The sequence below is a fragment of the Canis lupus genome, chromosome 6 (genome assembly GCF_003254725.2).
Source record: "Canis lupus dingo isolate Sandy chromosome 6, ASM325472v2, whole genome shotgun sequence".
Taxonomy (NCBI): Eukaryota; Metazoa; Chordata; class Mammalia; order Carnivora; family Canidae; genus Canis; species Canis lupus.
Window position 1 is genome coordinate 59,607,015 of NC_064248.1, and position 72,089 is coordinate 59,679,103.

The following is a 72,089-nucleotide window of genomic DNA, read 5'->3' on the forward strand; positions in this document are numbered from 1 at the left end:
AGATTTCTGTCTTTGTTTTAATAGTCCTTTGTATATTTGTACCGCATTTTCTTCATTTCAGTATCTGTTGATGAACACTTAGGTTGTTTTCCTACCCAGTTAAGTCCTTTGTGGACTTTGGATTTCTCTGAATTACCCTTCTAATCTTGCTCTCAGCTTCTTAGGACTCATCTGATTATATTGGGGCTGCCTGGATAATTCAGAATAATCTTCCTATTTTAAGTACATCTGCTTAGTAACCTGAATTACATCTACAGATTCCCCTTTGACATGCACTGTAACATATTCATGGGTGTGGTGTTTCATCATAAACACACTCTAAGGACTAGGGTGGGGCATCTTTGGGTGGTCATTTTAGAAATTCTCTCTGCTACATCCTTATTTTATTTCTCCCCATAGAAGTTAGGAATCTCTTGTCTCAAGCTGCTTTTAGGATTTTCTCTTTATCTCTGAAATTTGTAAGCTTCACTATTACATGTTGGGGTGTTGATCGGTTTTTGCTGGTTTGGGGAGGGTCCATTCTATCTCTTAGATGTGAATGCCTTTTCCTTCCGCAGATTAAGGAAGTTCTCAGCTATGATTTGTTCAAATAGACTTTGTGGTCCAATCTCTCTTTCTCCACATCTTCTGGAATTCCAATAAGATGAATATGATTCCTTCTCAAACTATCATTTATTTCCCAAAGCCTCTCCTTGTGGGTTCTTAATTGTTTTTCTCTTTTTTTCCTTAGCTTCCTTCCTTTCCATCAACTTGTCTTCTATGTCACTCACTCTCTTTTCTACCTAATTAACCCTAGCAGGTAGAGTATCCAGTTTAGACTGCATCCCAGTTAAAGTATTTTTAATTTTAGCCTGATTAGATCTCTATTCTGTAGTAAGAGAATCTCTAGAGGTCTCTATGCTTTTTTCAAGAGCCACCAGTAATTTTATAATTGTACCCTTGAATTGTATCTCTGATATGCTACTTAAATCCATATCCATAGATCTGTGGCAGAGTGTATTACTTCTGGTTCTTTCTTCTATGGTGAATTCTTCCATCTAGTCATTTTTTCCAGTGCAGAATGGCTGTATGAGTGAGCAGAGTCAAAAATATCAACCATGACCTTGTAAGAAGTGATCACTTTTCTCTCTGTAGCTTTCTAACGGTTTCTCTTTACATCTCAGGTTGAATTCAGAGGTGTTCAGGATGGTGTGAAAGTTATCTAGGTAAGTTTGGGGAACCAGATGAAATGATGACCACTGTTCTGCCATCTTGTCTCCCTCTACATGCTTATCTTAAACTGGAAAAAATTATAAATAGAAACCACTATACAGTTTTATGTAAACTAATCAGTAGTGTTGGGCATGGTTTTTTCTGGGTAAGAGATGTCCCATCTCTTTTAATACATAAAATTTGTTACCTACTGATATTTTAAATTTACTTGTTTAATCTTTCCACCCTTCCTGTCTGAAACTACTGTGTTAAAAGGGGCAAGGATCAGATCTTCGGTAGGAGCATGCCTAGATAGGAATGTCCCAATCATGAAGAAAATCAGGTTTTGTGACCTGAAACATTTGGAGGAGATTTTTAGTTATGGGGAAGGGGAAAGGAGACAGGCAGTATGAGCCTGCTGTAATCATACTAATTACATGATTTTGTTTTCATGAGGGATAAAGAATCATGACTTTTTGGATAATCAAAATTCCCTGATAACCCTAATATTCAGAATGCCTTTTCACTTATTCAGCTAAGTATTTAATGATCATCTACCAGGTTCTCAGGCACTATTCTATGCATCAAGAATAGAGTGGTGTAAAAGGCATGCCAAGTTCCTTTCTTCTCAGGACTTCTTGTTGCTTTATACTTTAATGATCAAAGGAGTAAAGTGACAAAAAAAAAAAAAAAAAAAGGAGAGACAGGGAGTGGTCATCTCTTCTCATGGATCATTGTACTCAGAGAGCTTCCCATACCAATCTTCCTTTCTTCTTGAAGAGCAGCCTTGAATTTTGAGGGCTCAAGGAGAGATTCCAAAGAATTAGCCTTTACCAGTTTGACTCATCAGGGATATAGGACTAGGGGTAGATAGGGCTGGAAAATTATTCTGATTAAACACTAGTGACTTTTCATTTTTCAAAAGGTTTGGCGTTAAGAAAGGGAGAAATCACAAACAATAGCCTAAGGAGAAAGTTTCAGGGATGACTTTAAATATTCAGCTGGCAAAGATCCAGTTGGTTGTATGGCATATTGGGAACATAGCTGGTGACATGATAAACAGTTAATAGTTCTTTGCTTTTGTGTTATCACCTGTTTGGTGTAACTGAGGCCCGTGATGAGTTCCCAAACAATATCAAAGTGTGAACACAAATTGCCAATCTTGAAAAATCAGTTTGACAGTCAAATAAAGCAAATTCCTGACTTTGTCTTTCTTTGCTACAGAGTAAAGAACACCAATGCCATTGAGCTTGTTTGAGAATAAAGATGAGGAAATTGTCAGTCATTAGGTACAGCACTAGCAAATGAAAACAATGCTTGAGAGGTCATTTATTATGAATTCAATTCAGCTTTATTTGTGGATATAAACTTGTAGTGAGTGTTTCTCCATTTCTTCTTTGTTTTTTCGAAAAACAAAAGCAAAAACAGAGAAATCCACAACACCTATTGTTGTTATAAGGAGCAGAAAACATGTGTAGCCATGAAGATACTGAGAAAAGGCAGCAGATAAATTTGTATTTCTGAAACGAGGAATCTTTCTGATGACTGTAGAAAAGGGCAGGCATAGGAGTAAAGCATAGTGTGCTTCTTGATGAGGATTTCACCCTGGATCCATATTACCCCAGGATCTGACCAGCACAAACCGAGTCCAGTTTTCATGCAGGAAGAACAACCTGCCACTTCTGTCTCGAATCATTTGCTGTATGAATTTGGGCAAGTTTCTTACCCTCTTTGAACCCTCACTTTTTAGAAAAAAATTTTACAACTGAAACAGGAAAACCCTGTTTTCTAGAATGCTACACGTATGAAATCATGTGTCAAATATCTAGTATCTTAATTGGCCCATGATCTGTGCTTCATAAATGGAAACTATCATTGCTATTATGACTGATTTTGCAAAAAAAATAGCATTTCTACATACTTCTCAAACTCTCCCCCAAAGTTTGAAACACTTTGGTACATTTATTATTAGCTTTGAAACACAGATTAAGAAATTGGCAAAAATATGCAGAACATTGTTCCTAAGCCACAGAGGTAAGAACATGCCAGGTATTGTCTCCGTAATCCGTATTTACAATGCCCTGAAAAGTTCTGAGATGGCCTGAGTGATACATCTTGCACTCCTTCCAACATTCTATTGACAGTCAATAGGAATTTAACTCATGTAAAAGGCCTGGATCAGGCTCTCAGACAAAAAGCATTGTAAAGGTGCCCAAGAATCAAGAGGTGTCAAATAAGTGGCCACCATGAAAGCAAATATGTCTGGGTACCCATTAGCTGTAATAAACAGAGTGCATTTGACAGTTTGATTTCAACATGGATGTATCAAATAGATTGCCAAACTATTTTTTTTCCATATAAAATGTCAGGGAAAGAAGAAAGAGGGGGCTGGTAGTCCCATTGTTGGATAATTGTGTAATATTGTATAATGAGAATGGGCCATCTGATAGTCAAGGTATGTCTGCTGCATAAAGGCAGCACTTTGGCAGGGCAATCGACACTTCTTTGACCAACCTTCTAAGCACTGGCTCAGAGTATTTCAGCCCCATCGTGTAGTAAATGGCCAGTGTAGACTGCCATGTATAGAGGTATAAGCATTTCTAAGGGAAACTTAATTTAGCAAACTATAAGAAAACACTCTTCTTGGAATATATCTTGTAAACTAGGGCATTAAGACTTTCTAAAACATATTGATTCAATATCTCTTGACTGACCTTAAAAAAAACTGTTTAAAATCAATGTCCTTTTATTTTTATCTTAGCATTTAATTTCATTTGCATATGACTAAGTCTGTTTCTTTTTAGTAAATTTAAATCGCGAGAGTTTGGTCCCCAACACAGAAAGAATGGCATTCTCTAAGATAGGGCTGCCAACTCTGGCCAGCAGCATTGCAAGTAAATTTGATCTCTGTGCTTTTCAAAACTTCTTAGATGTGATCACTGACATTTGGCCTGATGAAGGTATCCCTGAGGACTGGAAAAACCGCGAGCTTGCTACTGCACTGACATGCAAAATGTCTTATAATCTGTCTTTATCTTTCATGGCTGCGGTGGTCTGGATAAATTAGACCAAATTGGGCTAAATACTGTCCTTGGCTATACTCACGTAGCTGTTTTCAAAAGCTAATGGGAGCTGTGTGTGCACATCCAAGGACAGAATTTGGCCCCTTTTGTCTTCACACAAACAATTGTTTTAGTTGAGATGATTATTCGTGAGTGTTTTATAAGTGGTGTTTTTGCCCAGTTTAAATCTCTTTTCCCTTTATTCTTCATAGTCAAGACATTTATGAATATGAAACCATGTAACTCCAAATCTTCCATTTCCAGAAAAATAAAAATCCCCCCAATAAAACCTGTGGGTATTGCAAATGAACTGGGACAGAAGTAAAGCAAGTCATAGAAACAACAGTAGACACAGAAGTAACACTGAGGAGAAGTGCCAACGCTCATTAATGATAGCAATCTGATTAAAATGCTTGCAGCACATTGATCCTTGGTCTCTCAAAGGGTAATCTGTCATTAAATAATATTTTCAAGGAAAATATAGAGATCGAATATATTTATTTATTCAGATGAAAAAAAAACTCCCTGAAATTAACCCTCAATATAGCTCTTTCCTTTTCCCTCAAAAATATATTACATAAATCTCACTTTTTTCCAAAGGCCAAACCTTTCGAAAAAGAAGAGAACCAGTCTGATAGGAAAGTTTTTATTACCACAGATTGCAACCTTGGGTCATCTTTGAATTTCCTTCTAGAAAATCATACATAGAATCAGGCTGGGCCTTAAGGTTTTGGAGGGGACTTCTTGCATAAATCAATATGAGATATAAATAATATGAAAGATACCTAGAATTTTTTGACTCTTTGAGGCATTTGCAAAGGTTCACTCATTTCTTTTGTGCTTTGAGCAAATCTCTTTATTTATGGTTTCTTTTTGCCCTTTCTCTGAAGATGATTCATTTAAGAATGTATTTAGTTATACATTAGAACAGGACTTTCAAAGCTCATAGTTATATACACCATCCATGCATTTACAATGGCAGGTTAAATATTTTCAGTTTATGCAGGGTTAATAATTTATGCAAATATAATCCCACTGATTTCTTTGAGTGGTTGATAATTTGTCTAACATAGTGGATTTTTTTTTTTTTTTTTTTTTTTTTTTACTACCTGCCAGTATGAACAGTTTCCAGGTCTTTGAGACCTATCTTATCTCTGCTTGAAACATTTTGAATTCCAACTCCAAAAACTTGACATTAATAAAACATTAAAGTTCCAACTTAAGCCCATAAAAGTCAAGAAATCCAGAGTTAAGGTCGACCCAGCTCTCTTAACTCTGTTCTCCTGCATGTATGCATGGGTGATGGAACAGCAGTGCAGGCTGTTGCTTAAATCAGTCTTCCTGCATAATCTGAAAATGTAATTGAATTAGTGTATAAAGTATTTACATACCCTGCAGTGGAGAGCCCCACATACTATATTATCCACATCCCCTCTCAGGGTCCTCATTTTAACTCCTCACTGCAGTGTTCCTGCGAGGCTTCCTCAAACATTCAGAAATTGGACTTGCAAATACAATTTCCCTTCTTTTACGAGGCTTCAAGATGAGTGATGCACACTCAGCTTTCCTAGTTGCCTTTCAGCTTCTGGCCAGACAGATAGAGTTTAGGTAACATTCTTCCTTTTGGTTAACATCCTCAGGAGTTGCTAGGTATTAGACAATGCCATTCTGTGGTTAAGGACTATTTTATGCTCTAATTCAACCAGATGCAGAACAGTTGCCATATTAATATGAAAACAGAAACATTAGATGGAGTTTCGGAGCATCTAGCTGTTTAGCGGGGCTTTAGGGGGGATTTTAAGGTCTTTGGTTTCAGACAGAACCACATTCCAACAGAGACCTTATTTTACCACTTAACTGTTACTTAAAACTTCCAAATCTCTGTTTTCTCCTCTGTAAAATGGAGGTAACCATTGTCTTGATTTCTAGGACTCAATGAAATTGTGAGGATTTGAAGAGATGATGTGTATAAAGTGCATGAGGTGTGTAGTAAACACTTAATAAATGGTAGCTGTTATTATTATTATTAAGATTTATTTATTTTAGAGAGAGAGAGAGAGAGAGCAGGAGGGGAGGGGCAGAGGGAGAGAGAGTGAGAGAGAATCCTAAGCAGATGCCCTGCTGAGCACAGAGCCCTGGAAAGGGGGTGGGTGCACCATCTCAAGACTCTGAGATCATGATCTGAGCTGAACCAAGAGTCAGATGCTTAACCAACTGAGTCACAAGACACCCGTGGTGTCTATTATTATCATCCCTCATTTTGGTAGGAAATAATAGCATACTGCTTCAGTCCATTCATTTTCCTTCATCTCTCATTGAATATGAGATGGGGGTGGGGTGCCTCGTAGAATTTGAATGTTCAGAAATGTTAAAAATGAAATCTAACAGTAAGCCTAAAAAGATGCCTATCCTCAGCCATGATTCAAAAAAGTACAATGATACCATTTTCTGTCATTCAGACTGGCAAGTAAGAAAACAAATGGTAATATCCTGTGTAGGGTTTGGGGAAACAGGCTTTCTTATACACTACTACTGGTATAAACTGGTATCCCATTTTGACAGGCAGTCTGGTAATGTATATAAAAATTTAAAACATGCGTCTTGTTTGACTCAGCAATTCTACTGCTAGAAATTTATCTTCAGGAAATAATCAGATGAATTTTCAAGAATATTCATAAAAGTCTTATTGAAAAATTGTAGAGAACCTAAATGTTAATATGGGACTGTTAAAATAAATTATGGTGCAATCATACAATGGGATACTACGTAATCATTAAAAATGAATGAATTTTACATGTGTAATGGGTTTGATTGAGTAGTCATAAATTGCAGGGTAGATATTTGAATGGCTTCTATTTTTTTCCCCATAGCTGTTACCACTGCTCTCTGTGGAACCTCCCTTTTCTTTCTGAGCAGCAGATTCGCTTAACCATATCTCAGTCTGTTTGTGGAAGTTTTCAATCACTTTTGGTCATTTAAATAGTTTCATTCTGTTTATTGAGACCTAAGGTCAGCTTCCTGGGTCTGTGACCCATGCAGTTGTACAAGTCTGGTATTCAGAAGGTCCTGAACTTCATTTAGTATGTGGCTGTTGCTGTCTTGGCATTCTTAAGAATGTTATTTTACTTATTTTTTAAAAAAGATTTTATTTATTTATTCATGAAAGACAGAGAGAGGCAGAGACATAGGTAGAGAGAGAAGCAGGCTCCCTCTGCGGAGCCTGATGGGAGACTCGATCCCAGACCCTGGGATCATGCCCTGAGTCAAAGGCAGATGCTCAACCACTGAGCCAACCAGGTGTCCCAAGAATTTTATTTTTGAATTTGTGTTTCATAAGTGAAATTTGATAAGATAATGGAACCTGTGTATGAGCAGAAAAGATAAATGCAGTGAATGCACCTGGCCTCCTTTCCCATCCCATTGGCACACAGCATTCTCAATGCTTCTGAGCACAGAATTCCAGTTAAGCCACCACATGTGGAGTTTAGTGAGACTCAAGTGGGTACAAGGTAAGGGAGTTCCATCTCCAGCTGAGCAGGTGGGGGCCCTAACAGCTCCAAGAGACCATTGTGTTCCATGGAAACCAAAACTTGCTTTGAGTGCAGAAAGATATAATGGCATTCTAAGAAAGGTGAATGACAAGAAACCCTATCATGTCCTTTCATACATGTTTTAATGTCTTACACCTGTGTATTTGCCAACCACTTGTGCTGAAATGATGGCATAGAAGTAAAGGGAGAGAAGAGAAACACATAATTACATTTCCTCTAAGTCTTCCCTAACTTACTGGTAAGCTGAAGGTAGACAGTGTTGTAGAAGGTATACCTATCCAGGGGTGAAATTAATACAGTTGAGTTAGCTTCCACCTATACATGTACAGGTATGAGCTGTAAAATGCAAGTTGTATAATTCTGGTAATTCATACATGAGTTAAAAGCTGTATATTTCCATTTGAAACTGATACAGAAAATATATGAATGGTCATATCCATGCTAATAATTTTAATTTTTAATTTTTCTTTGCTTAGAATATCACACAGTAAAAAAAAAACAACAAAAAGCAAAACAAAACAAAACAAAAACCCCCCATGATCAGTTGATGGAAAGACTGCAGAAGAACAGAAACGGATTTATATTTTAGTACTTAATGTCACTTTTTTACTACTTTTTGAACACGATCCCCTCAGATGAACTGAACCTCACAAATCCTTTAGCTGGCCCTGATGCTGATGGTGAAAGAAGCAAATATATTTGCTACATTTGTTGTTGTTGTTTCTTAGCATTGTTGACAGCACTCTTCTGTCAACAGTCTATGATTTTCTGGGAGGCATCTGTCCTTAGTCCATGTGACTAGGAAGTAGTTGATTTCACAACTGGCTCCAGGGGCTCATGTGAGACTCAGGCTTGGTCAATCAGAGTATTTCATTTTCCTGGGCATATTGATTGGTTTGGAGATGATCATTTGAGCCACGTTGATCCATACAGATCCTACGACTTGTGTAAGAAATAGTAGGAATAGAGTCTCTGCCTTTTGTTGCTAGAATTTAATCTTAGGACAGTTGATCTTGGAGCTGCTGGTAGACACCAGATGGACCCCAAGAATACTACCATCATGAAGAATGGCAACAGTGAGAGGTAGATAGAAAGCGTATCCTGGTAATATCATTTTAGTCCTTGGATTAAGCTATGCCTGAAGCTAGCTGGAGTTTTTAGGTTATGTGAAACCTTTTGTGCTGAAGATAGTTTGCATTAGATTTTGTCCCTTGGAACAGAAGTTTAGCATAGCATGTTCATTAATGATTGTATATAACAGATCTCTCTAAAAATATGTACCAAACTGGTAACAGTAGATATCCGGCCAAGGAAGATTATGAAGAGGACTTTCATTCACAACTTTGTCCTGTTCTCTGGTGTTAGAGTTTTGTAAAGCAGGTAAGGTATTTATTATTTTACAACCAGCAAAAGCGATAAAGATGTTTTCATTTTGGAAAAAAAGGTCAATGATATTTAATCTCAATGTAGTAATTTCCCATATGGAGGCAAAAGCAGATGTCTTAGAGTAGATCTTGCATGGAATATTCAGCTATAGGAGCTGGTATTCCCATGCCAACTTCTCTGCAGAATAACCTGGGCATGCAGTGTAGCCACAGAGTCAGAACACAAGCCTTTTACCAGCATTTTCACTGGCCGGTGCCATGAAATTCTACCGCAAGAAACAGCAAATAGGAGATTAATGAGTTTGGCCTTGCTAACTGCCTAGAGGTGAAAAATTTAATCCTCGAGCAGGCAATTTTTTGTCTTACTGTGTTCTAATGCATGCTTGTGTGACTAGAAGGAGAACATTTGGGTTCAAAGAGAGCATTGAAAGGCAGAACGGACTAAAAGCAAGCAGCTAAGCAAGGTTAGAGCAATCTCATGGAGAGAGTTGAAAGAACCCTGCAGAGCACCTGGGTGGCTCAGTGATTGAGCGTCTGCCTTTGGCTCAGGTCATGATCCTGGGGTCCTGGGATCGAGTCCCACATCAGACTCCCTGCATGGAGCCTGCTTCTCCTCCCTCTACCTATGTCTCTGCCTCTCTCTCTGTGTCTCCAGTGAATAAATAAATAAAAATCTTAAAAAAAAAAGAACCCTGCAGAAATATTTCCACTAGCCCATGGTTCTGCAGGTGGAATTGCTGTACCACGTTGAAGGTACCCAGTGGTAGGGTTTTGTGCATATCGTTGTGCTCAGGGCTCTTGGAGACACCAGCAGCATCTGGAGGGACTGGGATCAAGGACCCCGTTTGTCCAGCTTCTGCACAGAGGTGTGTTTGGTCAGGCCCAGCTGAGTGCCCTGTGGGCCATCCTCCAGAACAGGACCCCATCTTCTGCTCATGATCACAATGATCACAGCCCTCCTCTTCCCTGCTTACATACTCCTCTTCCCTCCAAACCAGAACACACCACAGGCATCTTCCCCGATCGATTGTATAATCTAGGAAAATTTGTTTCTGACATTCTCAACGCTGAAGACTTCCATGGATTTCTCTCTGTCGTTGTTTTTTAATGTGCATGTCTGAAAGCACAACTGCTATCCTTCATCTGTATTCATTAATCAGGTGTTTTCTTTGATACTCGTTTTGGCCGGGTGAGAGTCTGAGGACACTGGTTGAGGTGGGAGGTGGAGAGGAAACGAAGGGAGGAGCTGGGCCTCTGGGAGACAGCTGTGGTGGCCCTGGCACCATTTGCTAGTGCTGATCTTGGGGATGAGTGTGGCTTGTCCCAGTGCTGGGGGGGGGGGGTGGTGGTGAGGGTGAGGGGCAAAGACTATTTAGCCAGCGCTTGGTTGGTTTGTTTTTAAGGCAATATGAACATCAGGTAAAATGTTCAAATGGAACAAAAGAGAACACAGTGAAGGATCATTCTTCCTGCCACCCCACCCCTCTTCTGTCCCCGGAGGTCAGTGCTGCTGGCTTGTGCATTCTTCTGCGGAGCCTGTGCTCATGTATGCCTACCTGTCTCGTTCTTCATCTTGGCATCACCTTGGCTTGGACCTGGTAAGTAAGGTCCTATGCTGCAATCTGAAGATAACACTCAGCTCTGCACTTTAGCATTCTTTCCTTAAAGTGAAAACAATGACTAAAGAAACACCTGCAAGAGCTTGAAAGCCCCTCACTCTGGGTACATGATTAACTCCTGTACCTGGTTTTCACACCTCCCGTTGCATAAAGCCGAGCAGGTGACTGGTACATTCTCGATTTCTGCAGCATGAGATATTTCCAATTCACTGCAAAACAAAGTTCAAGCTGCTAAAAAAGCTAGTTTTTAATTACCTTGAAATGCGAGTTGCAAGGAGGCAGCCTGACAGCTCTCATCAATGAGATCAGTAAGCTGTGAAGACATGTGGCCAGATATGTCTTGTCATTAGTATATACAGTGTGATCAGATGCCATCATAATCGTTATTATTACAAGATCATAAAGATTTGAAGTAACAGAAAAAGCAAGTATCTTTGTTTGAAAGGTCAGTCAAAGAAGTAGGCTGAGCTCATCAATAAAACAGCGGCACAAAGATGAGTACTTAGAAGGAATTCTTATCAAAATCAAGTAAGGAAAAACTTTTACAATAATGCGGGCAAACGAGGTCCTGGTAGATTACTTTGCACTGCAGTAAATTTTGGAGTAAATAATAGCAATGATTTTCCAATGTCTGTAATCAACACTGGCTAGGTATATAAATTGACTCAGATAACTGAATATTTGACTAAATTGTAATGACTGAGGTTTTATAAATTTAAGCAACGGGATACATGTAATTATAAAGTTACTGAAGAACCAAGTTTCCTACATAAAGCAATTACAATGCATTTTTCCTTTAAAAGAGTGCATGTGTGTGTGCGCGTGCGTGCACATTCTGCACGCTTTGCCCACAGATCATCAGGAAGAGGGCTTTCAAGAGGATCTTTTTCTTGCTGTAGTGTCAGATCTTAAAATAAGATTTAAGGGCTGGAGAGTCTGATTGAGTGAGACTGAGCCGTGATTTCTAGTGGCACCGCTCACCAGAGCATGGAGAACAGAAAACGCTCTTTCTAGATGTTGGAGGTTAGACGTTTTGGGACATGTTTTAATTCAGCCTTTTCTTTTGAAATCAAATATATGCTGTAGCTACCTGGAGATGCCTAGTTGCTTATTATAGTTAATGGATTGTTCATCCTCTTTGTCCTTGGGATAATCCTAAGTGTGTGCATAAAACCGAGATCATGTTGCCCACAAAACCCTATCAGCCTAGAGTTGGTCCACAAGGTGTTGAGCGTTCACCAGAGCAGATGGGAAAGATCATGTTTAATAAAGAGTCAGAGGATTAGGTGGTACAAAACAAGCGAAGGGAAAGGGATGATTTTATTTCAGGAGAAGCTCTGTGCCACTTCCTGGACCCGAAGCCAGAGTACAATGAGCCCAGAACCGTGACTTTGGGCCCCGTCCCCCGCCTTGCTGACCTGCTTCCCACTCCACCGGCATCACCGCCTGAATCTGTGAATGACTCAACAGACAGCTTCTCGGGCTTATGAGGATGGATGACGTGAGTCACCCACAAATGAATATACATATGGGGAAATAACAGAATTCTGCTAAATATGTTTATAGTTGAACAACCGATACATCTGAGCTTGACTTAGAAAGGGGTGTGCAAAAGTTTATATAAATGACAGTTAAAAAGATAACTGTCACAATGTTTACTGATGAGGTTTCTGTTTATCTTAATGTTTAGAAGTTAAGTGAGAAAAAAAAAAAAAAGAAGTTAAATGAGAAACGGTAAAGCCTGAGCGGCTATGGGCCTGAATTTATCACGACAACTCGTGGCCCACGGAGGTGGCGGGAAGGTGGAACCACGCAGTCAGAACTTCCTCCAGAGAGGTGAGGCTGTGCGGCCTTGGACAGCTGAAGCACGACCTCATTTATTTTTCACCGTGTTTACTGAAACAATGAAACGTAGGCCGGGGAGGCGATGGCAGGGCCTTGTGTGGCTCCCTGATCTGGGTTCTGGCCTCCATCCAGGAGGCCAGGGAGGGGCGAGGGGCAGCCCTTGGGTGGGGGACCCTGCTGAGCGGAAGCAGCTTCAGGCGGCTCCGCTCTGTCCTTTGTCCCCGGCCCTGGGCTGTGCCCTTTGCTGTCCTGCTCAGTTTACTGCCAACGTCAAGAGGCACTTCTCATTTAGTGGCTCCTGGTCTCAACTCCCAACAGCCTCGGGGAAGTTGCCAAACAAACCTCCCTTGCTGGCCTCCCCTGCTGGCCTCCCCTGCTGGCCTCCCCTGCTGGCCTCCCCGCCCCACCTGGTGTGCAGCAGGGCTGGCTGTCTTGGCAGCACACTTACCCACGTGGAAATGTGCTTGGGGATGTGTTAAACGGAACCGGGGAATATTTCAAACCATTCCTTCAATAATGGAATTGAAACGTTGTGCTGCCGCAGTGGCCTGGGATGGAAACTTCCGAGTGGAAAGTGAGATCCTGATTTTTCTTGAAGACAAAATGGGGCCCCGGGGTAGGTGGTTTTCAGGCTTTCTCTGTTAATTTTGGGAATGGACCTTTCACAGGTTTACTTCCCTTTTGTGTTAAGCCTTCGGTTTTGTTTCTATGTCGACTCTGGATAGAAAACTTGGGATTGGTCTTTTTACCTTGATTCTAGTCAGCAGGCCCGGAGGTGAAGCAACAGTGCATAACAGCCATTAAGAATCATAAGCAGATATATTAATTTTAATGTACAATCGGTGACCCTGATATGGTATCAAACGTAAAAGAGCAGGGCCAGTCAAAGGATCCTACATTGTCAGATGTCCATAAACCCTGGATCTCAAGTATGAGGCCTGGAAAGAGAAAGGTCTAGCTGGCCGGCCTGCCTTCCTTTCCTCCTTCCCTTTCTCTTTTTCTTCTTGTATCCTAAGGGGATTTTTTTTTTTTTTCACAACAGAACAAAATATAACTTTTACAGGAAGACAAGTATACAAATTCCCTGAAGGGGTGATTTAAATCTACCATTCAAATCTTACTTTAAGTTCTCAGAGAGTTTGTCTTAATTGTGTATGTAAATATCTCACAAAAGATACCACAGCTTGTGATCTTTGAACAGAGACACACAAAGTAGTCCAAGCTTTAGGATTCTCAGGCCCAGATAACATAACCTTAACTAATGTGACAGCAATAAATATTTTTACTGTTATAGAGTGATTTTTATCAAATATAGGACATTCATGTAGCATCTTCACGGTGTCTGCCATGAGTGAGTACCGGTAGTGCTAGTCTTAGTAATTTTCTTATGGGTGATTCAGCCCAAGGTGTCCAGGTATAAGGACTTAGGGCAGCCCCTAAGGAAGACATGAATGAGTGTACCTTTCATTCTGGTCTGGGGTTAATTCCACTGGATCACTTCATTCAAGGTAGACATAGAGAATTTATTGTCTTGGGGGACATGAATTTGCATCTGGAAATTGTTACATGAGCTATTACATTGGAAGCAATGACACTCTCTGGCAAGCCCACTAGCAAAAATTCCTTTTTATGGACTTGCCCAGCTATGGAACAGCTGTTCTAATTCCAACTTCCATGATGGAGCCAAGGACTCCAGGAGAAGTTTCTGTCGTGGTGCATGATGACTGGACTGTACCTCTCTACATACCAATACCAGATGCCACACAGTTAGTGGAGTCCTCATCATAACCTAAGGTAGTTTTTAAGTTGTCATCTCTCTTGCTTTTTGTGACTGTTTGAACCAAGTGCTATATTGCCCAGTCTAATTTCCCAGCCCTTAATGTGATGGGCTTTGCAAACAGGCACTAAGGATATTAAGACTATAGCCTTTTAATCCTCTGATGAGCCCTTTTAAAATGCAAAGTAATTTTTTCTCACATGGTTCAGCTGCCAATGGCCCAGTGTAGGAATTTCTTGTATAGCATTCTGACAATCCTGCGTAACCCCTTGTCGGACCCACTCGGTGATGGGGCACTTACCAGTTCTTAATCTAGTCCCTTCTATTTCAGCAGCTTTCATTAGCAGAAAGTTTTTCCGTAGAAAACTGTAATCTACCTCCTTGCACCCCAACCTTTTGCCTCTGTTCTTCTGCTCTCTGGAGCTACGAAATGTAGATCAACAAGGTGACATTGAACCATCAATACTCTTTTGGGAACACTCCTTCAACTCTTCTATCACATAGTCCACATTTTTCCATCTTTGTAAGCTTTATCACATGTTTCTCTTAAGTTAGAATTTCAAAATATTAAAGAGAGTTTTCTTGTTCTCCCTATATCTTCACCTTTCCAGGCAAAATTTATATCACTCATTATTTCAAAAAATGTTTATTGTGTAGCTACAAACACTGGGTTAGATGGAGTGGGTGACATTGGGGTGATTCAGATAACTGTTTCTCATCGACTTTGCTTACCGAACTGGCAACACACTGGCCAACTTCAGTGTGTTGGAACATTCCTGTCCTTCATTTCTAGATTAAGAGCCCCTTGAGGGTAGAGATCAGGGCTTCTCATGAATATCCTCAGAGCCTCCTCTTACACACATAAATGGAGGCACAATAAATGTTTTCTGACTTTCCTTTCTCTAAAATCAAGGCCCCTATTCCTGATCACAGTGTTATTATTCCCTTGGTTTGACCAATTCTGAGCATGTAGAGCTGTGATACCGCTTGACCTGATCCTGACTTTGCATGTGGGCTCACAAGACCTTGGTCCACATAGATGGCTCTAAGATTTGGTCTCACATGTTATCTCATTTTAATGGCCTAACAATCCCCAGAGGTGGATGCTGTTATGCCCAGTTTTTCCATGAGAAAACAGATGGAGATAAAGGAGTTAAATGGACTTAAAACACAGGTGTTCTCTAATTCCGTATTCAGGACTTTTTCTAATACAGACGCGAACTCCTAGTTTTCCACCATTTTTTGAATTTGCACCTGAGGTTTTTATCCCAGGGTAGAATGATACCTTACTGGATTATCCTTACTAAATTACATCTTTTTAGTTCTGGTCTATACTTCTTGAATCCTTCTGGTATCTTAATATGTTTATTTTACCATCTTTGCTCTTCCTTTCAGTTTGTGTGCTCGTTACCAATAGGCTGGGCTTATTCTTTTACATAACTTATTGATGAGAAAGGTTCTTGGGCCAAAGGCAAAGAGAAACCTTGTGCCAGGGTGACATTGAGCCATCAATACTCTTTTGGGTATGCTCCTTCAACTCTTCTATCACATAGTCCACATTTTTCCATCTTTGTAAGCTTTATCATGTGTTTCTCTCTCATGATATTTTCCCATTCCTCCCTGCCTCCACACATCTTGATGTACTATATGTTTTAAAATATGAGGGAGAAGGTGTGCTTAAGAGAAAATGAAAACCTTGATGCAAACTAATGCATTTTCCCAAAAGAAACACTCATTTCAATGTATACATGCAAAACCTTAAAAGCTGATTAAAAAATGTATGAAGAAACTCATGTGGAGGATGTTACTTAGGAGCTGAATTACAGGATTTGCTTGTCTCTCTTTTTCTCTTGCCTTGGGCAATCTAGTCTAATTACAAAACTTGCCTTTCATTCTGTTTAGTGTTTTTCAGCTATGCATGAGAAAAGTTAATCAAAAAATAAAATGAAAAACTATGATGGCTAATCGAAGTCCCATACACAGATTTCTCTGCTGTTTCCTAGCCCATCTGTGGGGATGAATTCCAAAGTGTTACCTTTAAAGCATTATCAGAGATACTGTGCCTACTGGTCTCTGCTTCTCTTAAAGAAAGAGAAAAGATACCTTTAATTTCAGAAGTTTCCAAGATTAGAAGTGGAAAGAAAATCATGGTTTTTCCTATGTTCATTTATCCCTTACCTGTAATTATTGGAAGGCTTTATAATCATAGAAGACACTAGACCAATAAACCCAGTGAAGGGCAATCTCTTTAGAGCAAATAGAAAAAGGCAATTTACCATCCCATTTTGTCCTCTAGTATGCTCTTGTAGGGGAGGAAAATAATTCTCTTTCCTTATACCCATCTTAGGTTCATTGATTAGGGCCCTGCAAATTAGATTGACAAAAGACAGATTAACAAGAAAAAGCCAACAGGTTTATTAACAAGTGCATCTTATGTACACATGGGAGTACTCAGTAATGAGTAACTCGAAGGAGTGGTTAGAACTTGAGCATATATAACTTCTTAAGAAAAGAACAACATTCTAAGGCACAAGACTAAGAAAAAGGACTCAATTTCTAGGGTAGCAAATTGTGGTGAGGTTAATATATGGGGAACTCATAGCAGATAAATTCTAGTTAGTGGAATTTGTTATATAGAATCCTTTGGTGCCTTCTCTAGGCTGGTAAGGGTCTAGAGTTGTCTTTGGTAATATCTGTCCTTCCTGGTAGAGGGAAGAGCGGACGCCTTTACAAATATGTATCCTGCTTTTAGGTGAATGGGGGAGGACAGAGAGGTTTTCTTGTATCTGTTTCTTCTCAGTTACCTTAAGCTGAAAATAATCCTATGCCAAAGAGGCACATTTTGGGGTGGTATATTCTGCTCCCTATTGCTTCCCTATTGCTTTGGAAGGTCATTGAGTTAAAAGAATTGCTGATTCTTGGCCTATCCTCTTTCTGGCTTCCTTGTCTAGAATGAAGACCCAAATGTCAACCACTAGAACCAATCCTGGCTGTGGCTTTGTGTTGATTTTTCTCAAAGGCTGAGATGTCATCTTAGACCATTTCAAATCCCCTCTGTGACCACATTACTGCAACCAAAAACAATGTGATAGAGTTAGCACCTTTAATTAATTTTGTTAACTAACTCCGATAAGATCACAGAACTGTTTCTTTGTTCTTTGGGAGATGAAAGAAAAGGTATAGGAGAAGTGTGGGAGATTGGAAATCTGATGTTGTTTTGAAGGGTTGGTGGCCATGGTAATGGGTTGATGGTGGACAAAAATAGCATGTTATCAATGCAAGTTTGTGGCATTTTGTCAGACAAAAGAAGATTTCTGGATGGTGTATGTCCATGGCTCCTGTGGCCTAAACAATCCTGTGTTTCTCAGTTGTTTGAAGTGAGTGGTGTTGAGAAGGAACATATGCTTCTCCCCTCCATGCAGAGCAATGAAATTTGGAAATATGTGCTAAAAGAGAGAACACAGTTTCCTATGGCAATTTATCTCCAAGAAAGGACAACTTCCTGGGATAGTGATAATGGTTGCTAAAACCTCACTGAGAAAAATAATTCAATCACCCAAACTTGGGCTTAGCTCATGCTGCAGCTGGCTAAGTAGAGTGGCAAGGGACCATCAATCTGCTTTGGAGTGAGGTGTGCTTGGGAATCATGTGGATGGAGCTTCCCTTTACTGATACTGGATATGATAAAAGAGGCCTGGGGACTTTCAGAGTAATGTGTACCATTCACATAACACAGCATTGTGTAAGTCTTATGAAGTGTGTTTTTTAAAAAATGCTCTTTAAACTTGCTTTCATAACAAGCATAACAGCCTAGATAAAATGAAAAATATGTTAGAGTCTTTTGAGGAAATCTGTGAATGCTTTATCAATAAAAGCAATGCAAGCAAAGTCCTGTGCACTTGTTTTTTTTTTTTTTTTTTTTTTTGTAAACATTGGAGACCAGGGACCCCAAGGCATGAAACATGTAACCTCCTATTTTAACTCCCTGGCTGAGACAAATTTGGTATTCCAAATTTTAGCCAGCAGCTGACTCAACAATTGGGAAGCCAATCGACCAAAAGTTCCACCTTTGACTGTTTCACGATCATATATAGGACAGACAAAAATAGTTAGAAATATTCCAGAGAACCATCAACAGCATGGAGTGAGAAGTAGAGTCTGCAGCTGTTTTGCACACTAAAAAGAGATATTCTTCTAAATTGAGGTTTAACTGACAAACAATATTATATTAGTTTCATGTGTATGACATAATAATTCAATCTTTGTATATATTGCAAAATGATCACCACAATAAGTCTAGTTGACATCTGTCACCATACATATAGAATTTTTTCTTGTGATGAGTACTTTTAATATTTACTTTCTTAGCAATTTGCAAGTATGCGATACAATATTATTAATCATGATTGCCATGCCATACATTAAATTCCTAAGATTTACTTATTTTACAACTGGAAGTTTGTACCTTTTGACTCCTTTCACCCATTTTGCCCACCTTCCATACTCCACCTCTTCCTCTGGCAACCACCAATCTGTTCTCCGGATTTGTAGGATCAGTTTTGGGGTTTTTGTTATTGTTGTTCTTTTAGATTCCGCGTATAAGAGAGATCCTATGGCATTTGTCTTTCTTTGACTTATTTCACTTAGCGTAATGCCCTCAAAGTCCATCTGCATTGCAAATGGCAAGATTTCATTCTTTTTTATAGCTGAATACTATTCCACTGTAGACAGTTGACCTTTGAGCAATGTAGGGTTTAGAGGCACTGCTATCCTCCCTTGTCCCCGCCTCGTGAAGTTAAAAATCCATGTATAGCTATTGATTCCCTAAAAGTTGAGCTACTAATAGCTTACTATTGACTGGAAGCCTTACTAATAACAGTCAATTAACACGTATTTTTGTATGTTAAACTATTATATACTGTATTTTTACAATAAAATGAGCTACAGAAAGAGAAAATACATTTACAGTACTGTACTGTATTTATTGAAAAAAAATCCACGTATAAGTAGATCCATTCAGTTCAGATCTGTGTTGTTCAAGGGTCAGCTATATATACACCACAATTTCTTTACCCATTCATCCATCGAAGGGCACTTAAGTTGTTTCTAAGTCTTGGCTATTGTAAATAATGCTGCAGTGAACATGAGGGTGCATGTATCTTTCTGAGTTAGTGTTTTGATTTTCTTTGGATAAATACCCAGAAGTGGAATTGCTGGATCATATGGTGGTTCTATTTTTAATTTTTTGAGGAACTTCCCTGCTGTTTTAAAGAGGCATAATTTATAACTGAGATCCAGCGAGCTGCCCAGGACTCCACTGAGGTCTCTTGCTTTATTACCATGAAAGTTTTGGCCACATGAACATAGAATAACGGTAAATTGCAAAATCAGCAATGTGGTGTTATGAAAAGATCACTGACTCCCGAATCAGGAGACCTGAGTCTTTGTCCCATGTGATAATCATTAATCACTATCTTCATTTGTGAGCATTACTATATTACTATACACGGGCATCTTTGAATATACTTTCTCTAGCCTGTGCAAATCCTGCAGCCAGGGAGATATTATCCCATGTTCAAGTTTTGGAGAGATTAAGTAACTTTCCCAATGGTCATTCTTCAGGCCTGACTCCACTCTAGCATTTTTAGGAAGACTCCCAGGAACGTTCTGGTTTCTCCCCTCTGTCACCTCACAGCCCTTCTTAGTACTGCTCCCTTGTTGATGCTTGCTTATATATCTCTGGTATGTTCTCTGTAGCCTTTGTCACTTCCCATTTTTGTGAGTAGTGTTCTCAGTGTGACACCTTTCCTTCTCCCCTCTCTCTCATTTCTAAATTTGGAAGACATTAGGGGGAAAAATCATTAAAGTATAGAAAAATACCATATATCCTACTACCCCAAATAAATAAAGTTTACCATTTAAAAATCCTAGCTTCAAATATTTTTTCATTAAATAAAAAAATAGCACCTTACCAATCAAGTTGAGGTTCACATTACACGTTTTCCAATCCCATTCACCTCTTCCTTCTCCAGGAGTAACCACTAATTTGAATTTGATTCCTAACCTCTCAAGCTCTGTTTCTTATTTTTTGTTACACACCGTATATTTGTAAGCAGTGCAAATGTCATTTTATAATCTGTTTTGTTAAAGAACATAATGTAATTATTGCATGTATCTTTTAAAAATTTGCCTTATTTCACTCAATATATTTTAAAAACTAGCCATATTGGTGCATGGAAATCTAATTTATTCATTTAAACTGTAGTATTCCATTTCACCAACATAAATATCTTATTTCTCTGATCCTCTGCTTCTGGACATTGAGGTTCTTATAGGAAGCTATTTCAGTGTATTGGTTTTTCCTTTACTATTAGACACTAAATTCCCTGATTCAGGGACTGTGGATCACACCTTTTTATGCTTAGCATTGTCATTGCAATTCAACCAATGTATGCTGAACGAGTTGATGAAAATGTCTGAGCAATTGGAGGTCTTCAACTCTGAGAAGGTTACCACGATTGAAAGCAGGTAAAGGGTAATGCCAAAGAAGTTAGTTGAAATTCCTTTTTTTCCCCTCGTATTTATGGATATGGGAAAGTAGGGTAATAAAAAACTACTTGAAATGATACTAAGGGGCACCTGGGTGGCTCAGTCAGTTGAGCCTCTGACTCTTGGTTTCCACTTGGGTCATGAACTTATGGGTCATGAGATTGAGCCACCTGTCAGGCTCCATGCTCTGCAGGGCCCAGGGGTCTGCTGGAGATTTTCTCTCCCTCTGCCCCACCTCCCACTCACACGCTGTGCATGTGTGCATGCTCGTATGCTCTCTCTCTCTTTCTCTCAAATAAAAAAATAAGAAATAATACTAAGATGAGGATGGATAAGTTAGTAAATTTTTTTGTGATCCTAATGAAATTTGTAAAAGACTAGTAACAGGAAATATGTAAAATAATTGATGAAGCTACAAGCAAAAATGCTTAGAAATGTGCTTAAGAATGTTAGAATTGATTTATGGCTGGACAGCGAAAGTTCTATATCTACTTCTAAGTAGGTCATCTCCATGATTCACCTTGGAGAAATCTAATTACCCTTGAATATTCGACCTTCAATGTGTCAACATGAATGTTTTCTCAACCTGGCTTCATGGAGATATGGAAGCTGTGCTTAACAGATAACATTTTTCTTAGGAGTTATTAAGGTCATGGTCTATTTCTTTAGTTTTGTGTCTTCCCTTTTAACCCACTTGCACTTTTGTCACTTTCTGGTTGTTGTCCAGATGGATCACATCCAATAATGGGGAGAGAGGTGTGAGGTCAAGAGATAGGGGTTGTTGCAAGGAAGAAATGAGTTTATACTTGTGAAACCTTAGAATAATGTCTGTCATAGGCTTAGATATCAATACCTGTTAATTACTACTCCTCTCTTTTATACTTCTCACAGCAGATATACAATAGTTATTTTATAAGCTTTATTCTAAGTCTGCCAGATGAGTATAGAACTCTTCAGGTCTCTTCAGCCCAAAGTTGTAATTTGTTCTGAGAATTCTGGTGGACAAATGACAAGGGTCTCCAGAGTGAGAAGTGAACTCCAAACATTCTCTATCCATCAGGGGTATCAAATGATCAAGAAGGGACAGCAGGGTTGGGCATTGATTAAATAATTAGAATGAAGCTATATTAAGCTTATTACTTCATATGTAGCTTCTTGAGATGTTGGCTATAATCTGATAGCTATAGAACCACTCTTTCCTATTTACCCATAACTCAGTGATCTATTTATTTATTTAATAAATATAACACACTTCTGAGGTGCCCAATATGATTCCAGTTACTTGAGGTACATCGATGAACAAACAGGAAAGAGTTCCTGACCTCCCATGATTTACATTCTAGTTCGGGAGAACAGAAAATGAGCAAAAAATAGAAGTAAATTATATAGAATATGGGAAGGTGGTAAGTGCTATGGAAAAAGAAAAGATAGATCCAGATAAGGAAAATCAGGAGTACGTGATTGAGGTAGAATGATCAAGTTTCACTGAAAAGATGAAAATTGAGCAAAGTCTTGAAGGAGGTGAAGAGATTGGCTGTACAGATGTGTGTAGGCAGAAGAGCTGGCATCAAGGCTATGCCTGTTGTGTTTGATGTGAGAAGGGCTACTTGATGGCAGTGGAGTGAGCAAGGGAGGAAGCAATAGGAGGTGAAGTCAGAGGGATTATGGAAGGCCTGTAGGCCATTGTGAAAACATTAGTGATCCAATGGAGGGCTTGAATTAGTATTTCAAAAGACCACTCTGACTTCTGTCTCGAGAATAGGTTCTAAGGAGCCAGTCTAGAAGCCGGGAGGCCTGTTTAGAAGCTATTGCAGCTCGAGGAGAGAGATGGCAGTAGAGGTAAGAAGTGATTCTTTTTTTTTTTTTTAAGATTATATTTATGTATTCATGAGAAACACAGAGAGAGAGGCAGAGACACAGACAGATGGAGAAGCAGTCTCCTCACAGGGAGTCCGATGTGGGACTTGATCCCGGGGCTGGGATCATGCCCTGAGCCAAAGGCAGACGCTCAACCACTAAGCCACCCAGGTGTCCCAGAAGTGATTCAATTCTGCTACATTTTTAAACTAGAGCCAGTATCCTAATAGATTAGATGTAGGGTATAAGAGAAATAAAAGGACTAAAACGCTCCAAAGACTTTTTTGACAGAGCGTCTGAAAAGATGGAGTTTACATCAACTGGACTGTCTGGATTAGATTTGGGTAAGAACATCAGGACTCCTTTTTTTAGAAGTCTATTAGCCATCTGCATATACCAGTCTGAAGTTCAGGAAAGAGGTCTTGGGTTTGGCATATAGATAGATTTTAAAACCAAGGGATTAGATAAGATCACCAAGGGAGTGAGCACATACAGAAAAGGCCAACAGCTCAGAGCTGGGAGCAGTCAATATTAGGAGCTCAGGGTACAGAAGAGAAATCAGAAAAGAAAGATGAGGAGTGATCAGTGAGGTAGGGAGAGAGGTGGGTGCCCAACAGAGAAAGGAGTGGTCAAATATGTCAGATGATGATGATGACATGTCAAGGTAGATGAAGAATAACAGTAGACTCGTGGATCTAACTCTGTGAAAGTCCTTTGGTAACTTTGAGGGGGGCAGTCATTGGTTGTGTGGAAGTGAAGGGTTAAGGGAGAACGGTTGGAGATGAATTACAGATCGCAAGTAGATGAATTGCAGAGAGTCAAGACTAGTCTCTGAAATGGGATTTGAGCACTCTGTCTTCAAGGACTCCTCCACTCGCTCATTAATATGCCCCAAATACCAAAGTCAGGATTTCCTTACTTTCCTTTTAGGAGAGCTCCTGGATTCAAAGTTAAATTGGTATCTCAAAGTTACTGACACGGTGGTATGGATTTGTCTGTTTGCACTGACTCCTGGGGTGACAATGATATTGTAGGATTTCAGAGCTGTAAGTGATTTTAGATATGATATAACCCAGGCCCTATTGACAGGGGTATATATAGGGAAAGTGATTTGTTCAAGGTCACATACTTGATGGATGACAGAGCTAACACTAGGATCCAGGATTTCTGTTCTAGTGCCTTTATAGTTGCATAATATTTTATCTCGAATTCGATCCAACACATGTGTAGGACAAGTAAGGACACGAGGAGGTGTTATGGAAATGTCTGTTGTGTGAATGAATGCATGCACGTTCAACAGAAGACCAAAGACAAGGCAAAGTTTGAAATGTATGGGAAAACCAGTTCAGGGTCCATAAGGCGGATGGTAGGAGATTTGCTTCGAGGTACAGAAGAAAAAAAGCCGGGGTGAGAAATTATAACAGCTAAGGAAGCAAGAAGTGAGAACTGCACACTGCGGTATAAGTGCTTTTTTACCTTGAAAGCATCAGAGATGTTTAAAATTATTTTAAAAGTAAGTGCAAACTGTTAATGAGGGTTAATGGGAAGGACTAAAGATGGAGCAGCTCTTTACTAACAAGAACTGGGATGATGGCATTTTTTTAAATCCTTGCTGACAACATAAGAAAACTACTGACTTGGAGGCAGCAAGTTTACAACTGCCTGAAAATAACCAGATACAAGGGTTTCAACTTGCTGGAACCCTTATTATATGCTTGAATGACTCCTGGAACAAAAGAAAGCTGCGCATGATTGTTTAGGAAAGTGTAAGATAAACAAAGCGTATGTTTCCTAACATCTACTGACTGTAATCTGATAGTCTTGTTATATTGGTCTCTGCTCATTTTAAGGTGATGTGATGAAGATGACTTTAGTGGTTCTCAAGTTCAGTACATAAATAAATGATGTGAAGACTCCACTTTAACGCAGGCCCCTCAATTTTTCATACGTATTTGCTGCTTTTCTTTCCGAAGGGAGAATGTACATTACTTGTTCTCTTGGAAACATTCCATCCTTTTTTATGCTTTTCCTTTCTCTTTTGAAAGATCCCCCTCACACTGCATAAATAGAAATGTCCCTGAGATTCATTTGATTTCATGGATGGCAGAGTACTCATTTCAAATATCTTGGGGAGAACCGGATAAAACAGCGACACTCTCCTGCCTTACCTGATTGAACGCTGGGGACCGTCGGAGGGCTCGATGGCCGTGGGAAATCGTAATGGGAACCTCAAGTTGGTTTCCACTTTAGGTTCTGCGCCTTGGATCCAGTGGGGCTGAGGGTATCAAGAGTTAGTACCCTCTGATTTCACTGTTCACTGTTCCAAGCGCAATAAGCGGTGCCTCTGGTTTGCCGGCGGGAAGGGAAAGGCTCCTGTCGCCTGGGTGCTGGTGGCAGTTCTTGAGCGGCGTCGGCCGAGAGCTGGCTGGGAGAGGGGACTTGTCCTCTCGCAGCCCTTACTTGGTCAGGGTGAAGGCAGGGGAAGCAGGCGGGGACACCCTACACTCCTGCTTCTCAGGCTGTATCTCTCTGTGGGAGAGGAGAGAAGCCGTCTATCTCCAAAGCTGTCAATCCGCGCCCCCCGCCCCCGCCCCCGGCCACCACTAAAAGCCACTTCAATTTATGTCTTCAGTTCTTTACACTTTGCGGAGAGTTTATTGTAAAGATGCATTAACCGGGAAGACGCCTTTAAGATATATTGTGATCAGCTTCGGAGGGAGATAGCAGTTTGTGCAGAGGTGCCCATGGTAGTTTAAGGAGGAGAAAAAAGAGGGGATCCCTGGGCGGCTCAGTGGTTTCTGCCTGGGGTGTGATCCTGGGGTCCCTGCATGGAGCCTGCTTCTGTCTCTGCCTCTCTCTCTCTCTCATGAATAAATAAATAAAATCTTTAAAAAAAAAGATATTTCACAATATCATTTAAAAAAAAAAAGGAGAAAAAGGGAGTAGTGCTTGACGCTGCTGGAAGCATCCCTAGCATCCCTAGCATCCTAGCATCCCAGCATCCCAGCATCCCTAGCATCCCTAGGATCCCAGCATCCCAGCATCCCTAGCATCCTAGCATCCCAGCATCCCGCATCCCAGCATCCCTAGAATCCCAGCATCCCTAGCATCCCAGCATCCCAGCATCCCTAGCATCCCAGCATCCCTAATATCCCAGCATCCCAGCATCCCCAGCATCCCAGCATCCCTAGCATCCCTAGCATCCCTAACATCCCAGCATCCCAGCATCCCTAACATCCCAGCATCCCTAGCATCACCAGCCCAACGCCCGCTCTGTTCCCAGGAGCGTACGGTTTGTATCGCTTATGCCTCCTCACTCGCTTCCTTCTCTTCATATTTAACATCGTTTCTATTCCTTCCCACTTGCATTTATTTATTTCGTTCGTTCGTTCACTAGCTCCTGCTCCCCTGGTTTTGCCACCTACAAGGAGGTGGATGTTCACGTCACAACGTTGGGCCTTGCCCGCCGAGTTCGACCATAGCCAGGCAGGCTGGCGCTCCCGGGGTCATGACCCTCGGTCTTGCTGGCTGGGGCCCGGCGATCCCTCGGCGTCAAGTGTGTACCGAGTCCCCGGGGACCGGAGGAGGGCCGGTGTCCTGGGCAGCCCGCCGCAGGCCCGAGGCCGAGAGCAACAGGCCATTTAGTTCCTTTTTCTCTGCGCACACGGGATCGTTCGTGTGAAGTCCTAGTGTGCAAGTTTAAATGAGCCCTCAACGGTGTTGTAGGCGCTGACAGTGTTCCGAGGCCTAAGCCACGTCTCCAGTCTAGGGAGTTACTGGTGTAGGACATTCAAGGATGGGAGTCCCCGGGGAGGTCTGACAATCCTTAAGATCTATGGACGAGGTAGTCGGTAACCGGCTTCTCTTTTTGCCAGGTGGAACAATGTACCATTAGAAAAAAAAATTCCTGTGAGCTTTGGCAAACAATTTTGTGTCTGCTGCTTTAAAAATGATGGATAAATTAAAAGATAAGAGAATACATCCAAGTGACTTGAGCAGTCGAATGCTGAGCAGAAATTATACATCAAGTCTGGAATCACCAAACTGAAGCATAGGCTTGTCCATTCTTTTTGTGTATAGTCTGAGGTTTGTTTGGAACTCTAAAGCATTTTGCAAATTATTGGGAAGTTACTACATGTGAAAAAGCAGAGGAAAACCTAAAATGGGCCTATTTTAGGTTTTTCTTTATTTCGATTTTCTTTAGGTTCTTAGGGTACTTCTGAAGCATTTTATTTCTATTATTTTTTCTTCTTCTATCGCTAGATGTACTTACTAAGATTAGAAAATGTCCAAGGGCTACGTGACATGGTCATGACATTGAAATCCTTTTACTGCTTTATCTCGTAGGACTCCAAAACACCAGCTGGTAGACATTAGTTTCTTAAACGCTCCTTGAGCAAGTCTCAACCCTAGGATGTTACCCCACTAGCATAGATCCTTTTCCTACCTTTGCTTCACAGATTGACATTTTCTGATCCTTTAGTCTTCCATTTAATACTTACTTTCTCCAGAGAATATTTAGTGAATGAGTGAACAAACTGGGTACCACTTTGTAAATAAATCTCAACTCAGAATTATGACTAGGTGCCAAAATGCCTCTTTCTCTCCTAAATTTCTTCTTTGTTTCCCCTTAGATTTGGTTCTTTTTTCTTCTTCCCTTTCCTTTTTCAATTCATAATATTAATTTTTGACCTGTTATTGCAGTTGGAGTAAGAATGCAAAGCACATGGGAATAAAAGTATTCAACATCTTTTATTCATTAATGCAATGTTTTCTGCTTAGTACTTTAAAAGCTTCAGTGAATAAATGTAAAGACTATCTAAAAGACAATCAAGAAATCAAAGACCATTTAAGTGAGGCTGCCATGGGTTAGGAATGAAAAAAAAAATGCTCAGTTTTAGTAGTAAGGAAGAGAAATAGGAAAATTTCTTAAAAGTCACCTGGTTTGGTGCAAAGAACATGAGCTTTAGAAGGTAGTGGGAGAAGGTGAATCACATTTGAGTATCTGTAATATTCAAGGCACTATAGTAGTTAGTGCCTCTACCTAACATCAACTCTCTGATGGAGGTACAATTAATCCTATTTTATGGAAGCAAAATTGAGTCTCATAGACTCAGTATTTGTCTAGGGTCGCATAGCTAGTACAGAGCAGAACTGATTTTTTTTTTAAAAGATTTTATTTATTCATTTTATTTGAGAGAGAGACAGAGAGAGAGAGAGAAAGAGAGAAAGAGACTTTGAGCCAGAGGAGGGGTAGAAGGAGAGGGAAAGAACCTCAAGCAGACTCTATACTCAGCATGGAGCCCGATGCAGGCTTCAATCTCACAACCTTGAGATCATGACCTGAGCTGAAACCAGGAGTCCAATGCTTAACTGACCTAGCCACCTAGCTGCCCCAAAGTAGGACTGAGAATTAAAGTATGATTCTAAAACCCATGTTCATTGTAGTGTATCATAGTCATAACTAGAGTTAGGTAGACAGGTTTGACTCCAACCTTCAAAGTTACTAACTTATACCTGTTTCATTTGATAGATTTCTCTGTATATTGATACTGAGTGAAGAATAGTTTTAATAATATGTATTTAATATTATGTATATTTTACCAGAGGGAACTAAAAAATTCTGCCAGCATATGCCACAATTAGAAAATTGAAGACATTAAATATTAGAGTAATTCCCAATAGTCTCAGCAACAGCTAAAGACAAAGAAATGTCATATAAAGTTCTACTTTCTATGATCATTCTGTCTAGACGGGGTCTTTGTTATAGAAAAAGCCTCTCATCTTTACTACCCAAAGTTGTAATGTGTTATGTAAGTGAAATGCAGACATATCAGTAACCTCCCTTAGAGAAGAGTCTTTTTCTCGTGAATGGCTGTGGACTCAGATGAGGTCATCATCGATGAAGATACATAGAAACCGCATTTGATTAGGGTTATGGAATGGTATAAATTAAACATGATACAAATTCTGGCGAAATCACATTGAGGTTACAACACTACATTGAGGGCATTACATAATCTCTGGTTGGGCTTGGCTAACATTTGCTCACTTCTTGACTTCATATTTAATCTGAGAAATCCTTGAGGGGAATGTTCTTAGCCAGGGGCTTCATTCTGTGGAACTCTTCTCTGTAAAGTCTAAGAAAGTCTTCCAAAATATTACCACTTCTGCAGTTCTGGACACTTCAGCTACCTGATTGAAATCTTTATTTAGTCCGAATGTCAGTCTTTTTAAGGGGTTCATTTTTTGGTTTGGCTTTTAATCAGTTTTGTACAAAAACATATGGACTGTCGTGAGCTTGGTTCTGAGAGGAGAGATGGAGTGATGAGGAATATATTCTTTTCTGTTTTCATGTTGATCTTCAGTATCATTGTCTGCAAATTGAAGGACTTAGACTACATAACTGGTTCTTAACCTTTTTGAAGCCAGAGCCTTCTTTTAGAAGCTGATGGAATCTATGGATACTCTTCACAAAACAAACAAACAAACAAAAAACAAACCATACCTAGCTTCAATTTTAAGAGGTTGACATACTACTTAAAGGACTCTCAGGAACCCAAGAACCCCTGGTTGGAGAATCTTCAGACTAAATGACCTCTTGGGTCCCTTCTGGTTTCAGATATTATATTGTTCATGTTTCTATGATGATTTGGATGATTATTATGATGCTAGTAAAGATGGGATATGAACCATTTAGGTAGATTTAACTTTTATAGCTATAAATGACAAAACACCATCGGATAATTTCCTTCTTTTTTTTTTCCCCCAACAGAATTTCTGAATCATGTCTGCTCTTTAGAATCACCTGGGGGAGCTTTTAAATATTCCAATGCCTGGCCACACCCCAAATCACTTAAATCAGGCTCTCTGGAGGTGGATTCCGGACATCAGTTTATTAAAGCTCCTCAGTTGGTTTCATTGTCCAGCCAGTTGAGAGTCAGTGCTCTGGCAGGATTAAAACATCTTCAGAAGTTCCAGATAACAGGAACATCAACCACCAGCTGAAGATGAAAGGACATTCCATTCTTTCTCTGCTTTCAAATGTCTGGTACTGAATACTGTTTTTCCAGCTCAAAATAAGGGTTTGAAAACTCTTGTGTGTAATCATGCCTCCCAATGTGTTATGATCTTGTCTAAGCTGGGCAAGTGTTACAAATTATAAATGGCCTTCCTGGTACTGTATATAGATGTGGGAAGGACTATATTAGGACATGCTCTACTCTGCCACAAGCACACATCAATAGAGATTTGTTTTCAACATAAGAACAATTGCCATTGTCATATTCCGAACTGTGTGCAAATTGTTTTATTATAAACTCACTGTTGGTCCCTATTTAACTGGGAAATCATTTGTTCTAAATTTATCTATTCTCTCTGCATGGCATTGACATTTGCTGGCAATGCCAGACTTGCTTCACTTATAAGAAAAAGATTCCATGGAGAACAGGCAGTGCTCTCATCTAACTGATTAATAATCTCTAGAGGATTTTTGGAACTGGCATGTTAACTCTTCCCGCTCTCTGGCTAATTTTGACTTTCACTGAACTCAGAAACACAAACAATGGTTTTCATGAAATGGAGCAGTAAAAGCGTTCTTCATCAGACCAGCTCTCCAAAGAAAGAATACTCACTGGCAAAGCTTAAAGATGAGAAATGAGATGTGTAATGAAAAGTTGTTTGTTTTCAAGAGTTTTACAAGTCAATTTGGGTCACTTGATCAGCCAGATTTTTATGTCTGTACTAGGCAACCATTACATGTTTTCAGATTGAAAAAAAAAATATCCATCTTTACTCTCCATGGCATCTGTAGTTTGTTGAAACCATCCTTCAATTTAATGCAGACAAAGACTTTCTAAAGTCACATGATCTGTTTGAGTAATAGGAATCCATTAAGATTGAACAGAGATATCCTATATTATAGTGATTTCTCCCTTTGTGGATTTTATAACTTTCCTACCAAGCTCTGGTGTTTTAAGATGACATTTTGAACATTGGATTTAACTACCTGAAAGCCTATGACACGGAATTGCCAGCAGCCAGCTGGTAGCCTGGAAGGACCTTACTTAGTCATGACTATCTGCTTACTACTTCTTTTTAGTATAAAGATAAACTGCTTCAGGAGGATGTCTTGATTTACAGACATCCTTTTGTTATTTCCTTAGAAATGCTATTCAAATATAGAACTAAGGGAAAAGTCAGATATAAATCTTCAGAGCCATTAAGTGGCACAATCTGAGTATAAATTTCATGGTACCAGTGAGGGTTCCAGATCTTGATAGTGACTGTTGCTAATCCAAATATTTCCACTGAGGAAAGGACACTCATTAATTACTGGTCTAAACACATGGAAGCACCAGGAAAACCTTTGCTTTAGCCATGGTATGTTTGACTACAAACAACAATGGCATACATATGTTTATGTAATTATTTCCTATGTGTTTCATTTGAAAGCTAGCTAAAATTTATGTTGCCCACTCTTGATAAAAACTAAAAGAAGTAAACAATAAAAGCAAAAGGCAAACTGGTTTAACACTGACTTGACAAAAGGCTCACTTTTGAATTGGTATCATTCACCAGAAGACAAAACACTGGCTATTATTTGGGCTTTGGTTATAGCACAGCATGTAGTAGGGTGTCAATAATAAACATAGAATAAAATTAATGAAAGCATCTGTAATGTATATTTGAACATAAGAACCATATTTTGAATAGAAGATCATATGTGCTTTTTCTTTAAAAATCTATAAAATTTATATCAAACCTCACAATTTTTATTATGAGTTTTCATGATTAAATTATTGCCCCATCTACTCAGGCTGCTTTTAATATTGCCTTTGTTCATGTAACCATGGCAACATCTTTGGTATCTATACTTCAGGTCCTGGTCTTTCATTCCACAATGGGTCACTTTGCTCTGTGTCTTTCATAACAGAAATCATCTGAGGGCACAGGCAGTCTTGGAATGGGATTATATTTTTCATGTCCTTTCTGTTAAGGGCTGACTTGTGTCCTCCCAAAATCCTCATGTTGAAATTCTAACTCTAGGCCTTAAGTATGTGACTGTATTTGGAGATAGGGTCATTAAAGAGGTAATTATATTAAAATGAGGCCATTGGGATGGGCTCTAATCCAATATGACTAGTATCCTTATAAGAAGAAATTCAGACACAGATATGCACAGATGAAGACCATGGAAGACACAGGTTGAAGATGGCCATCTACAAGTTAAGGAGAGAGGCCTCAGAAGAAATGAACTCTGCAACATCTTGATTTCAGACTTAAGCCTTCAGAACAGTGAGAAAATAAATTTCTGTTGTTTAAACCATCCATTCTGTGTTACTTTGCTATATCAGCAAACTAATGCAACTATCTTGATTTTCTAAATTTTTATTCTTCCTTCCCAAGTATCACTGGCCCTTGAAAGTTTGAAATATATTCTAAGCTTCATGTTTATGCAAACTTTCAAGTTTGTTTGCTTTTCTTGCATCTCCTAGACCACCAATAAATCTGACCATATGATTTTTCCCAGATTACCTCCTTCTCTGATATTAACAGTTACATATTTCCTAGTTTTTGCAACATATCAAATAGGAGATCTTTTAGGAAGTTACTATAAATCAGAAAGGGTTTCTTTATCATAGTTTTAGCTAAGTCATCTGAAAAGGAATATTTTCCATCTATGACAGGGAGCTGTATCATTTAAAATGGAACTTGGGGAGGAAATACCAAGAGACCTAGATTCATTTAGACTATGAATATGCATAGACTGTACATTATTATTTTTCTCTCATAAGCTTGCCCATTCTAACATTCCATAGCAATGAAGAAATACAAAGACACTGAAACAGATGATTCAAACTTTGTATTTGGCATGGGATCCGGTGTCCACTGAGATTCAAGTCTGGGGTGTAGGGAATGAATCAAGATCAGCCTGGTAGAATAGGAGGCCATCCAAATGCTATGAAGAGTGAAGGAAGCCCAGGGAGGCCTTTGTTTTCCCAATCTTTCTTCAACCCACAAGCCATGGTTCAAAAGGCTGTTGTTAGAGAATTTATGTTTTGGGTCAGGAAAACTTTTAATCATTAAAAATTTCTTCAAAAACCCAAAATATCCTCAGAGGAGCTGAGCAGTATTTGGCCCTATGGTGGTAATGTGATGAAAGTGACTTTATTTAGGGTTATTATTAGTCTGACAAATTGGAAAAACAATTGAAACAATCCTTTCCCTTGGATGATGTTAGGGGCTACTTGAGATCATTCCCTAATTAGGGATTAAAAGCAGTAGCTCTCTGGGGATTTGGATGTTAAGCCTGAACTTAATGTGCCACGGAGTTTAAAGGGTAAGTATGATGATGGGCATATCATGCTCTGTGCATTGAGTAATTTCCAAAGGCTTCATGTGAGGGCAATGTGCAAACAGCTCTGTACAATCATGCTTAATGAGAAATCATATTTTAATGTATAATCATGAAATGGTTACTTAGATAGCCTTGGAAGTCTGAAATTTGTCATGTTCCTATGGAAAGCAGGCACATGTGCAGATATATTCCTTGTCATGCCATTAACCATAAACTTCTGTTAATAGGCACTTCTGATATATTGATAATGAAAGGATGACTAATGTTTCTAATGATGACCCTGAGGCATGACAAAATTCTTAAATGCTTTTTGAATCTTCAAAGAGAATAAGTTACATTTCCCAGGACCCAAATTTATTTTTATCATATTCTAATTCCCTGGGAAGTAGTAGTAATTTGTATATAGTATGACATATATATTCAACATGGTAAATGCAAAAGTAGGGGCTTTGGAATCAAACAATTTGATTTATATCATGGCTCTTCATGTGCTAGCCCAGTGATTTCAGAAGAGTTCTGTAGCATCACTCACCCTTGGTCTTTGGATCTAAAAAATGGACATAACAATATCTACCTTGCAGAACACTGTAAGAACTAAATGATGTAAAATAAAGTGGAACATGCTTGCCACATATAGGTGTCAAAAATGTTTAATTCCTGTTGTCCTTGTCCAACACATTAGTCAAAACTCTCCATTTGCTGACCACATCAGATAAAGAATTTGCTATCCATCTAAACAGATTAGAGGCATGGAAAAAAGATTGCAATAAGAATAGTAGGAGAATGTTCCGTTGGAGGTGGGGCTGCCTCTTACCTAGGCTTGTTGTCAGGGTGCTGGCTGCTGTGGCTTTAATTTGCAGGCTTATTTTCTTTAGGATAATGAATTTTTATTTAAATTTGGTGAATTTCCTTTGAGCTCCTTTTAAGTCATCTGAACACAGGAAACACTTTTTCATGCTTTTAGAGTTTTTCTGATTGACTTTGTTCTCCAAAAAGGGCTGATTTTAATATTCTAAGTGATAAAAAGTGCCTTTGACACGATTGAAGCAATTTAATTAGTAAATCCGGAAATTATAAAGGATTGGAAATCACACCCTCCATCCTTTTAATAAAACAGAGTAGTGCAACTTCTGATAGGTGCATACCACGTGTTGAAAGAATTCTGTACCACACACATTGAAAGAAAGGAAGGAATTGAGAGAACTTTGTGAGACACCTACTATGGGAATTACATGACTAGGCAATTATGTGATCAATATACCTCATGGATCAAAACTTCTGTGGTTTCATAATAACTTAGACAAACTACATGTTAATCATTTAAAAATGCAATATAATGAAAGCCACACATTGAGATCAACATATTAAGTAGGAAAAAGGGGCTAGCATAATCGTGAGGCAGTCAAATTTTTGAATTAGTTGACCTCAGAGTATTTTAATCTTGGAGTAAGTAATATACAAAGGATCATTTAATGTTATAGCTAATAGGACTTTTAGTGTCAGGCTGTCCATCTCATGATGATAGCATATGAATTATTTCTAGTCAGTTTACTGTGAGTACTTACCTATAGTGTGTCATCACTAAGCAGGGAACATGGCTATAACTGCTAGGCATAAACATAATAACATGTTCAACTGTAAAACTATCTACAGTATATAAATACTGATGCTGTACTCAAAAGCACCATCATTTTTTATTGCCTTGGTAATGGAGTGTTCCAGAGAGACATGTATATGGATGATTAGTGATTGGTGGGTTTTGTTCTGGTATTTTCAAATGTTAAAGAGCAACCTTGATCACTAGCAGTTGGAGGAATCAAAGAGTAGCTGATTCCTCTTAAAAAAATGAATTATAGGGTCAAACTCTGATAATGTTTCATTATCATAGTTACCTACCTAAATTGTAGGTAATGATAAGGAATATCAACAAGTCCACTTCAAATATGGTAGGTAAGAACACAGACTTGTACTAATATTACTAATATTAGGGCATTATTATAAGAATTATAGTGTAGTTTTTACTCATAATAGCAATTTATAAATAATGGGGATAATTGGGTAATTGGATCTTTTCCAATATTATTTTAATGATATTTTAATTCAAAATGATAATGCAATGTAATTGATAATAAAGTTTTTGAAATGTAAGATTAGTCACTGGCTGGGTAAGTTTAAGAGACACTTGGTGATTTGGAGAGCTAAAAAGGTCAACCGGAGAAATGAAGAAGCATGTGCACATGGGTTGAGAATCAGAAGAGAATCATACCGATGAGCCAAAGACATAGTAGGTTTTGACCCAATTCTTGTTCACAATGATGTTTCCATGTTTTTGCTTTTGCACTGAACCAACTTTTGCAAGATGTGAGTATTTGGGGATGGAGAACCTTTCAGAGAAACTCTGAAATGGGTGGATCTGTTCAAGAGTTGAGCAAGGCTTATGAGTCACAAATCCAACTCCTTAAAACTTGGTGAGGTCAAGTTGACCTTTGTGACATGTTTGCTGTATATCTTTTTTTTTTTTTTTTTATCTCTGTTAGACACTGATAAAAGCTAATACATGATTTGTTCATTTGAAGCTTCATTTTTGGTGTCATCTGAGAAGAAAGTTCCTTTCAGTCTTCATTTTTTGTTCAGGGATGCCACATTCTCCAACCAATTTCTCATAACTTATGGAAATTGTGACCACATATAGACTACTAATATTAGAAGAAGGTAGCTTTTGACCTATGACCGATGTTTCAAGCTTTAGTATCTTTGTGGTAATTGGTAAAGATCTCAGTTGTAGTCAAGACATAATATGTCAACTATCTTGAGTATTCTTTGTAGATAATTAAGTTTTCCAATACTGGCAAAATAAAATGTATTATTTCCCCAAATTTCAAAGACTGCACTGAGTTTGGGGCACTGTCAAGAATAACGTAGAGGTCTTTCACACATGTGAGTAGAATGGCGCTGTCGAAACTGCTTCTAAATCACTGTACAATTTTTTGGTACCTCACCTTAAGAAAAGTTACGATCTATGTGTATCACTACTGGCATCTTTGCCCTAGGAACTAAATTCCCTTTAACGTGTAGCTATGCTTCCATTAATAAAGAATCAGGATGGCACATATGGTTTGCCTAGAGCTGGTTGTTTCATTATTTCCTTTCTTTTTTCTTTCTTTCCTCTCTCTTTTTTTTTTTTGCAATGAGCCCTAAAGCCCTAATTTGCTTCAGCTGCTGTAAATTGGTTTGTAGTAATTTTTACATCTTCATCTTGCATTGACATCCATAAATATAAGGGTATATATTAAGTCCTTAGTTATATTTGTGGGAACCCATGATCTGATAGGACTAAAGTGTGTGTTAAGGAGATCTCTAGGCATATTTCCCCCTGGCATTACACAATAGAAATCAAGAAGGTCTAAGTAGGAATAAACATTGTCCATTTGGGAAGAGATTGGTTTCAGAGAAATAATTAGAGTCTAGTTTATGCACTACAATGCAATTATGAAACATACGATGCTCCATGAAATATCTTTATGTTATTTCCTAGAATCCTGAGGGCACTAAAATAACCTGAAGGTAAAGAGAAGGGGAGTAACTTCTTTGTTACTAGGGGGCAGAGTTGACTGTCAGTAAACCTGTGAATTAAGGTAGTATTTATTTTTGGCACCCTCTTACTTCTTCTTTTAGTGTCCCATTTCTCTTTCAAAGTGTTCTCTTCTTTGCTTACAGCTACAATCAATTAAGTTCCACCAGAAGTAGCTGCAAATGCTTTCTATTGCCTTTTTGGAGGGCTTTTTTGCAATTTAGTGAGAGCGTTTTGATGACAAAAGAGGTTCAAAATAGAAAAAAGAATGAATTTCTAATGGTGGAATTTCAAACTTCATGCTTGACAGGTAGAGAGAGAGATACCTGTCAGATGAAATCACTCTGATTACTACCTACTCCAAATGGGCTCTGCTTGGGCAAAGCTGCCCACAGGGATTGCAGCACACGTGCTTTGGAATAGGCATGCCTACAGAGAGGGCTAAAGTGTTGGTTTCTTCAGTGCTGAGTGTAGCAAGTCTTAGGTAGGGCCATTAGGTTATTTATCATGCAATTAATGAAAGCCTGGCTATCTTGGCCCACCTGGAGATGGCTTTGAGGGCCATTTTATACCCAGAGCCCCTGTGAGTCTGCTGAGGTTGGTAGGGCCTGCATGACAGCTTGACTTCTCCTTCTGCCTATTTGTGCTTTCCAGCTCTCTTCTCCAGGCACTGAGGGACCTCTGTAATCAACACTCTGTGTGCAAAACTCTATCTCAGAATGTGCTTCCTGGAGAAGTAAACTACTATGGACAAGAAACTGATTTGCCTCTTCAGAAATCCTGCAGAATTTTCCCAGCAGTGGCGGTGGTGGCCGACAAAGGGGACACTCGGTGCAGGGCAAGGGAGGTGCTCAGGGCAGACTTCCAGCAGTTCAGGAAGAGCCCTCAGAAGAACCAAGTGGGGATGATATGCAGCCCATTTAGAACATGCCCAGATTCTGGAACCATCCTGCCCCAGTTAAAAAAAGGGGGGGGGGAGCTCTATCACTTACTAGTCTTGTTACTGGGCAAGTTACTTATCCTCTCAGTGCCTCAATTTCCTTATTAGTACAATGGAGATAAATAATAATAATGATGATGTTATGAGACTTAGATGACTTAATATATATAAAAGGCTTATAATGACTCCTTGTAGATAGTATGGGATAGGTAAAAATTTGCCAATAATTAAACTTATTTTGTGTTCACACTGGGCAGCATTTCACAAAAAAGCAATTTCTAAGGGGTAGTTGAGACTCTTGAGGTTTTTTTTGTTGCTTTCCCAAATCAGTTACACATGTTACCATTGTTATTTAAATCAGTAAACTTTTAAAACAATTTATGAGGATACAGTATTAATAGCTCTGATGTTTTCCTCAAATGCTACCTCTCAGTTATTGGTAGTGGTTTTCTGTTGAGTTAGCCAACCACCTGTGCTAGAAGGAAAATCAATGAATGAAAATAGTATATTTGACTCCTGGTTCTTTTAGCTCATTTCAAAGGATTTAGGAGACTTGTGAATGTACCTTCTTTTCTTTTCTTTTTTTTTTTTAAGCTGAAACCCGTGTTTTAGTCAGACTTCCTTAGTTATTACCCAGTGTCCTTTTTGTGTTCTAGGATCCCATCCAGGATACCATATTACATATAGTTATTATGTCCCAGGCTCTTCTTCACTGTGACAATTTCTCACTTACCTTGACAGTTTTGAGGAGTGCTAGTTAGGTATTTTTTAGGCCATCTCTCCATTGAGATTTGTCTCATGTTTCTCTCATAATTCCATTGGGGTTATAGATTTTTGGAAAGAAGATTACAAAGTACCATTCCCAACACATCATCTCTCAGATGTATACTATTAACATAAATCATCACTATTGATGTTCACCTTGATCACCTGGCTGAGGTAGTGTTTGTCAACTCTTTCCACTAACATGTTATTCTTTTGTCCACTTTCCAAACTCTGCTCTTTGGAAGGATGTTGCTATGTATAACCCACAATTAAGAAGTGCAGAGTAATGCTTTATCTTCTTGAGGATGGAATATCTACGTAAATTATTTGGAAATTTTTTGCAGAGGAGATTTGTCTCCATTTATTTTTTCCAAAATGTTATTTATTTAAGAGAGGGAGAGTAAGAAAGAGGTGTGTGTGGGGGGAGATCACAAGCAGTGGGGAGGGGTAGAGGGAGAGGCAGACTACCTTCTGAGCAGGAGCCTGGTGTGGGACTTGATCTCAGAACCCAGGAGTCATTACCTGAGCTGAAGGCAGACTCTTAACTGACTGAACCACCCAGGTGCCCCATATTCTCTCTCATTTATTCAATCATTTATTTATACCAATATGGATTCATGCATATCTGTTTTATATTTTGGATTATAATCCAATTGTACTTCATTTATTTTGTTGCCCAAATTTATTTTCGTTTTTTTAAAGATTTATTTATTTTGTTTTAAAAGATAGACTTATTTATTTATTTAGAGAATGTGTGAGGTGGGGAGGAGCAGAGGGATAGGAAGATAGAGAAACTTCACAGACTCTTTGCTCAGCATGGAGCCTGATGCAGGGCTGGATTCCATGATCTTGAGATCATGACCCCAGCTGAAACCAAGAGTCCAATGCTTAACTGACTGTGCCACTCAGGTGCCATTATTTATTTATTTGAAAGAGGGAGGTGGAGAGAGAGAGAAAGAGGGAGAGTACGAGCAGGGGGAAAAGCAGAAGGAGAGACAAAGCGTTCCAAGCAGACTTCTTGCTGAACATGCAAAGCTTGGCATCTGGCTTTATCCGACAACCAAGAGATCATGACCTGAGCCAAGATCAAGGTGGATGTGTAACCGACTGAGCCACTCAGGTGCCCCTGTTTTCTTTTTTGATTTTAAGACAAAGATGTTTAAGTGGAACTGAGATGACTTATATTTTCTGTGGATTGAGAGTCTCAAAGAACCTAGATAGGGAAGATAATGCGTATTGGCAAGTTTTCATTTAATCTCTAGACAACTAGCTAGCATTTTTAAATAAAGATGATAGCTTCTTTTAATTGGTAATATTTCTTACTGAATTAGGATTACTTACTGAATTGTTTTTTCTCTGGAGCTCCAAGGTGTTGCCTATTTAACTTGAATCATATTTGAAAGTAGCTTCCTTGGTGTGCAGACATTTTTATTGTTTGGAAAAATTCAGTAGCTTAGGCCTCAGTAAATATTAGGGTAATAATTATGAAGTAGTATGATTGAGTCAGTTATCACCCAGAGGTGACTTAAAGTTCAATGTTAAGAGGAATGTGTATGCATTTGATTATGCTTAGGACAATTAACCATTTTAAGCGGCCACTTTAGAAAGTATATTACAAACACTTCATTCTAATCACAGTGATGCAATTCTGACACAGTCTACACGCTTGAACATTTGTGTATTGGTAATATAGAGAATATGTGTATTTATAAGTGACCCAGGTGGTCACATTGCCAGTTTATCAATATCAATTTTTACTGCATATCCACAAGATTTGCAGAGCACCTTTCAATGCTGTTTTTTATCAAAATATTTTGAACATGGTGGACAAATATTCAAGGGTATTTAAAATGAAAAGCTATATTCATGGGTATTTAAAATTAAATATGAATGTCTGCCTCTTTGAGGAGAGAAAGCAAAACTCAGTTTGGGCACTTTAGATAAACACAGTTCACTGGCATTATTTAGAAATTATCCGTAATTCTGAGTGGTGCACCTCTTGTGGTTTTGCAGATATTGAGTTAGTTACAGGATTTCAGAGGCCCTAAACATTAATGATAATGTTAATAACATTTACTTTTTTTCGAGTGTCTAAGATGCGCTAGGCACTCCTGAGGGATTTTGAGAAGAAAATCTCTAATGATAATTCTGCAAAATTAGCATTATTGCTATTTCCTTTTCATATCTGAAGACAGTTGTCACTCAGAGAGCAGTGCTGTGGCCTTATTTCATTTTTTTTCAACACACCAAACTGGTTTCAACTCAGGATCACTGTGCTGTTCCCTTTGCTTTGAATAATCGGCTCCTTCCTAGCCTTTGCATTCCTGTCATTTAGATGTCTCCTGGGGTATCATCTCCTTGAGCTCTTCCCTAACTCCCTAAACATCTTATCCCACTGCAGCCTCCCTCTACTCACTCTTTACAGATTTAATGTTATTTGAAATTATTTTCCTCCTTTATTTATTTTCTTCTCCCCACTAGAGGGAATTTAACCTAGAGGATTTTGCCTTCATGAAATGGGGACTTTAGTCTAGTTACCACCACTGTATCTGAAGTCCAGAGTAGCTGTATAATACATATCTGTTGACTGAATTAACAGATAAATCCTATAGACCTAGTGAAGGATAGAGCTGGGATTTGAATCCAAGTCTGTTTGGCTTCAGGGTCTATGCACTTTCTGCTCGATCACTTTGTTTTCCAGCTGGGTCTAGTGTTTAATATCTGAATAAATATCAAATATCCAGGCTTGATCCATGATATTTGATCAAAAACACATTTAAGTTTTGGCAAATAATTCTACTAAAAATAAAAGCCGATTGCTTCAAAGATTCCATAATAATATGCTTTTCTTTGCTGCTGAAGGAGTGACCCTAGTTAACAGTAAACTGTCATCGTAATTCTAAATATTTGTTATATTTGTATAGACTTATATATATGTCACAGACTCTGCACCCTTCAAAAAGTGATTCTTTGTTAGATTAATTTGAATTGTTATAGATACATAAAAGCAGGGAAGAAAAAGACTTTGTATTTAAAAAAAAAATCTTTCACAATCCACGGTTTTCACAAATTTGGATTATCCTCCCCAACAGTTAGATGGAATTACTGAGGTTTCACTGAATTTCTAAACTCTTTCTCACCAACAGATGTGTACAAATGTCTCTTTTTTGGGGGTATGTAAACCGTCATGATTTCAGGAAATGAGGCCATGGTTGAGACATTTGAAGGAAAACAAAGTGTTGAAGAACAGCTGACTGCATAACTAAGAAATCAATCATTGCCCAGGCTGCTTTATTGGCATAATTGGCAATGATTTATAGAATGATGGCAGGAGTCCAACTGGGCATGTGTATCCTTAATACCATTATAGCACTCTGGCATGGATCTTTGTCAACACGACATAATTGGACTGGGGAAGAAGTTTTAGAGACACCTATTTAAATTAGCTAATAACTAACAAGAAAATATTTTCCATGAATTTGTTTTGTTCAATAGTGTGAAAATTTGTGAGATATTATAATGGAATCCTGAAACAAAATTGTGCTTAAAGCAAATCAGAAAATATGTCTCAAGTGCTTGTGTAATATCTAGTGTTTAGCACATAGCTAATGTGATATTGCTTTATTAACCAATATTGTCATATGAAAAAAAGTTATGTACAGAAAATAATTATGTCTGTTGAGTGCTTAGGACACAGGAAGGGACTTAGAGGCAGTGAGTGTGCAATTGGCCAACTGATAGATTTGGTTCATTTAGAAGGAGTAATGTAAAGTTTATCTACTGTGCTGCATCTTGTAACTTACTTGTTAAATTTATTCAGGAAAGATGGCTTTAGTGATTTTTCTGGAAACTAACTAGTGGGTTGTGAGAGATAATTAACAAAACTTCCTGTTTCTTCTCTTGGAACAGATGGATATTTTTGAAATGCAGCAGAACACTGAGCTCAGTTTGAGGGCATGCATAGTTGAGTTGCTTCTATTTGTATAATGAGGTGCTACTTGCCTATATTCCAGAGGTCTACAGCCTTTTATCTGCAGAGTCATACAACTGGTTTCCACGGAACTAAGCAGCTAAATGTAGCAGCCAATATTGGCGTCAGAACCAGACTTTTAAGGACACTGCCCCAAAGCAGCTTTTTCCCCCCTCTTGTTTTTTTCTACCTGATAAAACACATCTAGTCTATCTTACTATCCTAGCTATATGGGTGCCAGCATTTGAAAATGGCCTAGCTCTCTGGGTGGAACTTATTGAAAGGACAGATATGAAGCAAAGGTTCATTGCTAAAATGTCAGGGTTTGGAATCAGTAAAAAACAGTTGAAAGACAGGGAGAAAGAGAGGACAGCCCATGCACAAAAATTTCCCCGTTGATTGAATATTCAGATGAGAACTGCTCCTTGTGACAAGTCAAGATTTTGGCAAATGCAGATGATTATAGCAGAAAGCGGAGGCTTTTAATGGAGTTTCCATATTTCTGATATTTTTCTTATACCCAAATGGCCAATGGAGGTGTAAATTCTATTGATAACTCTTGAGAGTACATGTTTATATATTTGCTCTTCATGAGGGGGGAATTTACCATGAAGCTAATAAAGCTTGGCCTTTTATTTGTAAGGACCCCTTCCAAGTTCTTCCAATGAGGGAACTTAGGAATCTGTACGTAATTTTGTTCTTTATTTTCTGAAAGAGTCCCTCCCCTCCCCCAAAAGAATAAAGTTCACACCCACACAACCTAGATCAGCTCCTGTTTTTTTTTGTTTTGTTTTTTGTTTTTAGATTTTATTTATTCATGAAAGACACACAGAGAGGCAGAGACACAGGTAGAGGGAGAAGCAGCCTCCCTGCGGGGAGCCCGATGAGGGACTTGATCCCAGGACCCCGGGTTCACAACTTGAGCCGAAGGCAGACCCTCAACCGCTGAGCCACCCAGGTGCCCCAATCAGCTCCTGTTTGTAAGAAGGTGGTAGAAAGGGCTTTCTAGTTTTTAGAAGATAAATGATTTCTCGATAGTATCTGTGGAAGAAGGAATTTGGGTTGACTTAACCCACTGGTTTTCACTTAACTTGATTAACTAAATGAAAATCCCAGAGAAAGGGATGGAGACATGTAGAGAGAGCCATGGGATTACCATGAAATTTGATAGGTATTCAACTTCACTGTCACTGAGCAATAGAGATAAATATGATGGGGGCTTACGAATGCTGCTGTTGGTCGTAACTGTGGACTCCTTGAGGGCAAGTTGAAAATGCTCCATTTAGAGATGTTGCTGAACAGTGGTCTCCAACATCAATATCTAAAATAAGCCATAGTGGGGATCCCTGGGTGGCGCAGTGGTTTGGCGCCTGCCTTTGGCCCGGGGCGCGATCCTGGAGACCCGGGATCGAATCCCGCGTCGGGCTCCCTGCATGGAGCCTGCTTCTCCCTCTGCCTGTGTCTCTGCCTCTCTGTCTCTCTCTGTGTGACTATCATGAATAAATAAATAAAATCTTTAAAAAAAAATAAAAAAAAAAATAAGCCATAGTGGCTCATTTAGATAACCTAGGTCCTTAATTAACTACAAGAGAAGTAGAGCTTAAATTGTTTCAAGCCAAGTGATATATTTCCTCATTTGTGCACTATAATAAAGATTAGGAATACACATTTTGGGTAAAACTCACGTAGAGTCCATTTATTCCCTTATTCAAAAAAATTTGGATAGTATATTTATTATTCAAAGTCCAAATCCTTACTATGATATTAAACTGTAATAGAACTTTCCAGTTTTCTACCACCCAACACTCCTGCTATCCATGTTCCCTTCTCACCAGAATACACAGCATCTCCAAATATTATGCTGTTTTCACACTGATTCCTGAGATTGAATGCTTTTACTTCCTACCTGCCAAGTATAGTATCTTACACCCAGTAAACCTATATTGAAAGTTTGTTACATTATTACTTCATCTATGGAAAAAAAAAATCAGAACTTGCTTAAAGTGAGTGTGAAGGATTTGCTCCTATACTGAGCATAATTTTTTATGCTTGTTTCAAGAGAAAATCCATATTCTTTGGTATGGAATACTGGAAATAGTTTTGAAGCTAGACTTTGCTTTCTTCTCCAGTTTCATCTCTTACCATCTTTGTGCTCATGACTGTCCTGCCTCCTGGCCTTCACACATATTGTTCTTAACACCCGGAATATTCTTTTTATCCCATCTGTCTCAGCTTCCTTCCCTTGGCTAATTTGTGCTGGTCCTTTGAGGATCCCTCAGCTCAGGAGTCACCTCCTCCAGGAGCCATCTTTCACCTAGACTCCCCCTGCCACCTCCATGGGGTTCACTGTTCCTTTTATATGCTTTTATGGCATCTTATGGTTATTCTATAATAGCAATGATCATATTTAGGGGGGGAATTTACTGTTAATTGTATTTTTTTCATTAGACATAATAGCTCCTGAAGGGCATGATATCTATTTACTGTGGTATCCCTGGACAAAACATAGTGCTCAGCCCAAATATTTATTGAATAAGTATATTTTGGTTATCTATAAACAACTAGTTATGAGAGTTATAGATATAGAGAAATGTGTTTTGCTTACATATCCTTGAGTTCATTAGAAGAAGCCTGCTAAAGTGGAGAAGTGTTACTATATAGCACTTATACTGCCAAAAGTATAAGTTAGATGTCAAGGAAATTCTCATATAAAGTGTAGGCACACATCCCTTCTATCTCTCCTGAGGAAGAAAAAAGCTGTCTCCTGCTGTTACAACTCTTATAGTAATACGTTAATATCACAGTGGGTAACATGTCTTAAAAGAATCAGAAATTGGTCCAAGGACACAGGGAAAATTGCTACTGAAAATCATTTAAGTTTTTGTACAGAGAAGCTTTTATGATATCACCTTAATGAAAAAAAAATGTTTTTAAAGCTATATATCAAGAGCTACATTCTACATGAAAATGAAAAATAACAACTGAAGAAGAAGAATAGCACTCTGTTCACTTTTTTCAAAGAAAAGAAAACCTGGGTGTATTTTGCCCTTTGTATTCTGTTTTCTAGTAATAAAATACTTAAATACTTAAACTTGCGTTTTGGTGTTAAGTTGTACAACATAGCCTTATATTTAAAAATAGCACTGCTGAGAAATTGGTACAGTGGTTTTATTTCAACTGTGTCACCCAAGGTAAACTTTAAGAATTCTAGCAAAATGGCAGACTGAACACAAAGATCTGGAAATAAAATAAAATATAGGAAATACAAAGGAATCAACCAAAATAAAAGGAGGGGTGCCATCTGTAGATGAGCTAATTCAACAAATTTCTAAAAGGTGGAAGAATAGAAGCCTGTTGATGACTTCAATTCCTTTTTTTTAATTAAGAAAATGTCAGCCCAGGATACTGAAGCATGGACAGTGACAATGGAAAGAACTGACCTGCCAGGAAAAACCCTAAAGGAACTTTAGTTCTGAGTAAGCAAATACAGTACATCCATCCAGATATTTCACCCTGATTAGTGGGTGTACTTGAAAGACAGAACAAAGGGAAGGAAATGATCAAAACAATGGAAGAAAAATATCCAGAGTTGAATAGAAAGACACAAGTCTTTGTTTTTAAAAAATCTCACTCAATGTTGAGATGAATGATTGCAAAAAGATGTACACATCTAAACACAGCGACATGACACTTTAGATATAAGGAATAACCAGTATGTCTGAGAGGTTTCCAGAGAGAAAATGTAGGCCAAAAACAAAGGAGTAAGAATGAGGCTGAAAGGTGGCAATCCTAAATGTATGGGATCTTGAAGACAATAGAGCAATAAATACAAAACCTGCAAAGTTCTGGGAAAAAAAATTAGAACCAAACAAAATATTAAAGGAAAAACAGACTTTTTCAAACATGTAAGTACTTGGAACATTTACTTGCAGGCACTCTTGGTTAGAAAATTATAGTGTGCTCTGGAAAAATGAGGGTAAATATCCATGAAATAGAAAAATAGTCATAAAAGAAACTGTGGAACTAAACCAAGAGTCCAGGTAAAAAACATTGAAGCATGACAGTTGGGCTGAATGCTTCTGAATCCCCCTGGAAGCACGACTCTGGGAGGAAAGGAATAGATATGAAATTAGATGAATGGGTTAAGAGCTGATGTCATGAATGACAGGGTGAAGCAGGCATGGTTTTTCTCTTTTAAGAAAATAGAAAAGAGAGTTAGAGAAGGGGAAACAAACAAAAAAAAACTGTACAGGAAAGTCACAATCCAAATAGGAAGCAAACTCAAATGTAGCATGAGTTTCATCTCTGTAGAAATACAAAAAATAATGCATGTGACTTGCATGTTAGGAATATTTTCCTTTGAGTTGCCTGGGGATATAATATTGGATCTTGTATCACATAGGGTTTGGTTATAAGTAATAGATACCTCCGAGTATCAGAGGCTTAAGGTAGATTTATTTTTCTCTTGCATGAAAGAAGGAACTTTAGAGCTGATATGATGGCTTTAAGTTCCTTGAGGAACCCAGGATCTTTCCATCTTGTTGCTCTGCCAACCTCCACCTATGGCTTCCATATCAAGGCAATTGTAAGAAAAACTCACATAACAAACTATTAGAAGAGGATTCTTCTGGAAGTAGAGCTAGAATAGAGAGGGTCAGAGCAGCTATTGCTTTTTTTATTGTAAATATATATACTGAATGAGTGTGTGTATATATATATATATATATATATATATACTCTATGTACAAGTATTATTTTGATTAAAAATACAAAGGATGAAAGAATTAGTAAAGGGAAAGATTCATTTCATATTCCTTTAGTTCTAATGCCACCTTCTGAAAGAAACCATGCTGATTGCCTTTCTGAAATGCTATAATCACTCTTCTCATCCTCCAAGAAGCTCTCTAGTTCATTTTTTTTTTTTTTTTTTTTAGGAAGCTCTCTAGTTCATTATCTTGTTTTTACTTTTCTTCATTAGCAGTTGTCAGTATCTGCAATCTTGAAATTTTATTTATGTGTAAATTGACACCTCCCCTAACTAGAACATAAGTTCTATAAAGTGAGGGATATTTAAAAAATTGTTCATTTCTGTGTCTCCAAAACCCATAATAGTCCTTGGAATATAGTAGGCATTTCATATATATTCATTGAATAAACAAACAAATATTTAGAAATTACTAGAATCAGAAGCTTGGACAGGAGCTTTATCAGTAAAAAACCTATAGTCCATAGTGGTATCAAAAAATATTGTAAGAAGTGTCTTAGGTCCAAGTTTTATAAGATCACATTCTAGCTTATTGAAGTATTTTTGCAAAATGGTCTGCATTGAAACAACTTTGGGAAATGATACATGCTATATATACCCTAGAAGATTTATAATGTATTTCGGTATATAAAAGGTTCTGATAAGAATTACAATAAATAAATAAATTTGCTTAACTCAGCATTGACCTGAAACTCTTTTATCTCATAATAATTTCATTAGGATCTTATAGAACTAGATCTCCATGGAGCATATTTTCAGAAATGCTATTAAATGTGTTAAAGATCATATAGGGAACACTGTATACAAGTTTTGAGGAATACAGAGAAATAGGAGAAATACAGATTCAAATGTGATGGGACAGTGATCATGGGGTTCTTGTCACTACATGTGGAAAAAAATAAGTGTGCATTTGTCCTCCTATTTCTCTCTCTGGACAAACGATTGTGCTTGGAGAGAAGAATGTTGGGATGGAACTGTATGGCTGACTATAGAAAGTGGTTTGTCTCTTTTACACCAACCAGAGGGCCATGCTGTTAGCTACTTACTACACTCAGAAGTTCAAGGTTGTGTACTTGTGTAATTTCATCCTTTCATTGCTAAATCATGCACCTTGAAGCACACCAGGTACAACTGAGGCTTTATAGAAAGACTCCTAACTCTGGGAAACGAACTAGGGGTGGTGGAAGGGGGGAGGGCGGAGGGTGGGGGTGAATGGGTGACGGGCACTGAGGGGGGCACTTGACGGGATGAGCACTGGGTGTTATTCTGTATGTTGGTAAATTGAACACAAATAAAAAATTTATTATTAAAAAAAAAGAAGACATGAGAAATTTTAAGGCAATTAGAAATATTTAACCATTCTGGTATACATTGTACTCCTCCAAAACACTCACAAAGGTCTCCCAATCCTATGTTTATTTACAAAGTTATCAAGTGAAGCTAATGTGTTTTTAAATTATATGTCTCTTTGATTTTAATTTTCTTAGCATAAGGTGGGGGTTTTGGGGTAACAATTGAAACAGGTAGTTACCTTCTAAACTCTGCACAGCTTTATTATTATGTTATACTAATCATAATTCCCAATCATTTTGGTCATGTTTTTTGTGGATATCTATTTTATGGATCATAATTATAGTATGAAGTACTTAATAAGTTCTGTTTAAAGATTCTTTTCATTCTAACTTCTGAGGTAAATCAAGATTAGTTTGTCCACTTTGTAGTTTAGGAAGCAAAAATCTTTAGCCATTCCAGTTAAATTTGGTCTATTAAAAATCCACAAAGGCTTTTTCCAATAGCATCACACCTATTCTTAAAGATTGTCATGTTTAAACTTTATTGACTAATTTGCAGATCTGCTAAAAAACAGCCCAGATAAACAAGGATTTCTTATATTTTTCCTACAGTTGGGACCCCATATATAGAACTGAAGTGGTTGACTTGCTTAAGAGTCAGTGATACTGCTTTCCTGGGCTTTTACATCAAAACATCACATACATGGAAAAGCCATTTGGATCTTTAGTTAGGGCTCATAGTAGACTGGCTTTGAATCAAATCCCTGACTTGGGTTTTGTAAGGAAATGTCTCAATCTGACCAGTACATATATATCGAGCCATTTGAGATTCCCATTTTTTTCTTGGCCCAAACTGGTTGACTCAACAATTTGGTCTGTTCAACCCAATAGAGGTAGAGCCCAAGAACCGTCTTAGCTCTATCTGTCCCTCAGGCAAACTAATCTCTTATGTTAGCTCCAGCTTCTCTTGATTCAGGTAGCATATTTAACTGTTTCAGGAAAAAGAAATGGTAGGATTTGCTCTGGTGTAAAGTGAGAGTTAATTTTCCAAGTTTGGCAAAATATAAGAAACCACTGTATTTTGGTGGATGAGTGAAAACAGAAACCTAATGGTGTTACCAACTATCAGATGTTTGAATTGGTACTTTAAACTGTTGTGCCAAAAAAAAAAAAAAAAAAAACCAAAACCAAACCCAGGTCTAGGTCTAACAGCTTAAAGAACTTTAAAGAAAAACTTTCCAAGGCCTATCTTGTCTTTCTCTGGCTAAAAAATATTTTAAAATCTGACTTGATCGATGAGTTACATTGTGTTTAACTGTCTAGAGTATGGCAGAAATACTGCTATGCGAATTCCTCCAAATTCACCTGGGTTGCTGATATGTCTGCACATGGGCTTGACACCAGGTTACATGAAATATGACTGTCCTGTCATGCTATTTTAGCTAAACTCCAGTAGGGAAGCATCAGAAACATCAATATTTTTGGTCAGCCTTTCCTAAGTTTTGGTCACAGAAATAAATGTTTCAAAGTTCCTCAATAAATTATTATATACCTTTAACTCCATGAAGTCTGGTAGCTCCCCAGAACAAATCTGGTTGTGTGGGGTGAAGAGTAGAGAACAATGTCCCTTGTTGTTGAACAAGAGAATGGTATGATCAGATCTCTATGGGAGGAGTGTGAATAATAGATCAAGCAGTGTGGCAAATTGTATTTTACAAAGATGGAAGGAGCAATATCTTCCCTACAACCATGCCATGCTCCCATCAAGAGGTAGAGTACACATTCCCCTCCCCTAGTTCCTCATCCCCAGCCTTTGAAACTGGGTGGGTCTTTGAAACTGTGATTACGTAGATCAATAGAGTTTGGTGAAAATGACAGTCTATGACTTCTAAGGATAGGATATAAAAATGTCATGTCCTTCCCTCATAGGTCTCTTGCTCTTGGAATCCAGACATCATGGTGTAAGGAAGCCCAAGAGACCCATGGAGAGGCCCACGAAAAAGAAGGACTGAGGCTCATTGCCCAGGGTCCTGGTCTAGCTCTAGTCAATAGCCAGCACCAATTGGCTAGTATGTGGGTGGACATTGTGAAAGTAGATCTTCCAGCCCCAGATAAGCTATTATAGCTGGTGCCACACAGAGCCAAAAAGAGCCATCTTCAGTGAAGTCCTGACAAAATTCAAGATTCATAAGCATAATAAAGAATTATTATTGCTTAAAACACTATGTTTAGGGTGATTTGTTACATAGCAATAGATAACCACAACAGCTAATTTGAGTCAGCCTTAATTGAGGTACAGACAGTACAAAAGGAGCAAACTGTACCTCCTCCTCAATATATTTCCCCCTTTGCTTTCTTTCACTGGTCTAAATCATCCCAGTTCCTTTTGCCTTTCCTTTTATCACCTACTTCTTTCTCATTGTTTTGATTACTCTTCCCTAAATCCCCTCTCAGGTTTTAAGACCCCAAGCTAGACACATTATGTTAATAAAGGCTTGATTAAAGCTGAGAGTAATTAGAGGATTAAGTGTAATTCCTACATTCTATTATCTTATTTATAGAACTTGATGGCAGGCTCTAAATTTTAACAGCAAGTGCTGAATTTAGGACTTAACCTGACACTGGGTTCCTTCCGACTTTAACATTTTTTGTTTAAATTAAATATTGCCAGCATCTAGAAAGTTATACAGGAGACTACAACAAACACCCACCTGGTCTCTCTTGTATCAACTTTTAACCTTCTACTATTTTTGCTCTTGATTAAAAAGATTATAATAAATTGTAGATACAATTGACTAGCCCTGATGCTGTTCCGTCCCCCAGAAAAAAACTGTCTTTTTTTTTTTAAGATTTTATTTATTTATTCACTCATTCATTCATTCATTCATTCATTCATGAAAGACACAGAGAGAGGGGCAGAGACACAGGCAGAGGGAGAAGCAGGCTCCATGCAGGAAGCCCGATGTGGGACTCTATCCCAGGACTCCAGGATCATGCCCTGGGCCAAAGGCAGGCGCTAAACCTCTGAGCCACCCAGGGATCCCAAAAACTACTGTTTTAAATGAGTTGTTCATCATTCCCATTTATGGGAATGTATAAATATTTCATACAATTATGACACATGCATATATCAATAAATAGTATATAATGGCTTGTTTTAAACATTTATTATAAATGAAATTTTTGCATATCCTTCTGCATCTTATTTTTTTGGATATATCCATTTTAGCTCCTGTGTGACATTGTGTGACTATAACCATAATTAGTCATATCCACTGTTGATGAACATGTAGATAGATTTTTGCTGTTTACAGGTCATGCTGTAATGCACATCTTTGTACATATCTTCTTATGTACATTTGAAGAAGTTTCCACAGGGCTATACCTAGAGGATGAATTGCAGAGTATTAAGGATACATACAACTTCAGCTTTAGTAGATACTGACAAATTGCTTCTTTTGAATGTGTTTCTGCCAATTAAATTTTCATCAGAATTGTTGAAAGTTCCTGCTCCTTCAAATTCTTACCAAAATGTGGAATTATCAGACTTCCTAATTTTTGGCAATCAAATGAGTATGAAATTCAATTTAATGAGTTTTACATTTCATTGATTACTAAAGCTGTAAAGTATCTTTTGTACATTCATAGTCTGTCTATTTCTCTACTGGATTTTTGTCCATTTCCTATTCATTTGTAGGATTTACATACAAATCTTGTATATTAACTTTTTGTTAATTATGTGTGTTGCAGATACTTTCTCCCAGCTTTATAGATTGCATTTTAACTTTGTTCAGTGTCCTTTATTGAATGGAAATTTTAAAAATTGAAAGTCAAATTTATTTATCTTTTTCTTTATGGTTTACCCTTTTTTCTGTTCCTACTGTATGAGTCTGTTCCTTTCCAGAAATCATTAAGTATCATCTCTATTTTATTTTCCTCAAATGTTTTAGCCATTTATTTTTTACATTTGGACCTTTCTTTCTTTTTTTCCAATTTATTTTTGATCTGATGTGAGGTAGGAATCTTTTTTTTTTTTTTTTCTACCTGGATAACTCACTGGTCTTGACCTTGTTTTCTGAATTGTTACTCCATCTGCACTGATCTGTAACACCACCTCAGACATAAACATTTCTATGTAAGTGTTTGTTGATTCTGTTCTCTTTTATCTGCTCTCTTGTTCTATCTGTCTAGACTTGTATCAAAATCACACTGTCATAATTAATATAAGTTTATTCTCATATATGATAGAATATGATAGAATAAGTCTCTCCACCTTATTTTTCAAAATTATGTTAGTGATTCTTGGCTTTTTCCTCTTCTCTGTGAATTTTAGGATCAGCTTGTCATGTTATTCAAAAATACTCTTTGGGATTTTGATGGAATTTATTTGTGGTAAAATTAACATCTTTATAATTCTGAGTCTCTCTGTTCACGAGCGTATTCTATCTTCATTTATTTAGGTCTTTTTTGGGGTCCCTGTATAAGGTTTTATAATTTTATCCATAAGTAGAGTTGGTCCTCATTATTTTGGATTTCATATTTGTGAATTCATCTACTTCCTACAATTTATTTGTGACCCTACATCAATGCTCACTGTGCTTTCATGGTCATTCACAAACATGTGCCGAGTAGCAAAACATTTGGGTTGACCAAGACACACCTGTGTTCCCAGCTGAATTCCAGCAAAGTGATGTTTGCTTTCTTGTTTTAGGTCTCATGTTGTAAACATCAGTATCCTTTCTGCAGTTTGTTTAGTGTTATATCTTTCATACTTTTGTGTTATTTTTTTGTGATTTTAACTGTTTAAAATGGCCCCCAAGCAGAGTGGTGAAGTGTTATGTAGTGTTCCTAGGTGCAAGAAGGCTGGGGTGTGCCTTTCAGAGAAAATACATGTGGTATATAAGCTCTGTTCAGGCATGAGTCATAGTGCTGTTGGCTGTGAGTTTAGTGTTAATGAATCAATGATGTATATTAAATAAGGTCTTTTAAAACAGAAACACACATGAAACAAGGTTATATATGGATCAGTCAGTGAATATGTGACCGGAAACTTGCAGGAACACTACCTTGTATTTCCCATAGGAGCAATGGTTCAGTATTTGCTACTTGAGTGTTTGTGGCAACTTTATAGAACATAATTACTATAAATAATGAGAATCGACTGTATCCTAAACATTTTTTATTATATTTATTTCAAGGTACCTTATATTTTATATAATTGTAAATAGTATCTGTTTTTACATTATATTTTCTGTTTTCACTGGTGTTGAGTATATTGATTTTGGTATGCTGATCTTGTGTCCCAGCTTTGTCATTTTACTAGCTGCGTGATCAGGGCAAGTTTGTTAGTTTGCTAGGGCTGCCCTAACAAAGTACCACAAACTGGGTGGCTCAGACAACAGAAATTTATTGTCTTGTAGTTCTGGAGGCTAAAAGTCTGAAGTCAAACTCTTGTCAGGCTTGTGTTCTCTCCCCACTCCCCCTACCCCACCCCTACCCCCCCCCACCCCCCAAAAACCACAGGGGACTCCTTCCTTTCCTCTTCTGCTAGCTCCTAATGGTTGCTTGGAATCTTTGGCATTTCTTGGTTTGTAGCTGCATGACTCCAATCTCTGACTTTGTTACCACATGGCATACTTTCTGTGTGTGTCTATGTCCAAATTCACCTCTTCTTAATGGGGCATCAATCATATTGGATTAAGGCTCACCCTAATGATGTCATCTTAAATTGATGATATCTACAAAGATCTGATTTTCAATAAGGTCATATTCACAGGTACCAGGGGTTAGGGGTTCACCATGTCTTTTGAGGAACACAATTCAACCTATAACAAACGGGTAAGCTATTTTATCTTTCTGTACATCAGTTTTCTTTGGAAATAGTAATTGTATTATTCTCAATCTAATTGTATTAGATTAATTACTATTATTAATTAATAATATATGGAAAGTACCTGAACTGTACCTGGCCCACAGTATGAATACAATATGTGTTAGCTAGTTAGGGGTGCCTGGGTGCCTCAGTCACTTAAGCATCTGTCCTTGGCTCATGTCATCAACTCAGGTCATTCCATCTCTTGGGATCAGAGCCCCAAGCCCCCGAATCAAGCTCTATGCTCAGCAGGGAGTCTCTTTCCTCTGCTTCACCCCTTGCTCCTTCCCCTCTTCTCCTCCCCCTCCCTACCCCACCCCTTCCCCTATGTGTGCCCTCTCTCTTAAATAAATGAATAAAATATTAAAAAAAAAACAATAAAAGTAAAAAAATGTATTAGCTAGTTAAATTACTTTTATCTAACCACTTTTTAAACTCTGTTCCTCATTTCAATAGTTTGTAGATTATTTTGAATACACTCTGTAGATAATCATGTTGTATGAAAATGGCAATTTTGTCTTTTCCAGTCTTTATACATTTTATTTTCCTTTCTTACCTAATTATTGTAAGACCTCCATGACAATATTTTATAAAAGCAGTGATAATAGGATAGTGGGCATCTCATTTTGTTTGTGATTTAAATGGTAGTTATTCTATAATTTTATCATTAAATATGATGATTGCTATAGGTTTATAATGATGTCCCAGGTTAAGAAAGTTTATTTCTGGTCATAATTTTTAAAGGGTTTTAAAAAGCGATTTTATTTATTTATTTCAAAGAGAGAAGAAATTGAGAGAGAGAGAGAGAGAGAGCATGCACATGCTCTGCTGAGCAAGGAGCCCAATGCAGCGGATCCCAGGGCCCTGGGGTCATGACCTGAGCAGAAGGCAAACACTTAACTGACTAAGCCACGCTGTGGCCCTAAAGGGTTTTAAAAATAAATTTTGAATGAATATTAAATACTTTAAAAATGCATTTCTTAAGATACTTATGGTTTTTTTTCCCCCTTCAATATCAAGTACCAAAGGACAGGAATGAGGAGCAAAAGGAAGTTTGGGCTATGGGTCAGGAGTAAAGTAGAAACTAGTTGGAATCAGACTGGGTCAAGAACAAGGGAAGAAACAAATTGCATTCGAAAGACTGTCTTATTTTGCAGGTGCAAAATATATGGGTGTGGAGGACTAGCTTAGAGTTGGTAATAATAATTAATAATAATAACAGCAACATTATAATAGTTAAATTAACATTCCTCACCAAATCCTTTCAATGCAACTGAAGTAAAAGAACGTACATTTCCTTTTGTAGTTTACAAAGTACAGTTATTTTGTGAGCTCTAACGAAGCACTGGCATAAAAAAATTCTGAAACAATGAAGGAAAAGATGTTTACAACATTTTGACCCAGGAGACAGTATAATTCCAATTTCATGCTTAGTCACAAAATCATCCTAAATAACTTGTTGAAATTCAATCTGTAGTGTGGTATAAATTCTATAGTCAGCCAACTCCTCCCCAGTTCCTCAGGCTCCCTGGGAAGGCTGATCATTAACCAGCCTCCCCGCCCCCCCAACCCAGTTCTTTCTCCTAATCAACTAATTTTTATTGTTATTTGAAAGTTTGTTGCACTGGGATAAATCATCTTTTTTGGGACACAGACAAGGTGAAAACCTGGCTCAGGTCCATATAAAACATTCTGAAACCTGTTTGTGATGAGTGTTTGGACAGGCTTTGTAGCTGATGTATCTCTTTAGATGACAACTGGGTCCTGGCCTGTACCTCTGCACTCATCTTTTGTTTATACCATTGATGACTAATCTCCTGTTGTTTACACCTTAGGGGTTGCCTCTTGACTTCAAACCCTCAGAGTGAAAAAAGCAGAGGGGAAGCAAGGAGCTCATGGTATCTGGAATCATTTTGGAGTTTCTGTGAAGTGAGAAAAACTCAGCATTGTTTACTTCTCTACTCCTGAGCTATAAATCCTAATAATTGGCAGCGGAGTTATCTATGATTGAAGGCTATAAATGCAAAAATCAAAAGGCGATTTAAGCATGTTTCTGGTCAGGTTTGAAACCTGCTTCAATAAATTCCAGTGGAAAAAAGAATATTTCTATCTGCTTGTTTTTCAGGTTCCTAAAATGACCTACAAAAAAGTAAATGCTAAGTAAGAATTATAAATTACATTGAAACTGTCTTCTCATTTTCTCCCTCATTCCTTCCTTCTTTCCCCTTCCCTTTTTCCCCACCAACACATACCTTGTAGGTGTCCATCCTATATGTCAGAGACGATGATAAGTACAAAGTACCTAGCATGGTTTCTAGTTTATAACAAGTACTCAGTAAGTGATTACTATCCCTAATGAGAACATGACAAGTTTTCTTTAAAATATTTTATTTATTTATTTATTCATGAGAGACACGGAGAGAGAGGCAGAGACATAAGCAGAGGGAGAAGCAGGCTCCCTGCAAGAAGCCCAAAGTGGAACTTCATCTCAGGACCCCGGGATCACAACCTAAGCTGAAGGCAGACGCTCAACCACTGAGCCACCCAGGTGTCCCAGAGTATCACAAATTTTGGTGTGATTTGTTATCACCTACGGTGAGCACCAAGGAGAGGCTCCATTGTGATGCCTTTTTGTGGTCAGAAGTTGATGTTTGTGATAGTGTAGTCCATTGGTCAGAAAAATGGCAACAATGATGGTACACAAAACCCAATTTCTAGTGGCATTTCTATAGGGAGGGTGAAACAAAATCTTTCCAAAAGCCTTGATTCAAACATTGGGCTAATGAGGACATGTGGCCATAGATGATTTGAGGACTGTAAAAGGTTAATGGGTTCCTATTTAAAACTCTATGTAAAGATTTTTTTTTTCCAGTTTGGAGGACTGCTTTTTCGAAGTTCACACACAAATTCCTTTTTTTATAGCGGGTAGGCTGCCTTTCTCAGCTGCACACTGTCATTCCTAAACAATCCCGGAGCTAAAAATTTTAAGTGCTGTCACCCAAAATTGCTAGACAGAACTTACTCTTTAATTTGTCTGTCACTCTGTCTGTCACTCCCCTTGCACTCTATGGTGAGGCATTGGTTCAACTGTCATATCTTGAGTTCCTTTACAGTGAAAAGAGAGGGCCTGTTTTATTCTTGCAGTGGCCAGAGTGGTCACCTACGACTGCGCAGGGCTATTTTGATCTAAAACTTGGAGGGGGAGGGGTGCATCCTGCTGACAAGGTGCAAGTAATGTAACAAATCCTTATTCTTTTTACATGCATGATCCCTTACCTCAAAACTGCCAGTTAGTAGTAAAGACTCAAAAACTGAGAAGCAATGATGGGGATAGGTTTAAAAACTGGTCACCCCAACCTTTTATTATGGTTGTACTTTAAGCAAATGACTTGCTGTAGTGCCAAGCTCGGTAATGCTTCACAGAGGCAGGTGCATTTGGCTTTCTTAAAAAGAAGATGTAAGGAACTTGCACAAATCAATGGGTGGGAAAGACCATTAAATAGCTAATTACTCTTCTTGACTTTCACCTATTTGGTGTATCTAACCGGGAGGAAAACATTTGGAGGGGAATAATTTACTCTGTTCACCTTTTTCTCACTCTCTGAGCATGGAATTTCTGGAGGCAGTTAGCTGGTTTAACTATGGGCATCCTGCTTGGCCTCCACATTTTGGATTTAACGCTCAGTTATGTGCTGCTAAAGGATGCTACAGATTCCAGAGGGGAAGGAGAGACTGTCACAGTCAAGGCTGAGTTATAAGGTCCCAAGAAGAGTCTAAAAGTAAACTTTGGTTTAATCTCTCCCTCCTGAGCTAAATCCTTTGATTATTGTAGGAGTTCTTTGGGTGAGGGTAGGGGTAAAGAAAGAGTATCTCCTGCACTCCAATGTTATGATCTTATCCTTTCCTGCTCCCAAATGGGGACCTTTGGTCCCTGTCAGTGTGGAGGCCCACCCTCCTCTCATCTGTGTCAGCCCTGGTACTAGACCACAAAGCACACTCGGTATATGCATGGTTTCTTACAAAGACCTTAATAATGTAGGGCTTTTGTTCTATGTACTCCTTGCATATAGGGTTCTTCTATCTGTGATTTTGGCTTTGGACCTGGGAGAGGGGGAAGGGGTGAGGGGCAGATTGAGGATGATACTAGTGTTCTTCACTGTGCTGTTCTAAAACCATACTCTTCTCTAGCCTCTGCCCTAGGGCTCGGGCTTAGTTTGGCCTCTGTGCCTCTTTGATCGCCCCATCCACACTGTCCTGTTCTCCACTGAGCTCACATTCTACATCCCTGGGGATGCGGAGGTGATGAGGCTGATCTCCAATCACTGTCCATCAGTCAGAGCCCCAGATGCATTTGATTTTGCAGTGAATGCATGTCTCAGGCCTTCATTCTGGGACCTCTGCAACAGTAATATATGCTATCTTTTGTTGTTGTTGTTGTTTTTAAATGAACGACTTGATTTTTAAAGCAAAATTATTCAAGGAAATAATATTAGGAGAGGTTGGAGGACATAAAACATTTTAAATACTCCACCTACTGATGTTTTCATATTTTAAAAAAACATATGTCAACTTTTGGAAATGTGAACAGGGAAATTTCTGGGTCTTTAATCGAAGGGTCAATAGTTGGAGAATACATATCTCCCTTTGCAAAAGTTATTTTTTGGGCAATTCTCTAGGAGTTGGCATTATTGATTTTAAGTTAATCATCTTGTGTAGAATGTTCTAAAATAGCAGATGATTCCCACAGCTCAGTTTACATTTGTTCCCTGATCTCCTCCCATGTGAGGAGCTCTTATTTTCTGACTGGCTTCCTTTCTCTCCTTCTCCTCAAATTTCAGTTAAAGTCCATTTTGGGAACTTGTGCCTATAGTTTAAAAACTTTATTGATGAGAGGCTTTGCTTTAATATATAATGAATGAATCAGAACTCTATGTCCAAGATGCCTTTTTAAGTGCCGACAAAGTGTTTTAATTTACATACTAAAGTCTTCATTTTGTTCTTAAACCTTCTGGACTTGCTTGATACATTTATCAAGTATGATTCCAAGAGTTCTTACATGGGCAATGTGCAGTATGTGCTTAATAGATAACATTAATAAACTCATACTCAATCACAACACTAAAAGCCACTTCCATCTGGATTTACTGGCAATAAAAAGAGACATTACAGAACTTTGGGAATTTGATCAAGGCGCCAAATACTAGTCTTAGATTACAAAATTGTAGAATCTAACTACTTGGGAAAACAAAGCAAACAAGGACAGACTTTTGGTAAAAGCTTTGCACTGTAGATTAATAATTAATGTGTTAAATGTACTTTGTAATAAACTCTATCATCATGGATTACTTTTGATAGCTAAATTGGCCATGATACCCCAGCGTGGCTTCATTGACTCAGGCTTTCAATTTTACTTGCTAGATTTATCAGGTTAAACGACAATGAACCTATTACAGGGCTATTTTAACTTGTTTAGAAATCATAATTAATTTAAAAATATTGATGGAGACTGCAAAACCTCTACAAAAACTGGCAAAATTACAAAAACAAATGAGAAGGTCTTTAAAAAAGAAAGTGGCATAATCTACTTTTAAGGTAAATAAGTAGCATTCAGTAGGGAAAAGCCTTTCAAAGGAACTAATTAATGTTTTTTATTCAAGACAATGTTGAAGGTAGTGCTATCTTATTATTATATGTGGATAATGAAGATGAAAGATTCAGTAAGTTAGTCTAAAAATAGTCAAATGTTTCAGAAACAAGCAAATTATATCTTATATATATATTTATATATATATATAAATTATGTTCATCAACTTTGAGGTCAGAAATCAGAAGTAGGTGTAAGAATTAAATGTCTAGAAGACTGAGAAAAATATCCTTTGTGATGTGTTTAAGTCCAGAACTCTCAGCATTTTTTTCAGAAATTGAATATAAATCCCACCAGAATCCTTTAGAACACACGGAGAATGGCAAACCAAATAGACCATCTCTTAGAAAAGTGAATTTTATTTCCTCAATCTTTGCCTTAACCTTAAGGAAATTGCATTTATTTCTATTTTCATGGGGCACTCCATTTTCAGATGAGGGATATTCAAGGGTCATGCTGGAGTGAAGGTACAGAGTTACTACACAAATCTATAATTTATCACTTGTTTTAAGTCCTGTATTCCCTACCCCCAAGAACAATAATCTCACACACATTTAGAACATTACTTGTTGCAAAGGGTTTTTGTTTTTCAACCATATGATGCTGTTCATTACTAAAAACTCACACAAAACAACACTATATTTATTATGGGTGTATGTAAATAGATTATGTGAAAAAAAATCCACCACTCTGTAGAAGGAATAAAGATTGAAGTCTTCATCTAAGGGGCGGAACCCACAAATCACTCTCACAAATATATTTCTTTTACCCTTGAAAACTTGTAAAGTCCCATTTTTATAGGGAAGCTCCTCTCACAAATAGTTGAGAACCTACTCCATTTCAGCTGATGGGATATATCAGAGAACAAAGTCCATGACCTCAGAACTGGGACCCTTGTCAGGAATACAGACAAAACATAATAGACATAAAAAGCAAGTAGAATAAATAGGATGTTAGAGGACGATAATTAGTACAGAAAAGGAAAAAGAAAAGTTTGCAAGGAGGTGAGTGATTATCCATGAGGTTATTTGGTGAAGAGCTTTCCCAGATGAGAGACCAGGCATTGCATGATCCCCAGGAGGAATGTACCTGTCCCCTCAAGGAAATGCAAGGTGGCTCATGGGGTTGGAGCAGAGATGAAGAAGAGATGAGGTCAGTCAGACAAATAGTATGGACCTCTATAATGTCTTTAGTTCTTCCTTGAAGGAAAATGTGGGGCTATTACAGGAGTTTGAGCAGAGAAGGGACACAATCTCACTTGAGTTTTAAAAGTTACACACAGCTGTTGTGTGGAGGTAGAGTGTAGAGGACCAGGTTATCAGGGAGGCCAGTTGGGAGGCTCAGACACTAACCTAGGAGAGGGGTGAGGTGGCTCAGACCCAGGAAGGTGTAGTGCAAATAGTGAGATGTGGACACAATTGAAGCATATTTTGGAGGAATAGCAGACAGGATTTCCTGAGATCAGATGAGGGTAAAAGAGAAGGACATGTGAAGAAAGACCCCAAGTTTCTTTGGCCTGAACACCTGGAAGGAGGGTGTTGCCATCAATGCAAATAGAGGGAAGGCTGCATATAGAACAGGTTTTGTGGGGGAAGGCTGGGATTCAGAGGTGGAGGTACTGAATTTTGATACTGTTTTTAAGTATATCTAGGTCAATGGCCAAGTAGGAAATTAGATGTGAGAATCTGGAGTTTGGGAGGTGAGTCTGGAGTGGATATATGAATCTGCATTTGGGAATTGTCAGCGTGGTGATGGTGTTTAAAACCCAGAGGGGATGAGACTGCCAAAGTAGTGAGGGTAGAGAGAGATGAGACGATCGGGGACCTAGTCTGTTTTCATGGTGCATGCATGAAACACATCCTCAGTGAGATGGAACTATATAATTGCAATAATGAGCAAGTGCTCTGAAGGAAAACCTCCCGGGGCTCTGGGGGTGTACAATGATCAGGGTGAGCCTCTTACAGGAAGTGCCCTGAAGGAGAAGTAGGAAGACCTGAAGGAGAAGTAGGAAGGAGTCAGCTTGAAAAGGGAAGACAGTTTGAGTGAAGAGAACCAGGGTGGAACAGCTGCATGAGCAAACGACCTGGGGCCGCCAGGGCCATGGACACACTGAACACATGGATGAGTGTGGCAAGAACTCGGTGTGCCAGGGGGAGGGTGATGTGAAACACAGTTGAAGAAGAAGGCAGGGGCTGGATTGAGCAAGGGGCTGCAGGCCACATGCGGATTTTGAGCTTTTAGGCAATGGGAAGCCATTCAAAATGCTAAGATGAAAAAGACGATAAAACAGTGAATTAAAATACTTTAGCTGGAAAGAGGTGAATAGTGAAGGGTTTCAAGGACAGTGTAATGGAAGTTTCTATCTAAACTGTGTATGAAACATGTGGGAGAAAGGATGAATGAATGGCAAAGTCACAAAATAGGCTCTTGGGGTACAATGACTAATCAGAACAAGGTGGAATTGTAATATTTAATTTTATGGCTATTTTATTTTAAAAAATGAAAACCTCACAAAAGCTAGAGAGGACTAATAGAAACCAGGTATGGTGTGGCCAGTGATGTGACCCCCAGATTGAGAGTTGCATAGTCCTTTTTTAAATTGGAAAGAAGGATGGAACTGGGCATATAAAATAATGAATGATATGGATGAGACCAGGTGGCCGGCCCTGTTTGTCCTTCGCTGTTATGCTAGACTAGGTCACGGTCAACGACTGGTGACAAGCTGTTTTCCATCTACCCTGAGAATCCAAATCCCAAAAAAAAAAAAAAAAAAAAAAAAAAAAAGCCTCAACTAAGGATTGAAAAGAGGTCAGAGCAGGAATGTTTTCACATTACAATACATTATAATAAATTTTGTGGGCTTGCCTTTTCTGAAACTCTTTAGAAGCTGGACAATGATTAAAATAAGCTAACTATGGTGAACCTCAGTGTGCTTTGCTACTTGCACTGATTAGTTGTAACTGCCCCTAGCTAGGAAACCAATCCAGGAGTGAGGAGTGATGAGACTCAGTTTGCACAGGGAGTTAGAAGAGGGAGTTTGGGGTATTTTGTAGGAAGAGTTACTTGGGGCCATGAGAGGTAGCTACAAAAACAACAGAGTATCCTCAAGGAGTTCTTTGGGTTCTCCCACATAATATCCAGTTAAATTTGCAAATTTGGAAGGCAGATTCTCATCTACTTGGGAAGGTACAGAAAGGGGGAAGGACACAATTCTTCTAGCCCCATGTTTTTGTGAATATGATGGACAGCTAATCCTTAATCAAAGGGAGTATCTTAAAAACCTTTTAAGAACTATAAGATTACTTGACAACCAAATACTAAATAATCTTACAGAAATGTCTTAAAGAATAATCTCATTAGCTCCTCCCCTCCCCTCCCCTCCCCTCCCCTCCCCTCCCCTCCCCTCCCCTCCCCTCCCCTCCCCTCCCCTCCCCTCCCCTCCCCTCCCCTCCTCTCCCCTCCCCTCCCCTCCCCTCCCCTCTCTTTCCTTTCCCTTTCCTTTCCCTTTCCTTTCCCTTTCCTTTCCCTTTCCTTTCCCTTTCCTTTCCCTTTCCTTTCCCTTTCCTTTCCCTTTCCTTTCCCTTTCCCTTTCCCTTTCCCTTTCCCTTTCCCTTTCCTTTCCTTTTCCTTTTCCTTTTCCTTTTCCTTTTCCTTTTCCTTTTCCTTTCCCTTCCCTTCCCTTCCCTTCCTTCTTTCGTTCCTCCTTCTTTCCAAAGTGGTAATTGAGCTCCTCTGTGCCAGGAGCAGTGCTAAAAATTTTTTTTTAGTGCTAAATTTTAGAGTTTCCTCTAGCAGGGAAAGAGCAAATAGTAAACAAGGAAATGAACAAGTTCAATTTGTCCTGTGAAGGTAACAGAGCAGATGGGGAGGTAGAAGTAGTAGATCAGCCTGGGCCCAGGGAGCCATCTGAGATCTCGCATTCAGGGAAGTTTTCTCTGGGGAGTTTACATTTGAGCTAAGACCTGAGGATGAGAAGGGCATAGTCTGAGGCATTCCATCACAGCCATTCACATACCCTGTGTAGGTCAAGTGGTTTCCACTTAATTTTGTTCTTTTCAAAAATCTTATGTGGTGAAGCCTTTATGTCAGTTTATGATAACTTGTAGAAAGCCTAACACTCCTGCCACTTAAGTTATAGCTTCCATTTACTTGCGGGCATAATTCTTTATCATCTATTTTCAACCATCTTAATGCAAAGGAAGCCTGGTATCTATGACACTAGAGTTCCTAGGACAGGCTTAATAGGAAAAGAATGGTTTGCTAAATAAAATGTTCGCAAACAGTTTGCACGTTCAACTGTAGGGGGAGTGAATATTCATAATAGGAAAAATTCCACTGCAAAAAATGAAGCCAATGGTTAGGATATTTGGAAACTTGGAAATATCATCAAAATATAAATATTGGTATATTACCAAGATTGCATATTATTCTGTATTATTAAATCATACAAAAACTCAACTTTTACCGCAATCAGGTTTTGAATGCTCAACATTCTCATGCCATTTAACTAGAACAATTTTTCTAGATACAAATGGATATATTAACTTCCATAAAAGTGTTATCTTTTTACAGTATATTTAATTCAGATCCAGTTTCTATTTCCACTAAAATAATTGCTTATAATACACAGACTCGATTTTATATGACTAATTAGAACAGTGTATGGGAAAAAATAGGTTTGCAGGTAATATTGAAATTAAATATGTTAATCTGTACCTCTGTGTGCACATTTTATATGAGCTTTAATTTGCCAAATAAATTATAGTTCTGTGTTTATAAGGTGCCCTTGAAAGAGTGTCCTATTTTTGAGCACTAATACCACGGGGAAACAAATATACAAAGCTTTTAGCTATAGGCTACACTTGCATAAATTAAGGAAAGAGCTGTTGGTTGGTAAGTAGAGCTATGGTATCCTTAGCTTTTTAAACACTGAATTGTTAACACAATTTTTTTAGTATGGTTACTAATATTAAGATAATAAATAATATTTAGTTTCAATATCGCACCCTTCAGCCAGGGCATAAATTCATTTTGAATGCTGTGTTGAATTAATGTATAATAAACATACTGCAGTTTGCTATCAGGAATTCTCAATGAAATGCAGGAAGTCAGTTCTTTGCTTATGCATTAGCACTGCCAGTCTTGCTCTGTTTAATTTTAGCTATTTATAAAATTGCTCTACTGACAGTCCTCTTTATTTTAATGTGATTGTTTTAAGGTTAACCAGAAATGGTAGGGTGTGTTTTCTGAAGTAGGTTATAGTGCTGATGTAGGAATATGGGTCCTTAACAAAAATCCCTTTCACAATTAGCCACCTGCAATCAGGACACCCAGCTGCCTAATTGGGTGAATTGTGGGGTTTCCCGTGGGGCAGGCAGGGGCCTGCGAAGGAGCTGTTGAGTATCTCGGAAGGGAGTTGGAGCCCAGAGGACTTGGGAAAACAATGTTGGCTGATAGAATTAGAATCTGATAGCAGTGGCAGCAATTGCCACCTACTTCTGAGGAAAATGACAGCTGTATTTAAAATGTTTCTTTATTATTGTCTAATAGGTTGGCTCTTTTTTATGATATTTATTTAAATAACTTCTAGGACTTTTTCCTTCAAAGTGGCTCCTGGGCTTGGATGGTGATGAAGGAGTACAGTGAATTCCCCAATAGCACCCTGGTTTGCAACCAAAGGAAGTAGTAAGGAAGCACTCAAAAAGGATAAAGCTAATATTATCTGTATCAGTCTGCTCGGTTGCCACAACAAAATACTACCGATTGGGTGACTTAAACAACAGAAATTTGCTGTCTCACAGTTCTGTAGCCTGGAAGTCTAAGATCGGGGTGCCAGCATGGGGAGGTTCTGGTAGGAGCTCTCTACCTGGTTGCAGATGGCCACCATCTTGCAGTATCTTCACTTGCAGGGAGAATGAGTGAGCTCTGGCATTTTTTCTTATAGGTATGTTTTTTTTAAAAATTATTATTATTTTTTTGTATAATTTTTTATTGGAGTTCAATTTGCCAACAGATAGCAAGCATAACACCCAGTGCTCATCCCGTCAAGTGCCCCCCTCAGTATGTTAATGCTATTGAATCAGGGCTCTACTCTTATGGCCTCATTTAACCTTAATTACTTCCATAAAGGCCTCATCTCCAAATACAGTCACATTGGGAGTAAGGTTTCAGCATTTGAATTTTGAGGGGACACAATTCAGTCCATGACATACTCTAAATTATTTAATATAGGGTTTTTTTTTAAAGATTTTATTTATTTATTCATGAGAGACACAGAGTGGGGTGGGGAGCAGAGACACAGGCAGAGGGAGAAGCAGGCTCCATGCAGGGAGCCTGATGTGAGACTCGATTCCGGGTCCCCAGGATCACACCCTGGGCTGCAGGCGGCGCTAAACCACTGCGCCACCGGGGCTGCCCTAATATAGGGGTTTTTAAATAGGAGTTTTTAATAGGGTTTTTAAAATAGGGGGTCTAAATGTGTTTTTTTTTTTTTTTTTTTTTGGTGCCAAAGAGCCTCTTGGCAGTTTGGTAAAGCCTATGGACTCCCTCTCAGAATAAAGTGGTTAAATTCATAAAGTAAATTACGTAGGGTTACAAGGGAAACCAACTATATGGAAAGGCAGTTAGCAAAATCTTAAAACATTGTGATTTAGAAATATGTTTCTTTTTTATTAACACATTAGTTATTATGCTCTAGCAGTTTGTCTAATAACTACCATAATTTTGATGTAGTGTTGGGTAAAAATGATATTTTGAAATATTTGCAGTAACTATGATAGAAATTGAAAATGTTAGTGATTTTTTATTGGTGACAAAATCATAGGTAATACCATTGTGAGCAGTTTCCAACATCTGTAATGGAAGGAAATGTAACTTTTTAATCAGAGATGTGGAGATAAAAGTAAAATTTTTGTTTTTATCCAAATTCAAAGACTTTCTTATATGTATGGACCACAAGTTAAGGACTCCTGAATACGTCACTTTTTGAGATGTGTTTGCAATTTTAAAATCTGTTTTTATATTAGTAGTGCTTATAATTATAAAAAATATGTCAGCTATTATCATACTTAACAGAATTATTCATAGTTTTTGTTACTTTGTGGAATCTGGCTTTAAAGAATATTCAAAAAGTTGTGGTTTTTCTGCTGGGGCTAAAATTGGTGTAAGAAAAGGTTAAAATGGTAAAATTATTTTAACAAACTCCATTTATAAAGGGATTATTATGACATGAGGATCCATTTTTAAATTCACTTGCCAAATACAGGCATACTTCCTTTCTGTAACTGACTGATTTAGGAAAGCCATATATTTTGTGGGCATTGCTAAAATTCACATCAAAGAAAAATAAATCTGGGTTCACTCCATATGAAATAGTGCATCTATGATTTTATCTCACAGTAGTTTCTCAGCTTGGTCCTTTCAGAAAAGGAAAATATGTAACTAAAAAAGCAAAACTATTTTCCTTACTGAAGACAAAAGACTATTTCCTCAAAAAGCCAACCTAAGAGGAAGCAGTAACTTTAGGAAGCATGGTTGGAATGTTGAGAAGGTCTACTTGAATAAAAGCCCTAAGATGCCTTTGGGGAGTTAAGCCACGGACAAAGGATTTGGGGTACTTTTTAAACATTTTTAAATAGCCAACCCACCTTATAGGGCAGAATTTTGATGACCTAAATCACTTAAGAAATGCTTTAATCCCAGAGACATAGCCAGGGGGCTGTTTCCTTCAGTACAAGTACCAAGATGGGATATATTACAAGAAAAGCAACTAGGCCTATTCAGGTCGAGTCTAAGGATATGGAGTCTTTTCAGTGAAATGGGCATTTAGTGTTTATTTCCTGTTCTGTGTTCCTGTTCCCAGAATCCATGAAAAATATGTGGCTTCCTTATTTGTATCTGTCTTTTTAGATATTTCATCATCTAACAGAAGAACCTGTAGTTACCATAATGATAGTTTGTATGATATCTAAAACTTGCTTAAGAAACCTATCTTTATTGTATTTGCTGGCCAGATGATGAAACTGAGATTCCAGAGGTTTAGTGGTTTGTACAGGACCACAGCACTGGGATGTTGTGGTGCTTGGACTAGAGCCTGAGTTTTTTGTGTCTGAATCCCATGTTCTTTTTTACTAGACAGTGTGGCCTTATTTAAAACCTCTTTAAGGAATGGACAGTGTCGCACAGGAAATCATATTTCAATAAATATTCGATAGGTCAATTTATTGAGTATTTGGTCAATAATAAATATGAAGCAAATGGCCACAATGTGACAAGGTAACCTGCTAGGCACTGACATTACAATGTGAACAAAACAGACGCAGTCTCAGTGAAGCTTACAAACAAGTGGGACAGGAGTGAAATACATAATGATAATGCAGTGTAATGATGCACACTATGTAGAGGGGCTGGGTTTGCTTTAACGTATGTCAATATCTGAGCATATTGAGTTGTGTCCTTCACAGCGTTCTTCATACTGCATGTACATGTAAAACACTGTCACTCAGACTATGAGTATAGGAGTCTTTCTGCCAATCCTTGTTTCTTAATGTACATGCTTGTGTGATATTGGCCAAGATTCTTAACCTCCACGTCCCTCAGCTTCTTCATCTGTCAAATGTGATACCAACAGTGGCTACCTCAAAGAGTTATTGTAGAGATGGGAGATAATCTATGTAAACTGCACAGAACGGTCCTCGACACATAGAAGTACTTAATAAGTGAGGGGGTTATGATTTTTGTTGTTTCTTCCTCCCTTAGTGTATGACAAGTGTTCCCTTGAACTTGCTCTTATGGCTTGCTCTGGGTTAATGTCCACAATTAATACTTGCCAGTCCTGATGCTATCTGCCACTGTGTCCAGGCCGTGATGTTTTGACTTCAGAGAAGAGTGTCTTTGCAAGTCTTATCTCAGTGTGATCTGCTCCCTTTCATAAAGCTCTGCCTAAAGCCCGTGTTAAGACTCAGCTTTTCCCCTTTAGTCTTAAAGGAGACGGAGATGGGCCTCGTATCTTTGTTGAAATTCTGCAAGATGCAATTTGAAGTTGGATTGACCTTCAAGCTGACAAAGTAAAATAAACAGTTTTATAAATGAAAATGGCTAATCTGAAATAGATCACAGCTAAGAACTTCATTTTTTATTCATTCTCTTCATACAAGGTTGATATCATACAAGTGAACATCTAATATTGTACTTCATTGTGGGGCTCACCGAAGATGCAGTTAGAGGAAATTAAGGACACAATGGACCGGCAGAAACCAGAGAAGATGTCTATAGTCCCTTATTTCAGAGAGTTATTATACTCAAATGTAGCTATGCCTAATTAAAAAAAATAGTTACTATAATTTTACTGTTGGATTCTTTTTCGTTTGAACTATTCTGGGCTCCTAGAAATCAACTTAAACTGACAGATTTAACTATTTTTTTTCCATATGGCAGAGCATCACATAGTCTAGGAAATCTGCCTGAAGGTGCTTCAGATGAGTTGCTTCAAACTCATGTCTTTTGAGGAGTACTTTGTAGCAATTTCGATTTTTTTCAGGAAAGAAAAATCTATCAATTAAGAGCCCAAATATTTACCAGAGAAAATACGGGAAAAGAAAAAGCAAATTGTAATAGTATGGGAAATAAATCACAGGATCTAAACATCTCCTCATCCTTACCTGACAGCTGAACCTAGTGGCTTTGCACAAAAGAGAAGCTCCGATACTGGTCTAAGTGCTTATTCCTGAGATTCACAGAGTAGTCTGGGCAACTACACTTACTCTGGTTCTCAACCTCAAGTTCTGGGAAGGCAGTGGATCCGGCTCCATTAGTGGGGAAAGGCTGAGTGTGTAAATAAGCGCTGTGCTCACAGCTGGCTGGACTGTATGGAACTGTGCAGTCCTATTGTGTATGATATAGCACCAAGATTGACGGCCTAGAAGAAGTGACCCTCTGCACATTCCCAGAGCAGCCTCTAACCCTGTTGCAGATAGATCCTTACATATACACAAATGCACGTAAACACACACACACACACACACACACGTACCTAAGCTGAGTTTGTGGGATGGCATTTGAATGTTCTAAAGGTCTGAGATCCTCTCTCGCTCATGTTATCACCTTGGTTCTTGATTTTTGGTTCCAGAAGCTTATAGCTCCAACCATCTTGGGAAACACTGTTTATCTCTTTGCACTCATTTCCTTCTGTGTGTCTTAGATGTGTAGCTCTTCTTAATTTACCCAGTGGTGCTCATGTCTAGTCTTTCTATTAAGCTGACCGTATCTGCATTTTTAATATGACAAGTTTGTGACTTTATGTATAAAACTTAATAAATCAAGGTTTATTGAATTGAATTATACATAGTTTAAGGTAAAGTAGGTTCAAAGGATGCATCATCTACACCTAGCTGTGTTAAAAGCATATTGAACTAAATTAAACCCCAAAGTGCATAACAATTGAAAAAATAGGGGGGAATTCTAGAAATGGTATCAAGTATAGAGATATATCCAGTTACTGACCTAAATTCATATCTAAAGTCCTACCTTCTTATATATTCTTGGTATTCTTGGAACACTGGGTTCCTGTGATGTGTTGTTTTCTCCTTTCACTTTTTGTGTTAATGTTCCAAAAGGGAGACAACCAAAATATCATGGTTGATTTAAATCTCTCCGGAGACACCCAGTACCACTGATCGTCTCTTTCCTCTGATTCTCTTCTGCAGAAATTCAGTGTCCAGATGTTTCAGAATCCAGATGGCCTATGAATCCTCTATCACCCAGAAAGGAGGAAAATATGCATGAAAGTAGAACACTGAAAAGACAAAAAAATAATTTAGTGTTGGCAATGTAATGGTGACATACAGGGCTCAAGGAAAAGCTTCCTTTCTGAAAGCAGCAACTTAATAAAATGCATGTTGTAGGCTCTATCAGCAAGCCAAATTTTCATTCCTGCTCTTCTTTCCATCACCATTAAGAGGCTTGCAGAGATCCACACTGTTTAAAGGGCAGACAGCATGGAAGAACTATCATGTACAATTTAAAGTAGCAGCTAAAATTGGAATGGTCACAAGAAAGCCTGTTTCTTTGCAATTAAATTGACAAGCTGTCTATGATTACCCTAGGGAACTTGGCAGCTGAGTGATAAAAAGACTGCAGAGTGTTGAAAGGTCTAACGCAACATACTAGGTGGACAAAGACCACATCTGCTTAATATACTGATTGGGAGAGTTCTGGAATGTACTTGGCTAAATTAGCTGAGGAAGGATACTTAATGATACTTTTTCCTCTCTAAGATCCTCTGCTCAGGACCCATTTTAGAAATTACCCATAAATATTTGGAAGCATGCATTATTAATACTATAGTGAAATACCTGATGTTATTTTGCACGTACCTATCTTTACAAATTACAAGAAGAACTGAGCAGAAGTTTTGAAAGAAAAAATAATAAAAAACTCTTTCATCAAATGTTTATGAAATTTATATATATGTACTTCAAATAAAAACTGGGTTCCAGGGATCCCTGGGTGGCGCAGCGGTTTGGCGCCTGCCTTTGGCCCAGGGCGCGATCCTGGAGATCCGGGATCGAATCCCACGTCGGGCTCCCGGTGCATGGAGCCTGCTTCTCCCTCTGCCTGTGTCTCTGCGCCTCTCTCTCTCTCTCTGTGACTATCATAAATAAATAAAAAATTAAAAAAAAAAAAAAACTGGGTTCCCAAAAGAAGATGTATAGTAATATCAAAACCTAAAGAGTTGAATGACCATGGATGACTTAATACAATATATTAGGTGAGTTAGATGAGAATTATATGGTATTTTCATTGTTGGGTGACCCCTGAGTTGGGCAAAGCTGAAAATTAGGTTACAAAGGGGAAAGCAATAAGCAGATTTTTAGCGGTAGCAATTTGTGAAGACTAACACACACCCATTTCAGCAACAACTTAATTTTAGGGCAAACAAACAGGTGAAGGTTTATTTTGATACATTTCATAGGTATTAGTAACATTCTATACTAAATAAGCTAGTGATGGCCATATATCTATTTGCCCACCTGTTCTTTCTTTGGAAAATAGTTTGTATTTCCAAAATAGGATTA

The 72,089-nt window shown here is 38.3% G+C and overlaps 1 long non-coding RNA gene across 1 annotated transcript; it reads left to right on the plus strand.

The window, feature by feature from the left end:
* Positions 1-359: 359 nt before the first annotated feature.
* On the plus strand, positions 360-29,943 carry LOC125755326 (uncharacterized). Its single transcript, XR_007411530.1, has 4 exons — positions 360-458; positions 1,164-1,205; positions 22,742-22,818; positions 29,612-29,943. It is a non-coding gene; the product is annotated as an uncharacterized LOC125755326 (long non-coding RNA).
* The last annotated feature ends 42,146 nt before the right edge of the window (positions 29,944-72,089 follow it).